Source organism: Chanos chanos, chromosome 3, assembly GCF_902362185.1.
Source record: "Chanos chanos chromosome 3, fChaCha1.1, whole genome shotgun sequence".
Classification (NCBI taxonomy): Eukaryota; Metazoa; Chordata; class Actinopteri; order Gonorynchiformes; family Chanidae; genus Chanos; species Chanos chanos.
In genome coordinates, this window is record NC_044497.1 from 25,689,094 (window position 1) to 25,758,561 (window position 69,468).

The following is a 69,468-nucleotide window of genomic DNA, read 5'->3' on the forward strand; positions in this document are numbered from 1 at the left end:
TATCTATCTATCTATCGGAAACTGCTCAAACAACAGTTTCTACCCTGTTTAACTTACTGTCTGCAAGTGTTCCCTGGATAAATGTCTTGCCAAATTGTCAAATTGCCAAACTGCATCATTTTTCTTCCTAAATAGTTAAAACGGAAAAGTACTGGCCCATGAGCATAAACATAAACAATTATAATCAGCAGCTCTTCCTTTTGTGGTACGTAGCAAATTCTCATTTTTTTTATATACTTGTAATTTAAGCCATCCAATTTGTATTTCTAAATGTTTTCATCAGCACAATAACCCAGTGAAGATTTATTCTTAACACATCTTGTAGGAGACTTAGGAAAGGTGTTCTGTTTCTAGACACCCGCTGTTAACAATACATTCAGAGTAGCAATCAAAAGAAGGCTTAGAATTTGATGTACAATACTAGAGGACACCTTGGCTTTGTCATGTACTAGGTCAGCATGATATTGTTGGGATAGCCCCAGTTGACCAAAAAAAACAAAACAAAAAAACCAACATGCTAGGCTGCAGAGACAGAGAGAGAGAGAGGAGAAGAGGATACAGTGACATTATAAAAGCTGTCAAGTCACGTCTACAACCACCATTTGGAGAAAGCCGCAGACCTGAGCAGTGAGATACTGAGCTGACTGGTAAGTGTCCTCAGTGAGCTATCGTTTCTTCTCCATATCTGTTTGGGTATGATAGGAATTTGTTTTAAGTGACACAGCTCTAATTTACCTACAGTGATTTTAAGTCTCCCAGTCATTTGTGTTATTGTGTTTTTGACCATAACCCTGTGAAGAGATGTGATAATCTTGAAATTAAATTGGGAAGACTGACATGACGCCAGCTGTCACTGGAGATTTAGCTTATCAACAGACTTTAAAGATGAACTGCAAACAGGTGAAAAACACAAATGAGATGTAATCAACACATTCTGTTGACTTTGTTTTCACTCTGATATTACAGTGATTGTATCATGGTTTGGCAGGTTACATGGTCACAGAAATTTGAGAAAATGGAGCAAGTTATCATCAAATACCATCAAATACATTGCTTCCCGGAGGCGGATTCTAAGTTTATTCTCATGTCAGACAGGGTTCTAGTTTTGAAGTCCTTTTCCAGTCCAAACACAGATATACAAAAGCTCACTCATCACACTGCAATATACAGTGTCACACTGTCAAAACTCCTGCTACTACTACTATTATAGGTTTTCCCCACTTTGAGCCATTTCTTGTGTTCCAGGTGCTGCCAAAATGGGTCGAATCTTTCGGGACACAGTGCTATTCTTCTTGGCTGTAACCATCAGAGGTGAGCATTTCACTTTGAGAAGAACCAATGATTTGCACTTTCAGGCTGTGTGTCCAAGGCAACATACACTCCACATCAAAATCAGAGATCACAAACAGGAAACTACTCAGAGATCACAGAGATGAGATTAATCCATAATATACAGTATATACAGTATATATATATATATATATATATATGTGTGTGTGTGTGTGTGTGTGTGTGTGTGTGTGTTAGTTTTATTGCTCTTGTTGCAAAAACACACTATGTGTCAGGAAACTGATATTAATTCCGCACTTTGCATGACCAGGTGGTTACATTAACATGTCCAAGTTCAAACACCAATTTCAGAAAGTAGAAGAAAAAAAAATGTGTCTGTCTGTGATCAAGCTCAATGAAAGTGCAATAAAGTAAAAAAAAAATAGTTTTGGGGTCAACTGTTTTCAAAAACTTTCTACACTCTACACTAACAATGGAGCCTGTAACCACAATCTAGCCTTGAACAATGGTAAGTGAAACCAACACACCTTTGGGACACTGGTTGTCACACAGGTGTGGAAACATCCAGGACACCAAGTGTAACTCAGCCTAAAACCTGCATTGCCGGATTTTACTTTTCACACATTCTCTTTTGAAACTATACACTTTAAAAGCCTTGATATCACTCAACAAAAACTAAAAGCCATTTAAACATCTATATCTTACAATGTAATAAGGTGTAGAATGCTTGTCTCCTTCTTAGTCCTTAGATTCTAAAGAATTTTTATCTTATTGTAACGATCAGACACGCTTTCGCAAAGGATCATCGGAGGACAGGAAGTTATGCCGTACTCCATCAAGTACCAGACTTCTATTCAGTACAATGGTAGACACTACTGTGGAGGAACACTCATCAGTCCTCAGTGGGTGGTATCTGCTGCCCATTGCTGGCGGCCGTAAGTACTGCATTATGTTTCTTACTGACCAACTACAGCAGGTAGTACACACAAATTATGTTACTACTCCAGTTCTGTTTAGACATAGTTCTATTTAAAACGGCGTAAACATGGTATAGAATAAGAGCTGTAGTTATTACGGATTGTTCTGATAAACTCATGAAAATCTCTCCTGGACAGGAGCTCACTCATCAAAGTGGTTCTGAGTGAACACAGCCTTGAGACAGAGGAGGGCTTTGAGCAGGTGCTAAATGTGTCCAGAATCTACGTCCACTTCAATTACAATTACAGAACATTCAACAATGACATCATGCTCATGAAGGTAAACAGATCCATCACAAAAAATGAGCATCCCAATCATTTTCACTGGATAAGAAAAAGACACACTGCTTTATGTCAGATTAGTCAAATTTTATAATTAGCTTATAAAAAGACAAATAGATCTTGTTTCTAGGAGAAAAAAAGAAAGAGACCAGCTTAATCTACTGAAATTTCAAAGCCTTACTTAAGTAGTATTAAGTTGGATCTAATTTAATACAGCACTTCAAATGTACCACTCTTTCACACCCAACCTCTTGACATCTCCTTTATGATCCACTATGCCGAGGTATGGTGTGAAAATTGCTACTGAAGTGACTCCTGATTTTTTCTTACAGTTTTTGACAAAACTGTTCTTCTCTTGCTGCCTCTTAGCTAAGCGAGCCAGCCCAGATGAACGCTAATGTTCAGCCTGCTACGCTGCCCGACGAGAATTCGGATGAACTTCCCGGGGGCACCACATGCACAGTGAGTGGTTGGGGGGTCACCCGCATCTACAGCTACTACCTGTCACCAGTGCTGAGGGCTGTGGACGTGGACATCATCCCATACTGTCACTATTACTACTCCTGGAGGATCACAGACAACATGGTCTGTGCTGGCTCACGATTTGGTGGCAAAGACTCCTGCCAGGTAATAGTGATTGGTGCCAAGTGGCAGTCTCTTTGTCCTGTGTTGTGTCGATATTGTAAATGAATTTGTTGTTCATCTTCCAGCTTGTAGAGAAGTTTTAGAAATTCAGAGATAGAGTTTATAAAACTATGTCCTATAGTGCGGGATACTCCCCAGCATACAAGTAAATGTCTATAAGGTTTTAATGGTGATGAAGATCAGAACACAGGCTTTGCTGCTGCTTGGCTCAGTATCCCACTGACTTTCTTTTCTATCAAAATATTTTACTGGCAAGAACAAGCCACAGCAATTGGATAATGGATAGCAAAAACCTAACATTGCCTAACTCAGAAGCTTGGCGTTGAAACTGAAGCACACAGAATCTCGGCAAGACTGAAAAACTTTTCAATCCTTAATTTTATGGACATTGAGAAAAAAAAAAAACAGGGAACAACTCAGGGAAAACATAAGACATGTAGTTAATTAATTATTGTTATATTTGGCCTATCTCACTGTCCATTCTGTCCAATATCTTCCAAGAAATTATACAGACATTGGCCTAACTTTTTTTCTCTTCGTGTGTTCCCTTTCCAGGGTGATTCAGGTGGTCCCCTGATCTGCAATGGCAAATTTGAAGGCATTGTGTCATGGGGAATCAGCTGTGCCAACCCATACTTCCCGGGTGTGTACACAAAAGTGAGAAATTACATCAGATGGATCAACTGGATCATCAACAATGACACCAACTGAGATGACACTGTGTTTTAACTGTAGGCCTGCAAAGATAGTGCCAGTAGAAGAATAAACCAGTGTGAAGAGCCAAAAAAAGAAAAAAGAAAAAACCAAACAAACAAAAAATACCCCTCAACAAACATTCTTGTTCCACTCTGGTCGACCACCATAGTATTCTCACATCTATGAATGTGAGACTAAAATGGACTTCTAGAATGCTGCAGCAAGGTTCCATCTCATGGTCCAATGTGTCTAATTAAATACAGGCATAACAACTAAAGCATTTTTGTAGGGTGGGCTAAATCATGCTAAATCAATGTGTTGTGTGTAAAATCATGCTAAGGCTGGTTAAACATGGACAACTGTTGAAGCTGTGTTATCTAAAAAAAAAAAAAAAAAAAAAAAATTTTAAAATGATTAGTCGATGTCATTAAAAAGGGGGAGCCAATCCGGTTTGGACTTCCAAAGATAACATCAGTAAAATTCTAAGATGTTGAGGTACATTCATGATATAATTCTGAGGTATACAAATGGTTCATTTCACTAGGTGGACCAATCTGTCAAAAATGCTTATGTCGATGTTCTTTCTGAGGCTCTTCCCTCTGTCACATATCCAACAGCTTGGAGCAGTCAAGTAGAGCAATTGGTGAAAATATTTGTATTTGTCTATACAGAACTGAACAATTCCACGGTATTTGGCTAATTTTTTTGTTTGTTTGTTTTGTTTTATTTTGGTGTTTGTAACTTGTTTAAAACAACAACTCCACAATATGCCACAATATTGTGCACAGAATTTTATCCAATCTATTGGCTGACATATAACTAACCTCATGCAAGGGACAAATTCAAGAGTGGACAGTCCAGAATTGTAACACTGGCCAAGTTGTTCTTCAGCTGTCATCCTGCCATATATTGTCTTGTTCATTTCTTGCCCTGAAGTATTGCTGTAATGTCTTACCTAAAGCAATCACACCCATTGTGCATTGATTCAGTGTTCATACCATGCATCACTTTCAGTTCTTACTATTTGAAAATACACTCAACCAACCACAAAAATGCAAACATTCTAGCTTGAGATGAAAGGCACTGCCCTGAGACCAGAGGGAATCAAACTGCTGGAATGGATGAAGCTGGAAGACAAGACCTGATTCACAAGGCACATCTGGCTAAAGAGTTTGCTTACTGTTCATACAGAAAATTTCTGAGTAAGTGCAGCAGTTTTAACTTATGATTGAGTTTACACAGGTGATCTTTAATCATGCTCCCGTTCTAAATATTTTTCATTTGAAATGTAAATATCTAAAAAGAAGATTGAATCATGTTGAATTTGAATATTTGTCACGAGGTGAAAAGTAGATTTAAGTCAGGTAGCCATTGTAGCACTGAACGGGGTACTTTATTTCACAAAAAACCCAAAACAAGCGACAACACACATGTGCCAAAGGTGCCGGGGCAATGTAACCAGTGCCAGGTGGTGCAGGTGTGGAGGTGCTCTGTGCAGGCGTGCACTGGAGACGACCCAGGGTTCTGGAGTGGCTGGGAATGGAGCAGGTGAGAGGGCCAACTTTGGGATGCTAGAGTGAGGAACCAAACCCAGGTCTCCTGGTCAGTTGGTATATCTCTTCTAGTCCTCTCAGCTAGTGGCAGTGGGCTGGCAGCTCAGGAACAGTCTGAGGAACCAGCCTCCCTGAGCTGGCGTTCACACGCTCCCGCTATTGGTCAAGAGATGACGTCTTGAGGAACCAGGAGGAGATCTGCACCCTGAGCTGGCCCTCACACTCTCCAATTAGGTGATGGCAGTCATCCCTTCACCACAGCTCAGCAGAGTCTGGGGAACAAGGAAGGGATGTTTACCCAACCCTTGCCACAGCACACACTTTCCCTTCCTCTCCCAAGACTTCAGCTTTCATCCTTCAGCCCATGGGTTTTCCATGAGCTGCAGGTGCACTCATGGAAAACCCATGGGCTGAAAAAAAGCTGGGCCATAACAACGTTAAAAGTACATTTATGCCTGGGGAACAAGGGCATATATTCCCAGGTGTGTAGAAACTGATGATGGAACTGTACCCATTAGCGTTAGTAGGAGCAGCTGAACAGATCAATATGCATACAATCGTTTATACCAGGGGTGTCAAACTCATTTTACTTCAGGGGCCACATATAGAGCAATTTGATCTTAAGTGGGCCAGACCAGTAAAATAATAGCATAATAATCTATAAATAACTAGAACTCTAAATCCATGTCTTTGTTTTAGTGCAAAGAAGTATTAATATATTATTAAGATGTTCACATTTGGCTGTCCAAATCTGTGGAAAGGTCTGAAATCCTGTCTGCCACAGTATTCCTCGTCAGGCTAATGTTGGCAAAAGCTTGTCGCTTCTCAGGGCACACAATTTCTGCTGCCTTCAGCATGCATGTTTTCACAAAGTCGCCCGCACAGTATGGCTTGGATGCTAATACTATTTCGTTAGCAATAAGGTAGCTGGCTTTGACCACCGCATCACTAATCCCTTGGCTATGGGTAAAAACAGACTGCTGTTTTCTCAGACCCGCTAACATTTAATTGATCTTTTCTCTTCTCAGTTGTCCTTGCAAGCTGTCATATTTCTCACTATGATGAGTCTCATAGTGGCGCCGAATGTCATATTCCTTGAGCACTGCAACTTGCTGCATACACACCAAGCACACAGGTTTCCCACTGACCTGTGTGAATAAATAGTAGCTGGTCCATTTTTCTTGAAATATTCTACATTCTATGTCCACTTTTCCTCTTTTTGACAAAGACATTTTGGGGCTTTGGGTCAGATGGCAGCAAAAGAATGTTGTGTTGTATCCGGTACTCTTACTGAAACAGTGCGCCCCCAGTGGTCAAATAAATATATTGCAGTTAATGTCATAAATTCTAACATCTGGCAAATTTCATCTCACGGGCCGGATTGGACCCTCTGGCGGGCCGGTTCTGGCCTGCGGGGCGTACGTTTGACACCCCTGGTTTATACTGTTGTGTACGGTTGAGTGAAACTTTAGTGAAAGTTATCATAAGGTTTCTAACTATCCTACTGTGTATTCACAGGGTGAGTTGAATTTATGAAAAACATAGCCATGATTAATCAATACTAAACAACAGTTATTCCCTTCTGCAGGTGACCAAACACAGTCAGTAAAGTGAAATGCCTTGAATGCAAATAGTCAGGAGATTGCATCAGCAAAATTTGAAGAAGTTGGAGAAATAATCAGTTGGACAAATAATCTGTATTCTGGATTATCTTCCCATAGTCTGTATCTACATCCTGTTTCATCACCATGCTGACCTTACTGAACAATCTTCTCTTTTCTTTGCCTACTGACATATCTCTCTGAAACTATTAAGCTGAGTGTTTACAACTATACCATATTTGGCTGTGTTGTTTTTTTTGACATTCATAACCTGTTTAAAATAATAACTCAAGTATTGCCACTATGTTGTGCACAGAGTGTTGTCCTATTAAATTGTTTCTATTTATTACTCACCCCATAAAAGAAGTTCAGTTTAGCTCTTCTTCAGCAATCACCCTGCCACGTATTTGTTTGTTCATTTCCTGGCAGTATTGCTTTAGTGTCTGACCCAAGCCGTTTACACACATTGTTCATTGGTTCAGTGTTCATACCATGCATCACTTTCAGTTCTTGCTATTTGAAAACACACCCAGCCAACCATATAAATACACACACTCCAGTTTGAGATGACAAGCACTGTCCTGAGACCCAAGGGAGTCAAACTGCTGGTATGGATGACACTGGAAGACAAGAACTCATTCGGAGAGCCCACCTGGCTAAAGAGTCTGCCTACTGTCCATACAGCAAGTTTCGAGTAGGAGCAGCCGTTGTAACTCATGATGGAAAGATTTATACAGGTGATCTTTCATTTTTCAACTCTTGATGTCAAAGAGAATATTAAATCTTGTTATATTTGAATGATGAACTTACATTCTTGCTAGGGGAACAAGGGCTCCTGTTTCTGTAGAAACTGATGATGTTGACAGGACAGGATGTTAACAGTGAGACAGAGTTTTCATGTATGAACGTGCCACCAGTCAGGCATACGCTGTCAACAGAGTAATGTGACATCAGAATGAGTCAATCAGAATACGCCTCTTTTTTCACCCTGTGTATCTCTCAGTCTCTGTTTTACACATTCTCTCCCTCTCTCTCTCTCTGTCTCGCCCTCTCTGCTGACATGATGGTTTCAAAAGGCCTAAAAGGGCTGTGTGATAACCGCTAAAATACTAATAGTGATCTATTTAACAGTTCCAGCAAGATTTTGAGTATTTTGTTTTCTACACAGATTTATGAGGGGAGTATAGTTTAATCAATTAAGCATTGTTTGTATATTGATAGTTTAATTATTTATTTGAATTAGTTTTATCAACTATTTTTCAAACACCAAAAACAAATTAAAAACAGAGATAGACAGAAATGTCCTCCATTGTAATGTTTAAAGAAGAGTTGTTAAGAAAAATTCTTTTTGTTAGTGTTCAAAATACATTGTGTTATTTTTTGTCCTTTTTGTGTCATCTCCATAGGGTGTAATGTAGAAAACGCAAGTTACGGCCTTTCAATCTGTGCTGAAAGGACTGCTATATCAAAGGCTGTATCTGATGGGTACAAACAATTCAAAGCCATTGCTATTGCAAGGTATACAGAGCTACTCCATTTACTTCCATTACATTTAAAATGGTCACAGAGGTATCACAAATCAGAGAAATAAGAGAAAGGGATTGCTATATATGATACAGTTTTAATGGTTTGTTAACATGAAGACCTGGGAAGCTCTCTCTTATAACATCTACACCTTAACATTATGGCACAACGAGTCCTTCCTCAGTGACTTGTCTCACACATTGAAATCATTTTCATTGCAATAGCTCCCTCTAACATGACAGGATGTGACACAAAAGACGTCTTTCCTTCTGGGAGACATTAACTTTTAGAATATCTCATTTTAACAGTGACCTGAAGGATTGTCACATTTCTCCATGTGGAGCTTGTCGGCAGTTTATGAGAGAGGTATGTTTCATCTCACTACTGATATTGCTAAAGTTGATGAAGGACTTCCAACAGCACTCTACTCCAAGTTATCTCCTATTCACACTTCAACTGTAAATACTGATTCTGTTTTATCAGGTCTTTGAATAACAATATTCGTATTTTTAAATGTATCCATATACAAATGGGTATCATTAGTCCACTGAAATTAGCTCACCTTTCTCTTGCAGTTTGGTTTGCACTGGGAGGTTTACCTAACTAAGCTGAATGGGGACCATCAACAGATGACAGTGGAGAACCTTCTTCCACTCTCCTTTGAGCCAGACAATTTAGGGGGAATGAACTAGGAATAGACTTTAGCAACCACACAGCAAATAAATGTTTTCACACACGCTGTGTTGCCAGTGAAATGAAGAAAATCATTTGCTTCTTAACAGAACTTAATGTTTCTTAGTAGGATTGGGTCAGATTATATTGAAATATTGTCATTTTCTGAATATAAACTACAGTGTAATATCTGTAATTAGTTGCATAATCTACTGGATTTCCAAAAATGACTAGTCCAATCAGCACACTTTTAGATTCTCTTTGGAATACTTACTTTTCCTGCAATTTCGAGTTTCACAGTTTGCAAAAATGTGATTTTAATTGCAACACAAACATATGCAATATATGTCATCTTCAATAAAACTGAAGTTCAAATCTAAAAGTATTTGTTAAGTCTTTCAAAACAACTTCAAAAACTGAGACAACCCATGGATCCTGTCTATGGAGAAGTGTTCTTTCTACAAGGAGGGAAATAAGATCTGTCCATGGTCAGTTCTTACTATTTGAAAGCACACCCATTCCAAACAAATAAATACACACAGTTCATTTTGTGATGACGAGCACACATTTGAAAAAAAAAAGAGAGAGAAAAAGAAATAAACATGTACACCTAAAACATGAACTGTGCAATCATAGAACACAGTTAACATGGTCACAAAATGAAGGTCTGGGAAACTCACTCTGAGAACAGTTACATATTAATGTTATACATAAAGTTGTTGGAAGATTTTCAGTGGCACTCTAAACCAAGTCACCTATTCACATCTGAACTGTGAATACTGATTCTATTTTCTCTAGTCATTAAATGATAATTTTCTGTTTTTTTTACAACAAAATGTGGAGAAGTGTTCTTTCCACAATGAGGGAAATAAGACAATGGTGATCCTGCAGGGGTACAACTCACATACATCTCATGAAATTGAATGTGCTTGTTTAACACCAGCCATCAAGCTCTGTGTAACTAACTCAGATATTCATTAAACATGAGAGCACAGATGTTCTCTACAAGTGAGTATCTGTAGTCCCAATAAAGCAAAAACAAATTAAAACAATCGTTCTTGTACCACCTTTGTCCACCACCATAGTATTCTCACAACTGAACATGTGAGATTTAAATGGACTTCTGAAATGCTGTAGCAAGGTTCAAGATTACCAAGATTACTGTGGTCACAAAATTAAGTTCTAGGAAACTCACTCTCAGAACAGCTACACCTTCGTATTATAGTTAAAGCTGTTCAAAGATCTTCAGTGGCACTCTAGACCAAGTCATCTCCTATTCACATTTGTACTGTGAATACTCATTCTATTTTCTCTGGTTATTAAATGACAATGATTAAATGACAATGTTCATTTATATATATATATATATATATATATATATATATATATATATATATATATATAGATACACACACACATACATATATATGTGTGTGTGTGTCTATACATTGTCATTTAATCATTGTCATATACATATATACCGTCGGGCATCAATGTTTTTAAAAGTGTTGAAAATAATAAACAGGCACGACGATGACTTAAGGTAGCTCTTTTGTCTTTATTGAGTAAAAGGTAGCGTATACAGCAAAAGCAGAGAGGAGGTCATCAGAGAGGCACCCAGATGCAGTCTTGATGGTGGAAGACTAGACCACAAGATCTCACACACACAGATATACCCATGCAGCCAAGGGCCTTTGACCTTGGTGCCCATAGATAATGAGAGCTTTCTAAAACTGTGGGGCGGGTGTGTGAGAGCTTGGTTGATAAACCAGTGTTTGAGTGAGAGAAGTGTAACACAAGATGAAAAGTATGTCCACACATTCCATTCACTTAACAAAATATATACCTGTGATTGTATTTTACCACTACACCTCACTAAGAGACCAAAGAGGTCTGGTGACAGTCAAAGTATTCAGCTAGGCCCCACAATACTTATATATATATATATACACACACACACACACACATTAGAGATGAAACGGTACGTAGATTTAAGTCAGGTAGCCATTGTAGCTGAAACGGTAAGTAGATTTAAGTCAGGTAGCCATTGTAGCTGAAACGGTAAGTAGATTTAAGTCAGGTAGCCATTGTAGCACTGAACGGGGTACTTTATTTCACAAAAAACCCAAAACAAGCGACAACACACATGTGCCAAAGGTGCCGGGGCAATGTAACCAGTGCCAGGTGGCGCAGGTGTGGGGGTGCTCTGTGCAGGCGTGCACTGGAGACGACCCAGGGTTTTGGAGTGGCTGGGAATGGAGCAGGTGAGAGGGCCAACTTTGGGATGCTAGAGTGAGGAACCAAACTCAGGTCTCCTGGTCAGTTGGTATATCTCTTCTAGTCCTCTCAGCTAGTGGCCGCGGGCTGGCAGCTCAGGAACAGTCTGAGGAACCAGCCTCCCTGAGCTGGCGTTCACACGCTCCCGCTATTGGTCAAGAGATTGACTTCTTGAGGAACCAGGAAGAGATCTGCACCCTGAGCTGGCCCTCACACTCTCCCTCTTCCGGTCCAATTAGGTGATGGCAGTCATCCCTTGACCACAGCTCAGCAGAGTCTGGGGAACAAGGAAGGGATGTTTAGCCAACCCTTGCCACAGCACACACTTTCCCTTCCTCTCCCAAGACTCCAGCTTTTATCCTTCAGCCCATGGGTTTTCCATGAGCTGCAGGTGCACTTGTCAACAAGCGGTCAGCCGTGGTGTTTTTATTGGAGGCTTCTTCCCCACGTACTTTGATTGTGTGCTCGGGACACCCTTCATCTTCTAAAAGCTGGGCCATAACAACGTTAAAGGTACGTTTATGCCTGGGGAACAAGGGCATATATTCCCAGGTGTGTAGAAACTGATGATGGAACTGTACCCATTAGCGTTAGTAGGAGCAGCTGAACAGATCAATATGCATACAATCGTTTATACTGTAGTGTACGGTGGAGTGAAACTTTAGTGAAAGTTATCATAAGGTTTCTAACTATCCTACCGTGTATTCGCAGGGTGAGTTGAATTTATGAAAAACATAGTCATGATTAATCAATACTAAACAATAGTTATTCTCCTCTGCAGGTGACCAAACACAGTCAGTAAAGTGAAATGCTTTGAATATAAATAGTCAGCAGACTGCATCAGCAAAATTTTAAGTTCAAGAGTGGACAATCCAGAATTGTAACACCAGTTTAGCTATTCTTCAGCAATCAGCCTGCCACGTATTCGTTTGTTTATTTCCTGGCAGCATTTCTTTAGTGTCTGACCCAAGCTGTTCACACCCATTGTGCATTGATTCAGTGTTCATACCATGCATCACTTTCAGTTCTTACTATTTGAAAATACACCCAACCAACCACAAAAATGCAAACATTCTAGCTTGAGATGAAAGGCACTGCCCTGAGACCAGAGGGAGTCAAACTGCTGGAATGGACGATGCTGGAAGACAAGACCTGATTCACAAGGCCCATCTGTATGAAGAGTTTGCCTACTGTTCATACAGAAAACTTTTTAAGCAGGTGCAGCAGTTTTAACTTATGATTGAGTTTACACAGGTGATCTTTAATCATGCTCCCGTTCTAAATATTTTTCATTTGAAATGTAAATATCTAAAAAGAAGATTGAATCATGTTGAATTTGAATATTTGTCACGAGGTGAAAAGTAGATTTAAGTCAGGTAGCCATTGTAGCACTGAACGGGGTACTTTATTTCACAAAAAACCCAAAACAAGCGACAACACACATGTGCCAAAGGTGCCGGGGCAATGTAACCAGTGCCAGGTGGTGCAGGTGTGGAGGTGCTCTGTGCAGGCGTGCACTGGAGACGACCCAGGGTTCTGGAGTGGCTGGGAATGGAGCAGGTGAGAGGGCCAACTTTGGGATGCTAGAGTGAGGAACCAAACTCAGGTCTCCTGGTCAGTTGGTATATCTCTTCTAGTCCTCTCAGCTAGTGGCCGCGGGCTGGCAGCTCAGGAACAGTCTGAGGAACCAGCCTCCCTGAGCTGGCGTTCACACGCTCCCGCTATTGGTCAAGAGATTGACTTCTTGAGGAACCAGGAAGAGATCTGCACCCTGAGCTGGCCCTCACACTCTCCCTCTTCCGGTCCAATTAGGTGATGGCAGTCATCCCTTGACCACAGCTCAGCAGAGTCTGGGGAACAAGGAAGGGATGTTTAGCCAACCCTTGCCACAGCACACACTTTCCCTTCCTCTCCCAAGACTCCAGCTTTTATCCTTCAGCCCATGGGTTTTCCATGAGCTGCAGGTGCACTTGTCAACAAGCGGTCAGCCGTGGTGTTTTTATTGGAGGCTTCTTCCCCACGTACTTTGATTGTGTGCTCGGGACACCCTTCATCTTCTAAAAGCTGGGCCATAACAACGTTAAAGGTACGTTTATGCCTGGGGAACAAGGGCATATATTCCCAGGTGTGTAGAAACTGATGATGGAACTGTACCCATTAGCGTTAGTAGGAGCAGCTGAACAGATCAATATGCATACAATCGTTTATACTGTAGTGTACGGTGGAGTGAAACTTTAGTGAAAGTTATCATAAGGTTTCTAACTATCCTACCGTGTATTCGCAGGGTGAGTTGAATTTATGAAAAACATAGTCATGATTAATCAATACTAAACAATAGTTATTCTCCTCTGCAGGTGACCAAACACAGTCAGTAAAGTGAAATGCTTTGAATATAAATAGTCAGCAGACTGCATCAGCAAAATTTTAAGTTCAAGAGTGGACAATCCAGAATTGTAACACCAGTTTAGCTATTCTTCAGCAATCAGCCTGCCACGTATTCGTTTGTTTATTTCCTGGCAGCATTTCTTTAGTGTCTGACCCAAGCTGTTCACACCCATTGTGCATTGATTCAGTGTTCATACCATGCATCACTTTCAGTTCTTACTATTTGAAAATACACCCAACCAACCACAAAAATGCAAACATTCTAGCTTGAGATGAAAGGCACTGCCCTGAGACCAGAGGGAGTCAAACTGCTGGAATGGACGATGCTGGAAGACAAGACCTGATTCACAAGGCCCATCTGTATGAAGAGTTTGCCTACTGTTCATACAGAAAACTTTTTAAGCAGGTGCAGCAGTTTTAACTTATGATTGAGTTTACACAGGTGATCTTTAATCATGCTCCCGTTCTAAATATTTTTCATTTGAAATGTAAATATCTAAAAAGAAGATTGAATCATGTTGAATTTGAATATTTGTCACGAAGTGAAAAGTAGATTTAAGTCAGGTAGCCATTGTAGCACTGAACGGGGTACTTTATTTCACAAAAAACCCAAAACAAGCGACAACACACATGTGCCAAAGGTGCCGGGGCAATGTAACCAGTGCCAGGTGGTGCAGGTGTGGAGGTGCTCTGTGCAGGCGTGCACTGGAGACGACCCAGGGTTTTGGAGTGGCTGGGAATGGAGCAGGTGAGAGGGCCAACTTTGGGATGCTAGAGTGAGGAACCAAACCCAGGTCTCCTGGTCAGTTGGTATATCTCTTCTAGTCCTCTCAGCTAGTGGCCGCGGGCTGGCAGCTCAGGAACAGTCTGAGGAACCAGCCTCCCTGAGCTGGCGTTCACACGCTCCCGCTATTGGTCAAGAGATTGACTTCTTGAGGAACCAGGAAGAGATCTGCACCCTGAGCTGGCCCTCACACTCTCCCTCTTCCGGTCCAATTAGGTGATGGCAGTCATCCCTTGACCACAGCTCAGCAGAGTCTGGGGAACAAGGAAGGGATGTTTAGCCAACCCTTGCCACAGCACACACTTTCCCTTCCTCTCCCAAGACTCCAGCTTTTATCCTTCAGCCCATGGGTTTTCCATGAGCTGCAGGTGCACTTGTCAACAAGCGGTCAGCCGTGGTGTTTTTATTGGAGGCTTCTTCCCCACGTACTTTGATTGTGTGCTCGGGACACCCTTCATCTTCTAAAAGCTGGGCCATAACAACGTTAAAGGTACGTTTATGCCTGGGGAACAAGGGCATATATTCCCAGGTGTGTAGAAACTGATGATGGAACTGTACCCATTAGCGTTAGTAGGAGCAGCTGAACAGATCAATATGCATACAATCGTTTATACTGTAGTGTACGGTGGAGTGAAACTTTAGTGAAAGTTATCATAAGGTTTCTAACTATCCTACCGTGTATTCGCAGGGTGAGTTGAATTTATGAAAAACATAGTCATGATTAATCAATACTAAACAATAGTTATTCTCCTCTGCAGGTGACCAAACACAGTCAGTAAAGTGAAATGCTTTGAATATAAATAGTCAGCAGACTGCATCAGCAAAATTTTAAGTTCAAGAGTGGACAATCCAGAATTGTAACACCAGTTTAGCTATTCTTCAGCAATCAGCCTGCCACGTATTCGTTTGTTTATTTCCTGGCAGCATTTCTTTAGTGTCTGACCCAAGCTGTTCACACCCATTGTGCATTGATTCAGTGTTCATACCATGCATCACTTTCAGTTCTTACTATTTGAAAATACACCCAACCAACCACAAAAATGCAAACATTCTAGCTTGAGATGAAAGGCACTGCCCTGAGACCAGAGGGAGTCAAACTGCTGGAATGGACGATGCTGGAAGACAAGACCTGATTCACAAGGCCCATCTGTATGAAGAGTTTGCCTACTGTTCATACAGAAAACTTTTTAAGCAGGTGCAGCAGTTTTAACTTATGATTGAGTTTACACAGGTGATCTTTAATCATGCTCCCGTTCTAAATATTTTTCATTTGAAATGTAAATATCTAAAAAGAAGATTGAATCATGTTGAATTTGAATATTTGTCACGAGGTGAAAAGTAGATTTAAGTCAGGTAGCCATTGTAGCACTGAACGGGGTACTTTATTTCACAAAAAACCCAAAACAAGCGACAACACACATGTGCCAAAGGTGCCGGGGCAATGTAACCAGTGCCAGGTGGTGCAGGTGTGGAGGTGCTCTGTGCAGGCGTGCACTGGAGACGACCCAGGGTTCTGGAGTGGCTGGGAATGGAGCAGGTGAGAGGGCCAACTTTGGGATGCTAGAGTGAGGAACCAAACTCAGGTCTCCTGGTCAGTTGGTATATCTCTTCTAGTCCTCTCAGCTAGTGGCCGCGGGCTGGCAGCTCAGGAACAGTCTGAGGAACCAGCCTCCCTGAGCTGGCGTTCACACGCTCCCGCTATTGGTCAAGAGATTGACTTCTTGAGGAACCAGGAAGAGATCTGCACCCTGAGCTGGCCCTCACACTCTCCCTCTTCCGGTCCAATTAGGTGATGGCAGTCATCCCTTGACCACAGCTCAGCAGAGTCTGGGGAACAAGGAAGGGATGTTTAGCCAACCCTTGCCACAGCACACACTTTCCCTTCCTCTCCCAAGACTCCAGCTTTTATCCTTCAGCCCATGGGTTTTCCATGAGCTGCAGGTGCACTTGTCAACAAGCGGTCAGCCGTGGTGTTTTTATTGGAGGCTTCTTCCCCACGTACTTTGATTGTGTGCTCGGGACACCCTTCATCTTCTAAAAGCTGGGCCATAACAACGTTAAAGGTACGTTTATGCCTGGGGAACAAGGGCATATATTCCCAGGTGTGTAGAAACTGATGATGGAACTGTACCCATTAGCGTTAGTAGGAGCAGCTGAACAGATCAATATGCATACAATCGTTTATACTGTAGTGTACGGTGGAGTGAAACTTTAGTGAAAGTTATCATAAGGTTTCTAACTATCCTACCGTGTATTCGCAGGGTGAGTTGAATTTATGAAAAACATAGTCATGATTAATCAATACTAAACAATAGTTATTCTCCTCTGCAGGTGACCAAACACAGTCAGTAAAGTGAAATGCTTTGAATATAAATAGTCGGCAGACTGCATCAGCAAAATTTTAAGTTCAAGAGTGGACAATCCAGAATTGTAACACCAGTTTAGCTATTCTTCAGCAATCAGCCTGCCACGTATTCGTTTGTTTATTTCCTGGCAGCATTTCTTTAGTGTCTGACCCAAGCTGTTCACACCCATTGTGCATTGATTCAGTGTTCATACCATGCATCACTTTCAGTTCTTACTATTTGAAAATACACCCAACCAACCACAAAAATGCAAACATTCTAGCTTGAGATGAAAGGCACTGCCCTGAGACCAGAGGGAGTCAAACTGCTGGAATGGACGATGCTGGAAGACAAGACCTGATTCACAAGGCCCATCTGTATGAAGAGTTTGCCTACTGTTCATACAGAAAACTTTTTAAGCAGGTGCAGCAGTTTTAACTTATGATTGAGTTTACACAGGTGATCTTTAATCATGCTCCCGTTCTAAATATTTTTCATTTGAAATGTAAATATCTAAAAAGAAGATTGAATCATGTTGAATTTGAATATTTGTCACGAGGTGAAAAGTAGATTTAAGTCAGGTAGCCATTGTAGCACTGAACGGGGTACTTTATTTCACAAAAAACCCAAAACAAGCGACAACACACATGTGCCAAAGGTGCCGGGGCAATGTAACCAGTGCCAGGTGGTGCAGGTGTGGAGGTGCTCTGTGCAGGCGTGCACTGGAGACGACCCAGGGTTCTGGAGTGGCTGGGAATGGAGCAGGTGAGAGGGCCAACTTTGGGATGCTAGAGTGAGGAACCAAACTCAGGTCTCCTGGTCAGTTGGTATATCTCTTCTAGTCCTCTCAGCTAGTGGCCGCGGGCTGGCAGCTCAGGAACAGTCTGAGGAACCAGCCTCCCTGAGCTGGCGTTCACACGCTCCCGCTATTGGTCAAGAGATTGACTTCTTGAGGAACCAGGAAGAGATCTGCACCCTGAGCTGGCCCTCACACTCTCCCTCTTCCGGTCCAATTAGGTGATGGCAGTCATCCCTTGACCACAGCTCAGCAGAGTCTGGGGAACAAGGAAGGGATGTTTAGCCAACCCTTGCCACAGCACACACTTTCCCTTCCTCTCCCAAGACTCCAGCTTTTATCCTTCAGCCCATGGGTTTTCCATGAGCTGCAGGTGCACTTGTCAACAAGCGGTCAGCCGTGGTGTTTTTATTGGAGGCTTCTTCCCCACGTACTTTGATTGTGTGCTCGGGACACCCTTCATCTTCTAAAAGCTGGGCCATAACAACGTTAAAGGTACGTTTATGCCTGGGGAACAAGGGCATATATTCCCAGGTGTGTAGAAACTGATGATGGAACTGTACCCATTAGCGTTAGTAGGAGCAGCTGAACAGATCAATATGCATACAATCGTTTATACTGTAGTGTACGGTGGAGTGAAACTTTAGTGAAAGTTATCATAAGGTTTCTAACTATCCTACCGTGTATTCGCAGGGTGAGTTGAATTTATGAAAAACATAGTCATGATTAATCAATACTAAACAATAGTTATTCTCCTCTGCAGGTGACCAAACACAGTCAGTAAAGTGAAATGCTTTGAATATAAATAGTCGGCAGACTGCATCAGCAAAATTTTAAGTTCAAGAGTGGACAATCCAGAATTGTAACACCAGTTTAGCTATTCTTCAGCAATCAGCCTGCCACGTATTCGTTTGTTTATTTCCTGGCAGCATTTCTTTAGTGTCTGACCCAAGCTGTTCACACCCATTGTGCATTGATTCAGTGTTCATACCATGCATCACTTTCAGTTCTTACTATTTGAAAATACACCCAACCAACCACAAAAATGCAAACATTCTAGCTTGAGATGAAAGGCACTGCCCTGAGACCAGAGGGAGTCAAACTGCTGGAATGGACGATGCTGGAAGACAAGACCTGATTCACAAGGCCCATCTGTATGAAGAGTTTGCCTACTGTTCATACAGAAAACTTTTTAAGCAGGTGCAGCAGTTTTAACTTATGATTGAGTTTACACAGGTGATCTTTAATCATGCTCCCGTTCTAAATATTTTTCATTTGAAATGTAAATATCTAAAAAGAAGATTGAATCATGTTGAATTTGAATATTTGTCACGAAGGTGAAAAGTAGATTTAAGTCAGGTAGCCATTGTAGCACTGAACGGGGTACTTTATTTCACAAAAAACCCAAAACAAGCGACAACACACATGTGCCAAAGGTGCCGGGGCAATGTAACCAGTGCCAGGTGGTGCAGGTGTGGAGGTGCTCTGTGCAGGCGTGCACTGGAGACGACCCAGGGTTTTGGAGTGGCTGGGAATGGAGCAGGTGAGAGGGCCAACTTTGGGATGCTAGAGTGAGGAACCAAACCCAGGTCTCCTGGTCAGTTGGTATATCTCTTCTAGTCCTCTCAGCTAGTGGCCGCGGGCTGGCAGCTCAGGAACAGTCTGAGGAACCAGCCTCCCTGAGCTGGCGTTCACACGCTCCCGCTATTGGTCAAGAGATTGACTTCTTGAGGAACCAGGAAGAGATCTGCACCCTGAGCTGGCCCTCACACTCTCCCTCTTCCGGTCCAATTAGGTGATGGCAGTCATCCCTTGACCACAGCTCAGCAGAGTCTGGGGAACAAGGAAGGGATGTTTAGCCAACCCTTGCCACAGCACACACTTTCCCTTCCTCTCCCAAGACTCCAGCTTTTATCCTTCAGCCCATGGGTTTTCCATGAGCTGCAGGTGCACTTGTCAACAAGCGGTCAGCCGTGGTGTTTTTATTGGAGGCTTCTTCCCCACGTACTTTGATTGTGTGCTCGGGACACCCTTCATCTTCTAAAAGCTGGGCCATAACAACGTTAAAGGTACGTTTATGCCTGGGGAACAAGGGCATATATTCCCAGGTGTGTAGAAACTGATGATGGAACTGTACCCATTAGCGTTAGTAGGAGCAGCTGAACAGATCAATATGCATACAATCGTTTATACTGTAGTGTACGGTGGAGTGAAACTTTAGTGAAAGTTATCATAAGGTTTCTAACTATCCTACCGTGTATTCGCAGGGTGAGTTGAATTTATGAAAAACATAGTCATGATTAATCAATACTAAACAATAGTTATTCTCCTCTGCAGGTGACCAAACACAGTCAGTAAAGTGAAATGCTTTGAATATAAATAGTCAGCAGATTGCATCAGCAAAATTTTAAGTTCAAGAGTGGACAATCCAGAATTGTAACACCAGTTTAGCTATTCTTCAGCAATCAGCCTGCCACGTATTCGTTTGTTTATTTCCTGGCAGCATTTCTTTAGTGTCTGACCCAAGCTGTTCACACCCATTGTGCATTGATTCAGTGTTCATACCATGCATCACTTTCAGTTCTTACTATTTGAAAATACACCCAACCAACCACAAAAATGCAAACATTCTAGCTTGAGATGAAAGGCACTGCCCTGAGACCAGAGGGAGTCAAACTGCTGGAATGGACGATGCTGGAAGACAAGACCTGATTCACAAGGCCCATCTGTATGAAGAGTTTGCCTACTGTTCATACAGAAAACTTTTTAAGCAGGTGCAGCAGTTTTAACTTATGATTGAGTTTACACAGGTGATCTTTAATCATGCTCCCGTTCTAAATATTTTTCATTTGAAATGTAAATATCTAAAAAGAAGATTGAATCATGTTGAATTTGAATATTTGTCACGAGGTGAAAAGTAGATTTAAGTCAGGTAGCCATTGTAGCACTGAACGGGGTACTTTATTTCACAAAAAACCCAAAACAAGCGACAACACACATGTGCCAAAGATGCCGGGGCAATGTAACCAGTGCCAGGTGGTGCAGGTGTGGAGGTGCTCTGTGCAGGCGTGCACTGGAGACGACCCAGGGTTCTGGAGTGGCTGGGAATGGAGCAGGTGAGAGGGCCAACTTTGGGATGCTAGAGTGAGGAACCAAACCCAGGTCTCCTGGTCAGTTGGTATATCTCTTCTAGTCCTCTCAGCTAGTGGCCGCGGGCTGGCAGCTCAGGAACAGTCTGAGGAACCAGCCTCCCTGAGCTGGCGTTCACACGCTCCCGCTATTGGTCAAGAGATTGACTTCTTGAGGAACCAGGAAGAGATCTGCACCCTGAGCTGGCCCTCACACTCTCCCTCTTCCGGTCCAATTAGGTGATGGCAGTCATCCCTTGACCACAGCTCAGCAGAGTCTGGGGAACAAGGAAGGGATGTTTAGCCAACCCTTGCCACAGCACACACTTTCCCTTCCTCTCCCAAGACTCCAGCTTTTATCCTTCAGCCCATGGGTTTTCCATGAGCTGCAGGTGCACTTGTCAACAAGCGGTCAGCCGTGGTGTTTTTATTGGAGGCTTCTTCCCCACGTACTTTGATTGTGTGCTCGGGACACCCTTCATCTTCTAAAAGCTGGGCCATAACAACGTTAAAGGTACGTTTATGCCTGGGGAACAAGGGCATATATTCCCAGGTGTGTAGAAACTGATGATGGAACTGTACCCATTAGCGTTAGTAGGAGCAGCTGAACAGATCAATATGCATACAATCGTTTATACTGTAGTGTACGGTGGAGTGAAACTTTAGTGAAAGTTATCATAAGGTTTCTAACTATCCTACCGTGTATTCGCAGGGTGAGTTGAATTTATGAAAAACATAGTCATGATTAATCAATACTAAACGATAGTTATTCTCCTCTGCAGGTGACCAAACACAGTCGGTAAAGTGAAATGCCTTGAATATAAATAGTTGGGAGATCGCATCAGCAAAATTTGAAGAAGTTGGAGAAATAATCAGTTGGACAAATAATCTGTATTCTGGATTATCTTCCCATAGTCTGTATCTACATCCTGTTTCATCACCATGCTGACCTTACTGAACAATCTTCTCTTTTCTTTGCCTACTAACATATCTCTCTGAAACTATAAAGCTGAGTGTTTACAACTATACCATATTTGGCTGTGTTGTTTTTTTTGACATTCATAACCTGTTTAAAATAATAACTCAAGTATTGCCACTATGTTGTGCACAGAGTGTTGTCCTATTAAATTGTTTCTATTTATTACTCACCCCATAAAAGAAGTTCAGTTTAGCTCTTCTTCAGCAATCACCCTGCCAAGTATTTGTTTGTTCATTTCCTGGCAGTATTGCTTTAGTGTCTGACCCAAGCCGTTTACACACATTGTTCATTGGTTCAGTGTTCATACCATGCATCACTTTCAGTTCTTGCTATTTGAAAACACACCCAGCCAACCATATAAATACACACACTCCAGTTTGAGATGACAAGCACTGTCCTGAGACCCAAGGGAGTCAAACTGCTGGTATGGATGACACTGGAAGACAAGAACTCATTCAGAGAGCCCACCTGGCTAAAGAGTCTGCCTACTGTCCATACAGCAAGTTTCGAGTAGGAGCAGCCGTTGTAACTCATGATGGAAAGATTTATACAGGTGATCTTTCATTTTTCAACTCTTGATGTCAAAGAGAATATTAAATCTTGTTATATTTGAATGATGAACTTACATTCTTGCTAGGGGAACAAGGGCTCCTGTTTCTGTAGAAACTGATGATGTTGACAGGACAGGATGTTAACAGTGAGACAGAGTTTTCATGTATGAACGTGCCACCAGTCAGGCATACGCTGTCAACAGAGTAATGTGACATCAGAATGAGTCAATCAGAATACGCCTCTTTTTTCACCCTGTGTATCTCTCAGTCTCTGTTTTACACATTCTCTCCCTCTCTCTCTCTCTGTCTCGCCCTCTCTGCTGACATGATGGTTTCAAAAGGCCTAAAAGGGCTGTGTGATAACCGCTAAATACTAATAGTGATCTATTTAACAGTTCCAGCAAGATTTTGAGTATTTTGTTTTCTACACAGATTTATGAGGGGAGTATAGTTTAATCAATTAAGCATTGTTTGTATATTGATAGTTTAATTATTTATTTGAATTAGTTTTATCAACTATTTTTCAAACACCAAAAACAAATTAAAAACAGAGATAGACAGAAATGTCCTCCATTGTAATGTTTAAAGAAGAGTTGTTAAGAAAAATTCTTTTTGTTAGTGTTCAAAATACATTGTGTTATTTTTTGTCCTTTTTGTGTCATCTCCATAGGGTGTAATGTAGAAAACGCAAGTTACGGCCTTTCAATCTGTGCTGAAAGGACTGCTATATCAAAGGCTGTATCTGATGGGTACAAACAATTCAAAGCCATTGCTATTGCAAGGTATACAGAGCTACTCCATTTACTTCCATTACATTTAAAATGGTCACAGAGGTATCACAAATCAGAGAAATAAGAGAAAGGGATTGCTATATATGATACAATTTTAATGGTTTGTTAACATGAAGACCTGGGAAGCTCTCTCTTATAACATCTACACCTTAACATTATGGCACAACGAGGCCTTCCTCAGTGACTTGTCTCACACATTGAAACCATTTTAATTGCAATAGCTCCCTCTAACATGACAGGATGTGACACAAAAGACGTCTTTCCTTCTGGTAATGCCTGAGAGACATTAACTTTTAGAATATCTCATTTTAACAGTGACCAGGTGGATCGTCACATTTCTCCATGTGGAGCTTGTCGGCAGTTTATGAGAGAGGTATGTTTCATCTCACTACTGATATTGCTAAAGCTGATGAAGGACTTTCAACAGCACTCTACTCCAAGTTATCTCCTATTCACACTTCAACTGTCAATACTGATTCTGTTTTATCAGGTCTTTGAATAACAATATTTGTATTTTTAAATGTATCCATATACAAATGGGTATCATTAGTCCACTGAAATTAGCTCACCTTTCTCTTGCAGTTTGGTTTGCACTGGGAGGTTTACCTAACTAAGCTGAATGGGGACCATCAACAGATGACAGTGGAGAACCTTCTTCCACTCTCCTTTGGGCCAGACAATTTAGGGGGAATGAACTAGGAATAGACTTTAGCAACCACACAGCAAATAAATGTTTTCACACACGCTGTGTTGCCAGTGAAATGAAGAAAATCATTTGCTTCTTAACAGAACTTAATGTTTCTTAGTAGGATTGGGTCAGATTCTATTGAAATATTGTCATTTACCGAATATAAACTACAGTGTAATATCTTTAATTAGTTGCATAATCTACTGGATTTCCAAAAATGACTAGTCCAATCAGCACACTTTTAGATTCTCTTTGGAATACTTACTTTTCCTGCAATTTCGAGTTTCACAGTTTGCAAAAATGTGATTTTAATTGCAACACAAACATGTGCAATATATGTCATCTTCAATAAAACTGAAGTTCAAATCTAAAAGTATTTGTTAAGTCTTTCAAAACAACTTCAAAAACTGAGACAAACCATGGATCCTGTCTATGGAGAAGTGTTCTTTCTACAAGGAGGGGAATAGAATCTGTCCATGGATCACCTTCAGTTCTTACTATTTGAAAGCACACCCATTCCAAACATATAAATGCACACAGTTCATTTTGTGATGACGAGCACACATTTGAAAAAAAAAAGAGAGAAAAAAAGAAATAAACATGTACACCTAAAACATGAACTGTGCAATCATAGAACACAGTTAACATGGTCACAAAATGAAGGTCTGGGAAACTCACTCTGAGAACAGTTACATATTAATGTTATACATAAAGTTGTTGGAAGATTTTCAGTGGCACTCTAAACCAAGTCACCTATTCACATCTGAACTGTGAATACTGATTCTATTTTCTCTAGTCATTAAATGACAATTTTCTGTTTTTTTACAACAAAATGTGGAGAAGTGTTCTTTCCACAATGAGGGAAATAAGACAATGGTGATCCTGCAGGGGTACAACTCACATACATCTCATGAAATTGAATGTGCTTGTTTAACACCAGCCATCAAGCTCTATGTAACTAACTCAGATATTCATTAAACATGAGAGCACAGATGTTCTCTACAAGTGAGTATCTGTAGTCCCAATAAAGCAAAAACAAATTAAAACAATCGTTCTTGTACCACCTTTGTCCACCACCATAGTATTCTCACAACTGAACATGTGAGATTTAAATGGACTTCTGAAATGCTGTAGCAAGGTTCAAGATTACCAAGATTTCTGTGGTCACAAAATTAAGTTCTAGGAAACTCACTCTCAGAACAGCTACACCTTCGTATTATAGTTAAAGCTGTTCAAAGATCTTCAGTGGCACTCTAGACCAAGTCATCTCCTATTCACATTTGTACTGTGAATACTCATTCTATTTTCTCTGGTCATTAAATGACAATGATTAAATGACAATGTTCATTTATATATATATATATATATATATATATATATATATATATATATATATATACACACACACACACATACATATATGTGTGTGTGTGTGTCTATACATTGTCATTTAATCATTGTCATATACATATATACCGTCGGGCATCAATGTTTTTAAAAGTGTTGAAAATAATAAACAGGCACGACGATGACTTAAGGTAGCTCTTTTGTCTTTATTGAGTAAAAGGTAGCGTATACAGCAAAAGCAGAGAGGAGGTCATCAGAGAGGCACCCAGACGGAGTCTTGATGGTGGAAGACTAGACCACAAGATCTCACACACACAGATATACCCGTGCAGCCAAGGGCCTTTGACCTTGGTGCCCATAGATAATGAGAGCTCTCTAAAACTGTGGGGCAGGTGTCTGAGAGCTTGGTTGATAAACAAGTGTTTGAGTGAGAGAAGTGTAACACAAGATGAAAAGTATGTCCACACATTCCATTCACTTAACAAAATATATACCTGTGATTGTATTTTACCACTACACCTCACTAAGAGACCAAAGAGGTCTGGTGACAGTCAAAGTATTCAGCTAGGCCCCTACACACACACACACACACACATTAGAGATGAAACGGTACGGAAATTTAAGATCACGATTATAGCGACCAAAATTATCACGGTCTTCAGTATTATCGCGGTATAGTTAAAATGTGCTGAAAATGTTCAAAAAGTACTGATATACAAACTAAAACTTCACAAAGTTTTATATTGAAAACCACAAAAAATAGCAGCATTATGCACTTTTTGTTTGCATAAACATTAAAATAATAGGCCTATTACTGTTATGGTTGCTAAATACCCACATCAAAAGAAGGCGATAGGCTAGCCTACATCTATTCTGTCCGCGGAAATGAATTAACGTAATATACTGTTCTTGGTCTTTTATAGATGACATTACTTTCTCAGGATATAAACATGCTAAAATGAAGCGCAGAGAACATGCTTTGAAATCAAACACAAAGTTATAATAATCTAAGTAAATACGTCTTAGTAATAGAAAGCATGTAATGTCATGTCAACACATGGTATCCTCCCTGTCACTAACCTGGGTAAATTTCAAAAGACATAATTATTTCTATGTTTTGCCCCTCTGTCCATACTAGAGTACTGTCGTGTAGGCCTAGTTCTCAAAACATCATCTGGATGCGAAAGTTTTGAAAACGCAAAGGAAAAACGTCATTTTCAAAACATCCCGTTGTTGTGTGGACATAGCCTAAACAGCGTTTTCCACCTCCAAAAACGATACTTTTCGAAAATGCTCTCTGAGGTGCATAAAAGGCGCCGGGTTTGCATTGCATTGTGAATAATGAGCGATGAATGAAAATGATTAAACACGGCTCTGTTTTCATCATATCACGACTTGTTTAATCAAATCTGCTTTAAATTAATCAAATCACTTGAAAAATTATCACTCTATTTTTTGTTTCACATCCATTTTACCGCTCTGTTTTTCAATTCACATGCATTTTCATCATCTTCATTTTTATTAGTTAATTTGTCTTGCTTCCGCGCCTGATACTATTTCCCCTGGGCAGCACTCTACCGTTTTCTTAGTCCGCACGTTTAGACTACTGCTAAAATGACAATCAGCATTGCTGCGCCTAAGGCTGTGCATTAAACCCTTCGTATTACGCTCCTGGAATTCTTTGACAGTGAATGAAAAACACACACAAGACAATGTTAGTATTTTATTTATTTTTTTATTTTTTTAATACATATATAAAGAAAGGGAGGTTAGGCAGTGGGGACAGGTGGGTTCTGAAGAGGTGGGTTTTCAGCTTCCTGCGGAAGATGGCAAGTTTCCGCAGTCCTAACTGAGTGAGTGAGGTCATTCCACCACTGCGGAGCAATGGCGGAGAAGAGGCGTGGTCGGGAAGAACGGCTGCAGGGTTCCCGAAGTGAGGGGACCGTCAGTTGACCAGAGGTGGTAGAGCGGAGGGTTCTAGCAGGGGTATAAGGAGTTATCAGGGACTGAAGGTATGATAGGGCGGGTCCTCTTGTGGCCTCGTAGGCCAGCACCAGTGACTTGAACTGGATGCGGGCTGCTACCGGAAGCCAGTGGAGTGCAGTAAGGAGCGGAGTGACATGAGAGTGCTTTGGGAGGTTGAATGCCAGGCGTGCAGTGGTATTCTGAACAAGCTGGAGCGGCCTGATGGCGCAGGTCGGCAAGCCAGCCAGTAATACGTTGCAGTAGTCCAGGCGGGAGATGACAAGCGCTTGGACCAAGAGCTGGGTCGCCTGTTGCGTGAGGAAGGGGCGGATTCTCCTGATGTTGTAGAGGGAGAATCTGCAGGATCGAGTGACTGCCGCGATGTGACTGGAGTAGGTCAGCTGGTCGTCAAGGGTCACGCCAAGGTTTTTGGCGGCTCTGGTGGGGAACACCACAGATCCCTCGGTGGTAATTGCAGTGTCGATTGTTGGGGAGTTCATAGCAGGAAAAAACAGAAGCTCAGTTAGACAAGTTAGTAATTAAGGATCTTGGCCCTAATAGACCAGACATTAACATTACTCAGCAAGAAAAGCACAAAGAAAAAAGCTACAACATGCGAACATGGTATATACCAAGAAAACAAGGTTATGTCATTTCCACAGGTTTGGGAACCGAATGCTATGTAGCTAATGTTTAGGTAATAATAATGTCGGGCAGAACGCATCTGCTTGCTTTTTACTCTTATGCCAGGCTTCCACACAGCGAAACACCTCACGAATTTTGCCCTAAAACTTTTCGCTCTGGAGGCGAAATTCATGAAATAGTAAGCCTGTCACCTAGCTCAAAAGTTTAAATGAATGTTTAAATGATGGTCTGCAGTGGTCTATTTGCACCAGCCAGAGCCGAGAGAGAGAGTGTTTTTCCTACCACTCTGACTACGTTCACGTAACATGTAAACAACCCGTGTTGATGTTGACACAAATTGTTGCCCATACATCTTTTAATCATTTACATATTTTCATGCTAGATATAGCCTTTAGCCTACCGCTATCTTGGTCAGACTTTTTTTGTTACTCCCACCTCTCTAGAGACGTACCAAACACATCAAACGCTGAAGTGATCGGTTCTCGCGTGGTTTTTATTTGCATAGCCTCTGACGTCAGCGGTTCCAACTTTTAGGACCAGCAATTCTGCAGTGCCAGTGCCGGTGCCAGCTTTTCAGCACTGGCACCGGCACCAGTATTTTGTCAGTGAAAAGCGCGGCCCCGGTGCTCGATTAGGCACCGGCACCGCGGCAGTGGCAAAGGGGTTTTGTTCATCTTTGAAATGTGTAGCCTACCGCGGCATTATGTGGGCTGCTGGCTGGTATGTTTTCACTAGTGTTGGGCTAGTTACTCAAAAAAAGTAATTATAGTTGTATAATGTAACTATTGTTATAAGTTACCAATTTAAATTGTAATGGGATTACTTTACTCTTTACTCATTTTAAAAAGTAATTACACTACTCATTACTTTACTTTTGAGTTACTCCCTAAATTCCCCAATTTACCATATAAGAATACAAGGACAAACATCATCCTTTCATTACTTCATTTTCAGTGTAGCACCCTAGTGCAAAGTATGAACACAGTTAAAGGCATAACCTATCAGCCTTTAATTAGAAAACAGTGTAGCCAATACTGGTTGGAATAGCCTCCATAGTAAAAATGATAGGACACAGTGGTTACTCCAGTTGATTAATTACTATATCATGGGAAGTGCCTCCACCCGAGACCAACTATCTCCTAAGGTGAAACGTTTCATGTTCTAACAAGTTATCACGTAACATGAAACGTTTCACGTAATAACGTGAAAATATCTTGTTAACGTGAAACTATCTTGATTACCTGCTGGAAAAACAATCATTAACACTACTATGATCTTCATAAATTTAACTCACCCTATGAATATGCAATTAGGAATGTATTAATCTGCTCCTAATGATAGTCATGATGATGAGGACAGTTCCATCATCAGTCTCTACAGAATTTGGAGAATAAGCCCTTGTTCCCCTGGTAAGAATGTACCTGTAACATTCAAATATAACATGATTTGATATTCTCCTTTGGTATTTGGAGTACTTTTAAATGAAAAACCTCTAGAATGCAAGTGTGATTAAAGACAAATTGTGTAAATCTTTCCATCAGGAGCTACAATGGCTGCTTCTACTCGAAATTCACTGTATGGACGGTAGGCAGACTCTTAGGCCAGGTGGGCTCTCTAAATGAGTTCTTGTCCTCCAGTGTCATCCATACCAGCAGTTTGACTCCCTCTGATCTCAGCACAGTGCTTGTCATCTCAAACTGGAGTGTGTGTATTTATATGGTTGGCTTGGTATGTTGTCCAAATAGTAAGAACTGACAGACAATACATTGATTTCCCCTGGCAGGAAATGAACAATTCTGCAATTTTGCAATTGAAGAATGATTTCTGTAGAACCTTGCTACAGCGCTTCAGAAGTCCATTTAAATCTCTCATGAGTTTAGAGAATACTATGGTAATGGGCAAAGGTGATACAAGAACGATTGTTGGATTTTGATTGACTTTATTGGGATTGTAGGTAGTCACTTGTAGAGAATATTTGTGAATAACTGAGCACATTCAATTTCATGAGATGTATGTGAGTTGTACCCCTGCAGGATCACCATTGTCTTATTTCCCTCATTGTGGAAAGAACACTTCTCCACATTTTGTTGTAAAAAAACAGAAAATTGTCATTTAATGACTAGACAAAATAGAATCAGTATTCACAGTTCAGATGTGAATAGGTGACTTGGTTTAGAGTGCCACTGAAAATCTTCCAACAACTTTATGTATAACATTAATATGTAACTGTTCTCAGAGTGAGTTTCCCAGACCTTCATTTTGTGACCATGTTAACTGTGTTCTATGATTGCACAGTTCATGTTTTAGGTGTACATGTTTATTTCTTTTTTTCTCTCTTTTTTTTTCAAACATGTGCTCATCATCACAAAATGAACTGTGTGTATTTATTTGTTTGGAATGGGTGTGCTTTCAAATAGTAAGAACTGACCATGGACAGATCTTATTCCCCTCCTTGTGGAAAGAACACTTCTCCATAGACAGGATCCATGGATTGTCTCAGTTTTTGAAGGTTTTTTTGAAAGACTTAACAAATACTTTTAGATTTGAACTTCAGTTTTATTGAAGATGACATACATTGCACATGTTTGTGTTGCAATTAAAATCACATTTTTGCAAGTCACGTTTTGGTCTGCTTTGGCTTTCTTTTGTCTTAGAATGGAGAAAATTGTGAAACTTAAAACTGTAGTTTTAACTTCAAGTAGGACAAGTGAGTACTCCAATGAAAATCTAAAAGTGTTCTGATTAGATTTAGTAATTATTGGAAATCCGGTAGACTGTGTAACTAATTACACCTATTACAATGTAGTTTAGTTTATGTTCAGTTCAGACAACATTTCAATGTAATCTTACCCAATCCAGCTAACAAAAATGAAGTCATGTTAAGAAGTTAACGATTTTCTTTTGTCACTGACAAAACTGTGTGTTTGAAAGCATTTATTTGCTATATGGTTGGTAAAGTCTATTCCCAGTTCATTCCACTCTCTCTAAATTGTCTGGCCCAAAGGAGAGTGGAAGAAAGTTTCTCCACTGTCATCTGTTGATGGTCTCCATATTAAGGTGATAAATTATAATAGTAAGGTGTAGCTGTTCCAAGAGAGAGCTTCCCAGGTCTTCATGTTGTGACCATGTAAACTGTGTTCTATGAATGTAAAGTTCACATTTCACATGTAGACGTCTCTTGTGCTCACCCCCACCCACATTTTTTTTTTTTTTTTTTGCAAATGTGTGCTTTTCATCTCAAAGTAGAGTTTGTGTATCGTACAGTTGGCTGGGTGTGTTTTCCAAATAGTAAGAACTGAAAGTGATACATGGTATGAGCATGGGATCAATAGACAATACATGTGATCTGTTTTGGTCAGACAATACAATGATTTCACCAGGCAGGAAATGAACAATTCTGCAACTGAAGAATGATTGCTGAAGAACCATGCCAAAGCGCTTCAGAAGTCCATTTAAATCTCACATGTTTAGTTGTGAGAATACGATGGTGGTGGACAAAGGTGGTACAAGAATGATTGTTTCAATATGTTTTTGCTTTATTGGGGCTACAGATACTCACTTGTAGAGAACATCTGTGCTCTCATGTTTAATGAATATCTGAGTTAGTCACATAGGGCTTGATGGCTGGTGTTAAACAAGCACATTCAATTTCATGAGATGTATGTGAGTTGTACCCCTGCAGGATCACCATTGTCTTATTTCCCTCATTGTGGAAAGAACACTTCTCCACTGAAGGGATTCACAGGTTTTCTCAGTTTTTGAAAGTTTTGTTGAAAGAATCGACAAATAGTCTTAGACTTGAACTACTAGTGTGCTGATCAGACTAGTACTTTTTGGAAATCCGTAGATTATGCAACTAATTAGAGATAATGTCAGTAAATAACAACATTTCATTGTAGTTGACTGTAATTGACTTATTGCTTGCACTTGCCCTACTGAACTGATGTAGTAGTGCTTACTAATAGGTCTCTCACTATACTGGAGCTTGAATTGTTTCCCCACTTCTAAATCGCTTTGACACAACAGCGCAGTGTCATCAGAATGAGTCACTCCTCTTTTCTCTCTTTTTTAACTCTCTCTGTCTCACATATTCTCTCCCTCTCTCTCTCTCTCTCTTTTTCAGTGTACTTGCCGGTTTGCTATTTGTTTCTACAGTGATGTTTGAGGTGGCTGTTATGTTTTGTTGAATGTGTAGTCGCTGCACACCATTCACTATAATTACGACGGGTTCATAATTCAGTTCATTTTTGCCCTATCTCTCAATGTTAATGAAAGTGGAAAATAATACATGGATCCACTCTGTGACTCGGATTCACTCCAAAATTTAATAGGTCCTTCCCTGGCCCACGCTACACACTTACACCAATTTTCATGAGAATGCGGCCAGTAGTTTTTTTGTTATCCTACTGATAAACAGACAGACAAACCAACAAACAAACAAACCAAACTGCACCGAAAACACCTCCTTAGCGGAGGTAAGTAGAAGTATAATAAAAACACACACACACACACATAACAGTACACGCATACATAATATATATACTATATATAATGTTATATAGTACCATACAGATATTAGGGTACATTGTTAAATTATTATGTATTGTCAATATATATTATAAAATTAATAGTTTGGCAAATGCTTGTCCCTTTGAGTAAATAAATGTATGCTGTGAACATCAGCGATATCTCCTTGTATCTTTTATTCACTGTAGGAATTCAGAATGTACACACGCCAACATGTGAATATGGGGAGTACTGGCACTTTTTCCCCTCTTCAAGCACTGTGAGCATTTGTAACGCTACAACTTTTATTTTGAAATATGTGGTGGCGAAAATGAGTGTCACATGATAACAAGCATGCCATATGTTAACGAATTATTATTATGTAAACAATGTCCTTGGGTAACATGTACGGGAAGAACACATAGGTGAAATAAAACTCAGCTGTTTGGTTTTAAAATTGAGATAATAAGCGTCATCCTGTCAGAATGTCAGTTAAGCACGCTATCAGTCGAGGTCTCGAACTTGGGCGCTCGGTTTTCCAGCTAGGTCTCCTAAAACCAGCTGGCCGACTAGCAGCGAAGTTCCGAGGTGAGCGCCTTCGCGTAGGCCAGCCGGCTCGCACCGTTCAGCCTCAGACTTTCCTGCCTGCTCGGTACCGATACTACCGCATGTCTTTGAGCGGCCTTGCTGCTCAGCTCCAATCGGGTGGTTTAAGGAGACTAGTTGGTGGCGGGTCACTAAGGAACAGAGCTGTTTTCTTGGCTTTCGGCGTCGGCTTGGGTCTGATAGAGCAGCAGTTGGAGGATGACAGGAAAAGTGCCGCGACTTGTCAAGAAATTCAGGTAACTGGTTGAAAGTGAAGTAATGTCCCAGTGGATGCACCAGTGCATGTTGGCACTGAATAACGATCACCTCTGTTAGACTTATTCGTGTTTCAAAAGTTGCGAATTAAGTAGAATAAAAAACTAAGGCCAGCGTGTGTTTTCGCTATACATTCAGATATAATATGATGAGACTACGTGTCTTATGCACTGTTGGTTTTCTGTTTTTGACGATTTCCTTAGGCGATATTCAGGAAGACAAAGTTGCAGAACTCTTTCAAGCCCTTCACATCAGGATACAAGCTTGAGGACTATGTGATTGGGAGGCAGATAGGCAAAGGCTGTAACGCCGCAGTGTATGAGGCTGCTGCTCCGTTTGCGGTCCCCAGGGAGCATGGGACGTGTTCCATAAAGGAACTGAATCAAAACAAAGACGATAACAAACTAGCAGGATCCTTTAGATTTTCACCCACAGCCAACTACCCACTGGCAGTGAAGATGATGTGGAATATTGGGGTAAGGTCAAGGATTTGCTTTTGGGGCTGGAAGTTTTTTTCCCCTGATTACCTTGTCTGTTGATCCCTCAATATAAAAAAAATAGAGAGAAAACTTAAATCCTCATTCATCCCAGAACAGAACATAACAGATAGATTAACAGTCATGAGAAACTGGGTATAACATGTTATTTCATATATATTTATCAAAGTGTAAAATTAGAGCTCCACGGTCATGTGTAGCATGGCTGACAGTAATACAGGTGTCTCTGTTTTCCTGCAGGCTGGTTCATCCAGTGAGGCTATCCTTAACTCAATGTCTCAGGAACTGGTCCCAGCTGGCCCTCAGGCTCTGAAGCAGGAGAAGGGAGAGATTACACTAAATGGGTGGGTTCACACATTCTTGAGCCATTTATTACAAATGGATTGGTTATTATTATTAATTGTAGCACTGGTAACATTATTATTGTTGCTGTTTTTGTTGTTGTTATCATTATTATCATTATCATTATTGTTGTTGCTGTTGTTGTGGTTGTTGTTGAATTTATCGGACTGTTTTGTTTTTGTCTGTAGTCATTTTAGTCGGGCACCTACAAGAGTGACTTCACACCCCAATGTGATAAAAGTTTACCGGGCTTTTACTGCGGAGGTGCCCCTGCTGCCTGGTGCTCAGGAAGAGTACCCTGATGTTCTGCCCGCCAGGCTGAACCCCACTGGCATGGGAAACAACCGCACCCTGTTCCTGGTCATGAAAAAGTAAGCAGGTTTCATTGTGTAATGGAGCAGCCAAAGTTTATTTGTTGCCATGACAACTCTGGCATGTCACTTATGGTCCAAAGTCTTTACATTGTGTCTCTCTGAAGTTTCTTTGACACCACCAGTTTAGTTCCAAACCCAGTTTCTTCATTATTGCAGACCACAAATCTTTACAACTTATTTTTGAAAGGGAACTTTCAGTGAGTTAAGTTGTAACAGCATAATTTAAAAGGCTGGACCTGTCCTCTTCTTCACATGGGTTAATGCGACAGAACCCTGTGCTGTAAACTGATTCCACTACCCTAAGTGCTGCTCTAAAACACATATATTGTTCCACAGTTACCCCTGTACCCTGCGTCAGTACTTGCAGGTGCATGAGCCCAGCTGGAGGGAGGGATCCCTCATGGTCCTACAGCTGCTGGAGGGTGTGGACCACCTCTGCAAACAGGGCATCGCTCACAGGGACCTGAAATCAGACAATGTGCTCCTGGAGTTTGACTCAGGTTAGAGCTTTACTCGTTAATCAATCTTACATCTTTTTTGGAAAGTTGGTTCAAGCAACATTCAAGGTTTAAACATTAATTATTTTTCCGTTGTTTTTTTTTTTTTTTTTTTTTTTAATTTTAATGTGACATTATCTGACGAAACAGTTGGTTGCCCTCGCTTGGTGATCACAGACTTTGGATGTTGCCTGGCAGAGAAAAATCTAAAGCTACCTTTCAACAGCCGGTGGGTGAACAGAGGTGGCAACGCTTGCCTCATGGCTCCAGAGGTAGGCAACAACTACACTTCATGTGACCAGAAATACAGTATAGACCAGCACAGAAGGATGTACAAGCTTTTGCTCTGGTTGTTCATATGCTGATTTGACTCCATGAGTCAAGGCCTGTGAAAATTACATTTCAGGGGTGTTAGATTTGCATGTGCAGGAAGTTCTGCAGTTGCACAGCACTTTAACATATCACTGCACAAGAAATGTAGCTGAGTAGGTGTGACACTGAGAGATGCAAAGAAGTGAACATTTTGTCAAAAACCTTCGTCACCTCCAGAGACAACTGCTTCCCCTTGGTTAATTTTACCATTAGTAGAAATGTACAGTTTTATTTCAGCAAACAGTAATGCTGTGTCACCCAGGCTACTGCAAACGAGCTTGTTGGAAATAAAAAATGCTGTGAGGTCGGAAGCATCTTTCTGTTCATGGCTAATAAGCAGTAAAATTGGCTGCTATGTTATTGAAATAGAAAACTGGAACTCTATTTTGTATAGGAAGCTAGATAGGCTCAGAATTTCTTAATAAAATAAAATAAACCCTTTTTATAGTAAATTATTCATGAAAATGGAGTGGAATAAACAGGACGAGGTAGGACTTTGCGTCAGGTGAATAACCTGTGATTATACACACACACACACACATACACACACACACACACACACACACATATAATATATCTTCTGTATAATGTATGAGATGTAGGAAAGACATGATCAGTTACGAATGTTCTTTAAGTTTAAGAGAGAATCTCAATTACGATTCTCCTTCCTCAGGTGGCAACGGCAGTGCCTGGACCCAACGTGGTGATTGATTACAGTAAAGCAGATGCGTGGGCTGTAGGAGCCATCTCTTATGAGATCTTTGGGCAGCAAAACCCATTCTACAGCCCAAAGGGCTTGGAGTGTCGTAGTTATCAGGAGAAACAGCTTCCTGCACTGCCTGCCAGCGTGCCTGCTGATACACAACTAGTAGTCCGACTGTTGTTGCGTAGAAACCCAAACAAGGCAAGTGTCCAAGCGTGCACGAGGAGTTTCTCTTTGGGAAAGGGGCCTACACATAAAAATCTGGTTTAATCTGACGTGGTTTAGTCCATAGTCCTTAGGCATAGTGGGAATCCCTGTGTGTGCAGCTAACTCAAAAAAAAAAAAAAATTGAATATCCATTCATCCACACAATCAAGAAACTGACTCCATTCATACCTCTGTCTTGTGACTGTGTGTAGCGTCCCAGTGCTCGAGTGGCAGCCAATATGCTTCACCTCGGTCTATGGGGCAAGCGAGCCCTGGCCAACCTGGACCAAGCCAGCATGAAGAAGATGGCAGACTGGCTCCTGTGTCAGTCAGCCCTGGTTCTGTTGAAGGGCCATGGACCTGACAGAAGCTCAGTGGAGGGCGAACTACAAAGAGGCTTCCTGTCCAACCTCGACTTTGAGGACCTCCACACTGCGGTGGGGTTCCTCTTATATGGCAGAGAGCAACATCTGTGCATCACCCCCTGATATCCTGTCTGATAACCATGATAAGCTTTGGAGTGTATGCTCTCAGAATTATCCTTACAGATTAGCACAGAGGATTGTAGAGAGCAGCTTGATTCACCCTGAATAGAAAAGCATTTTTTTTCCTTCTGTTGTTATCATGTTTGCTGTTGTTTGCACTTTATGACCTACTTGCACTTTGTCTGTGTTAAACCTGAATAGTCCTCTGCTATTTTAAGTGTATATTTTCTTCTCTTTATAACTTTCAACTGGGAAAATATCTAACGTTTGAACATAGAGATTTAAAAAGTATTAAGAAATGAACCCTAAACCGTCCTGGGAGTATCCAGGCATCTCACTTATTTTACTTTCACTCGTCTGTTTAGTGTTGATTTATGTTATTAGGGATACGAAGCCTCAAACTAGTCAGGAATTTTGAGGTAACAGCATGGTCAATTTAAGTAAAGGAAAATGGATAAAGCAATAATTAATAAAGGTAAGGAAAGAAATACATCATATGTATGTTCTTACAGTTTTACAGCCTGTAAAACTCAATAAACAGCCAGACTGTTACTACCTGGTGTCTGTGTATGGTAATACAAATATACTGTTTGGTCTCCTTAAGTTTCACATTTGTGCATTTTAACTTTGAGCGTGTGCCTCCGTTCTGTCTTGTCACTCTTTTAAACAGGCGCCGTTCTTACTATGAAATACAGTTCCCATCATCCAACGAGGAAGGAAAGGGAAGGCACTCACTTTTACCAAAGAGTAACGTTTCGTTCTGAAGTGAAGAAAATAGTATTTCGCATATTTTACTAAAATAGGGAGGTTTCTCAAATAATAAGACGTTTGGTTTTACGCCAGATTTTTACAATATTAAATAAGAAGAGAACGGTTTCTTTATGCAGTCATATGGGACCCAAGTAGTGGCCAACCGAAGTAGTGCACTGAAGTTTCCAGGAATTAACTAATTCTGTCACATTCGCGCAGAACAGGTACAGTTTTATTTCTGGAGAGTGGTAGACACTATCGACGCAACTAAAAAAAAGTCTGAAATTCTTCGTTCAGTGCAACACTCGGACTCTGTGCTTTTGTTGTTGTGCAGTTGATGTTTGGTCACACTACCTGTTGTTGCATAAGCGACTAAACATGCTTGCTTTCATAAAACACGCAAATCGTGTAACTTCGCGCTCGCTGTTTCGCAGTTTGCCACGGCCTAGTGGAGAAGCGCGCAGAGGTTGGAGCGAATCACTTGACAATGGATTAAAAAATATTGCCATTAGCCAGAAGCGGGGAATGTCTCAGAAACGTTACAATGTCCCACCGAGTGCTGAATTTGTGGCCAGGGTGTCTGGGATTGCTACCATGGGCAAACTGCCTTATCAGGACAGTGCTGAAGGACTGGACGCTGCGTTTATCGGTGTCCCCATTGACACAGGCACCTCAAACCGACCCGGAGCGAGGTACACAGTTACTGTATGTAGTATATAATAAGAACAGTCGGTAAATGCAATCGGTGCATGCTTTAACGCTTAGTACTTTGCAGAGTATCCAAACCTGACTATCCAAAATATGGCTTTTGTCCATTTTTAACGTACATTTTAAACCGCAGATCATCACATCAACACTGAAAGTCCAGACCTCTCTAAAGTGTTCTAAACGTCCTAAAGTGATTACCAACCAGCACTAACCAATCTGTTCTCAACAGATTTGGCCCACGTCAGATCAGGGCTGAATCCTGCTTGCTGAGAGCTTTCAACAGTGGCACAAGGGCAGCTCCATATGAATCACTAATGGTGGCAGATATTGGTGACGTCAACGTCAATGTATACGACCTTAAGGACACGTGCCGTAGAATCAGAGAGTTTTATCGCAAAGTCCTGGCTACGAGTTGTATACCCCTTACAATGGGTGAGACCTAGATTTTGTTATATTGGAAATGTGCTAGTGGGTTAATCATCTGTTACATTTAGAATTTATCTGTTTGTTTTGAATGTGTTTGTGTAAGATCCACACTGTTTTTCTGACTAAAGTAAAAACTTTATTTTTTCTTTGGCAGGAGGTGACCACACTATAGCATATCCAATTCTTCAAGCTATCGCTGAAAGGTATTCAAGTAAATACATGAAAATGAGTTGTTATGAATGTTAAAGTATCAGCGTCTCATCAATGACAACGAAATTCTATTTGTTTCACTTTTTGATAAGGAAAAGCCATAACTGCAAATGTTATTTTCTAAAATTTTTCGACATGATTTATATAACTGAAAATTGGATAGACCGGTATATTACAATATGCCTTAAATTCCTGTGATGTGAATCATAGTCTTGCGAAAGAAACACTATAGTAACTGTGCAAAACTTCCAGTATTCCTACAGCTCTAACTATTGCACAGTAACTGACCGAGTAGTGTTAACTAACTTCAACATTTCCATTGTACCAGACATGGTCCAGTGGGTCTAATCCATGTGGATGCTCATGCAGACACTAGTGATGTGGTCCTTGGTGAAAAAATTGGCCATGGTACCCCTTTCCGACGTTGTGTGGAGGAGGGTCTGCTGGATTGCAAAAGGGTGGTCCAAATTGGTCTGAGGGGGACTGGCTATTCTCCTGATGCATATGAATGGAGTCGGGCACAGGTACTTCCTGCTGACTGTTAAGCAGAAGTGTGTTTGTCCGTATCAGGCCTATTCCTCTGGCCCGTGGGCTAAATCCAGTCCTAGAATGGCCTCCAGTGGCCTAGAACCGATCACAGTCAAATTCAAATTATACAGGACTTGTTTGCTGTTGAGGAATTTTACTGGACAAGAGGCATTCCATGAGTGCTGATATATACAGTATAACAGCACTGGGCTGTTTTACCATATGTATCACTCCGCTTTACAGCACTAAAAACATCTCACGGGTTACAAATGTTGTGTAAATGTGTAAATGTAAATAGGCGGCCAAAACTTTCTGGCCCATGAATGAGGCCTGGGTTTGAAATATGGCCCATGTGAATTGAATTGATTAGCCCTAGTCTGTGCCCTACCATCAGCAGGTAAGAACGTCTCTGACAGCAGTAGTTCAATTTGGCAGTTATTTAATTCTGTGAGAGTACATTATGACTAAAAAATGTAATTCTGTATTGTGTTCCTTGGAAAGGGTTTCCGTGTTGTCCAGGTGGAAGAGTGTTGGCACAAATCCCTCTCTCCTCTAATGGCTGAGGTACGGACACAAATAGGTGAAGGGCTTGTCTACCTCAGCTTTGATATAGATGCATTAGACCCTGCGTATGCACCTGGCACAGGAACACCAGAGATTGCTGGCCTTACACCCATTCAGGTACATTAAGTCATCCTAATGGCAGTGTTTTAGATAACAGTTGGATATTTGCAGCTCCACTTACTAATTTGAGTGGAAGTTGCCTTTTCACAGCATTTGCTGCCTTTGTTGCCATTGTTTCTAGGGTGTTGAAATCATTCGAGGCTGTCGTGGTCTAAACCTTGTCGGCTGTGACTTGGTGGAAGTGTCTCCACCATACGATACTACAGGTAAATTAATATTAAAAAACAAGGACCAGTGTGATGTATATTTGTCAACCATGACCCCTGTCAGTGATATACATTTGGCAGTTTAAACTCATTTTGCTGGGGGAAAAAAAGAAAAATACTCTTCTTGCTTTTATATTCACAGGCAACACCGCACTGACTGCTGCCAACCTCCTCTTTGAGATGTTGTGTGTCCTTCCAAAGATAAAATATTACTGAATGTCTTAACCGAGTTATTATGTGAAGTCTCAACCAATGCCCAAAAGGAATCAAACTGTGATATTCAAGCTGAGAGCACATTCATATAGACATGATTTTTAGAGAATGTACTAAAATTACAGTAATCTCATTCACAGATATTGTTATCAATTTTCAAAACCTGAAAACTTGAAACTTGTCCAGATTTAGGATATGAAAAGAACAATAAATTAAATAAACCATTTTCCATACACAAAAAGCTTTCTGACTGGAGACATGTATTGACTGTAATAGCTGAGATGTGACATTGCACAAAGGGTGAGAAAGAGGATGCTTAGTGTGAAGCATTCCAAGGTCCACTCAGGACACCAGATGATGGAGTCTGAATCACTAGTATAAAAGCATTAAACAAGTAGACAACCTCCCTCAACAAAATTGCCTACAATTCTTTGCTGAGGAATGATGTTAGATTTAATATTTTACCTCTTTCTTAATCCATCCTGTTGTATGAGTTTTCAGTCTTATCAGACAATGGCAAACAGCAGCACCGTGGGACAATGTGTTGGGGTAGTTTGCACCCTTCAAGAATGCTGCTGAATACCTACTATGCACAATTCCCAGGACCTATTCCCTATCTTGGTTTTCACCTTCCCCATTCTCGCCAGTTCCTCCCTCAATCCCTGGTATTTCTCTAGCTACTTCTATTTGTTTTTCATTCCACTGCTGTTCTCTGCTCCTTATCTATTATCACTACATCTGATTGGTTACCTATTACTTATTTATCTGTCCAGATCTGGAAGTCCCACAGGACCTAAGCTCTGTTGTTTTCCACCTCTCTCTGTGGTGCCTCCAGTGTTTCTGTAAACAATCCCCGTCACTTGGATGTGTCTCTCAGTGTATGCTGGGCTCCACCTGTATGTTGCAGCCCATTAGCAGGTGCTGGATTGCCTCAGGTGCTTCTTTGCACACAGTCTGCACTGTTGGTCTTATCTGATATGGTACACCCCCGTTTCAACTGATCTGGTGCTGAATACTGAACACTTTTTTCCCCCTGAGCAGTGCAGTCATATCCAGGGTAACAGGGAACACAGCATCTAAGCCTTCAGTTATCTGTTCAAGGGCAGTTGGATCAAATGACTTGCCTATAAGTGAGATTGATTCAGGGAGCTTACCAATGAAACCTGCAGCAGTGAAAGTAATTGTGTGACCAAAATCAGCAGGATGGCCAAACTGTTTTGCATGGGTAGCAAGCTACTGTTCACAGATAAAAGCTTTCTGAGGAAAGGTTACATACAAATACCGTAGGATCTAGTCAATGTATTTACAGCCAAAAGAGTGGTATGATTTGAATACCTGATAGAATAATCAAACTGTTGAATAAAGTTTTAGCAATAGATAAACATTCTGTAATATTCTGGTTCCTTGTTATTCTTTTAATTTCCACTCAGCCTAATTGTTTATTATATATTTCTCTGTGCACTATCCTGGCAATCAGTCTTGGCTTATTTTAGTTCCTTCATGGTTCTCACACAATCCTGTGGAATGTGTCCATGTGTTTAGTAGGAGACACAGCTCCTTTATGGGAGTTACAAATCTTGCAAGTCTCATTGGATAAACTGCATGGGAGTTAACATTTTTATCCTCTCCAATGTTATAGCTCCACCTGGTGACCAAGATCCACCAATTTGTGCACATAACTTCTAGAAAAGATATGTCTATCAAGTTCAGCGAGAATCACTCAATGTGTCCATGAGACAGTGATGCTTTAGTCAAACACCAGGTATTTGATATAATGACTGATTCTGGGACTTGAGGGATTCTGTCAAGCTGTGATTGATCGAAATAGGCCACTAACTGCAAGAGAAATGAGGGCTCCAGCAGATGTGTTGTTTGGATCACCATTAGTATAAAATTAAAATGAAAAAATAAAGAACAGAATGCAAACAATTACATTTCCACACCTTTTCTGCTTGGACACCCAAATAATAAAATGTTCGTAAGAAAAACAGTGGAATGCTTGCCGCTCCTCTGCTTCAACCCTTAATAACAAGAAGAACAGGACAAGCTTTGCTTTTTGACCTTGCTATGACCACAGATGATCCTTTGTCCTCTGGTTCATAACCCTTAGAATTTCAAACCCCTACTAGGACTACGCACAACAGAACAGATGGTGTGTACAACATATATAGAGAACAGTCACATTTAGGTCAAGAATTCAAGTATCTGACTTGTAATTTCACACTTGAAATAGATTCACATTAATAAAACAGAGATACCAGTGGCTTATGACATTATATGTTAAAGTTGGTGCCTTACTCATCAAACCTGTTACCAAGTTTATTATGTAATAACCAACATATATTACCTCATTACACTGAAACTGATTACATTTCCCCCAAAAGTTATTACATTATGTGTTGAGCATTCTTCTCACATTACAAACATAACATTACATGATATTATTACTTTATGTATAGTTATTACATTAAGACTTCCTACACTAACTAGTTCTCATTGTTTTTCCAATCTTAACCATTTATGCAACCTTTTATTGTATCAGTGGTAATGACTTTTTTTTTTTTTTTAAATTAATTCCAGCCCCATTGCAAGGTCTTACATTAACCAATAACCTCCTGGTGCCTTTGGCTTTGGTGTTTAGTGCAAATACCATTCACATTTTAAACACAGATATCTGAGTATAAAATTTCTGAAACCTCTCAGGGCACCTCCCACAGGGGTGAGTGCTGTCCATACAGAGCAGGAGATAATGCAGTTAACGTAAAACACGTCTGTTTTTAATGTACTTCTTCCAAACTTGATATGAAACTCTGCAACTTCCCATCGAAACTGTGCTGCCCTCTGAAATCTGGGCGAATTCCAAAAAATAATTTAAAAAAAAAAAACTCAACAACTTAAAAAAACCCCCCAAAAACCTATTCCAAGCCTTACTTGTCTTTCCTATTGCTATACAGATGATCTAATAAATTAAAATGAGCTAAACAGGTAACAGTATCTTAATAAAGTATAGTCTCACACTAACATGTACACATTATATTCCATATTACATATACATTTTGTACAATTAAACGGTTGTTTTAGATTTCGACTTCGAAGTGGCGTCCAAGAAAGGCGAGTTGTAAGGAGACCAAATGCAGTCAATAAGAGGCTTTTTGAGAGGTCATGCATAGGACACGCCACACTTCAGCAGATGACTGGACCAAAATATGAACATACCATACCAGGCCACACCAACAAGACAAAACAAATAGTCTATGATATGGATTAGCAAAATAAGGATAGGGCAGCAGCAGATTGCTCAATGGAAGGTCATATATTGCACAGATTATGAAGAACAACCCACACAAATATCACCAGGACAAAATATAACCTAAATCTCAGATTGGTCACTATCAAATATAAGAATGAGATTGTTACTGTTCTTCTTGGTTCCACAGTGATTCAGTTTGTTACACTAAGGGTTAAAATAGCAGCAAGTAAGTACAGGATAGCATGCTTGAGAAGAAACAGGTCAATCTTGGCTGAAATGTTGATTTTTTTTTTTTTTTGCTGTATTTGCTGAGATCCACGCTCTTATCTCATACATCTGATTTAACGATTTAACGCCTTGTTATCAAGAGCAAACTTCTCAACTAAGCAGAACTGCCTCAAGCTAATAAAGAAGTGGTGGAAACCAGCATTTTGGTTGAATGAAGTCAATATTGAATTTGGGGCTTAATTAGAATGGTTGTCCATACGAACGCAGCTGAAGTACACCTATTCACTGAGCGGGATTTCTGCTTCACTAGTAACCTGGACTTTTTTTTTGTACAGCGGCCCAGTCCAATCAGTCACCATTCTGACGCTAGCTCAGCAGCACTGTCCACCTTCATTTAGAGACAAAGAATTCCGAGCTGACTCTCCTCTGTGTGGCCGGCAGTAGCTCGAAACATCACATTTCAGCAAATGCAGCAAATGTGTAGAAACCAACACAGCAGCTACATATACAACTGCTCCTATACAAGCTCCTATTTACTGACGGTGATTTTGTCCAGTCCGGGCCAGGCGGGAATGTAGTATCGAGGAAGGGTGCCCTCCATCAGTCGCTCCATCCACAGGCCCAGTCGGTCCAGTTTGTGGTGGATCTGGAGGGAGGTGGAGCGTGAACGTGTCATGCCTTTCCGATGTTGGTGCTCGTCCCGTGAACCTGACTTTGACCTGGCGCCACCTGTGTCCTCGTCCGCTTTGCCGTCCAGGTCCTCGCCCGTGTAGACGGGTTTGAAAAGGCACAGGTATTTCTTGTGGCCGTTGAGAGCCAGCACGTACCCCGTGTAGTCCATTTTGCGATTTCCACCCTCGTCTTCGTCCGTGTCCATCTGCATGGCGTCTTGTGCAAACTCCATGAGCGTGGACATCCATTCGTTGTGCTTGTCCACGTTCAGGAAGGAGAAATGCAATGTCAGGCTCCTAAACACAAAAACAAAACAACAATTACAAACCATTTACTCATAGCCTAAGTATTCTCTAAATTAAAACTTTGTTTATGACATCCCATGACGTTCATGACTACAATATTTTTCACAGAATATTATCTTACATCTAACCACAGTAAAATGTTTTGTAATATTTGTTACTGCATGTTGTCTTGTTACCTGTTATGCATCTATCAATCTACATTTAATATACTGCCATTTTTACGTGTGATGCTGGATTCCCCCTCATGACACTGAACAACTACACCTCAAGAACCTACACTGGTAATTACTGTGGCTTTTCCACTACTTTGCCTTTCTTTTTTCTTTCAACTTATGAAACCTACTTTCACCAGCTTGTCATGGCTGTTCAAAGCCAGATTGTCATCCAATTAGTCTTAAAGTTTGTGTCTGACCTTTTTGCCAGCAGAGGTCATGCCAGTCACAGGTAAAAAGAGGAAGACTAACCCAGTGAAAGAGTACACCTCCTTGGCAAACTTGCTGAGCAGAATGTTCTTAGTGGCATCAGTAAGCACTAACACCACGTTGATGTGTCCAGGTCTCAGTTTCACCAGGTTACTCATGTAAGTCACATCAGTCAGTTCAGTTACCTCTACAAAGTTCTTCTTCGGTGGGCGACTGTTTATTAAAAAGAAAAAAACCCACAAAGATCATAATCTCGAAATAGTAAACAACAATATAAAATACCTAAGCAGTAATATTTGTAGATTGGAACCAGCTAGAAAAAAAAAACATTGAAAAAGCTAGTGACATATTCAAAATTATGTCATCATATTTTACTAATTAATTACCAACTAATTTTTGCACAAAGATTAATGAGGAATCAGGTTTACGCATGTTTGAGAAAATGTTTGCTCTGGAATTATGGAAGCCTCATGCTATCTGGTTTATTGTGCTAAATGCACATTCCAAGACACTGTTCAGAATTACCTTGAAGTATTAGCAGTGCCTGGGGACCCATTCTCTGTCTTTAATGGTTCTTTGGTCTTTGGCTTTGATTGTTTCTCTTCACTGGAGTCACTGAAACCATGTGTAAAAAGCAGAGTTAGAAGTGTCTAGACAATCTTCCTCAGGAGCAGAGGAATCGGTGTGGTTACATATCCTACCTAAAAGCCTGGATAACCACTGTGCCAAACAGGATGAAGAGTGCAGAGAAAATCAGTGAAAGGAGTGGCATCATTTCACGCCTGTGTAAAAAAACAACAACAATGTAAAAAAAGAAAAGTTTTGAATTGGAAAACTATTTTGTCAAAATTTGGAGATCTGAGGTGACAAAAAAAGAAAAACGAAAATCACAAACTAGGTCCAAAGAAAGCCACTGAGCAAAGAAAAAAACTGAGAAAAAAAAAACAAAACAGCACTTACCAGTTATTATGCAGAAGATCATCTATAATTTCAGACAGGTAATCATAGGCTGTGTAAATCCATCGTATGAGAAACATCTGGGAGCACACAACACATCATATTTAAATTCCAGGCAGTCTGAGTCATACAGACTTATGGGTAATCCTCATGGTTATCATAAACATCAAAACAATCCTGTAAATTCTCAATGATTCCTGCATGGCTAACACAAAATCATTTAATATCTAAATGATATTAGCCCTTTTTGGCGCTAGCTGTCCTAATAACTGCACTAACAGTTGAACTCTGCAGGGACTGTAAAACAAGGTCAGTGCTAATTTTTTTCCTTCATTTTAAAAGATGCTTCATTCAAAGCAGGCCTGGGGAGACTCACAGAGGCAAACTCATTGTTGAGTTCAGGCAGCATGGCATCATAGATCAGAATGGATGGGTCTTTCTGCAAGCGTTCCAGCTCCTCCAGCAGCCGGTTTTTATCCTCCTCGCTCCCGTTCCAGCCTCCCAGCACAGGCTTATACAGGACCTTCCCTGCTCCATTACGTCGCTCCAGAATCACCACCTTCACAGCCAAAGGCAGAACTCAGTAAAACTCTCTGACGACACTTTTACCCCTTCACTGTACAGTGCATGACTTGTATTACATACAGGGGGGATGAGGACAATAAATATCATTGCACAATGATACCATGACACACAGCTAATTCAGGCATTACTTTTCCATGTACAATGTCATGTTATTCAAAATGTGTGTTTAAGCTCACACCTGTGGGGGAGGGCTGTCCTTGTTCTTCAAGAGAATGTCACACAGCTGTTGCTGCTGACGCTGGTAGACATAAGCAAACCTCAGAACATCCTTGGTATTGGCTGAAGCTAAAGCAAGGAAGGCCTTATTTCCTGTGGCAAATGACTCCTCTTCACCAGTGATCAACAGGACACAGTATCTGTGGATTGATCACTAAGGTCTTAAGTTGACTTATAGTTAAACACATCTTTTTAAAGATATCCTTATGATTGCTAATCAAATCTCTCTCAGTGTCTAAACATAATCCTGAGTACATTAGATCAGCGATAGAGTTGTCTTACTTTCTGCGTCGATGGAACTGTTTGACTGGACAAAGCTCATCAAAGAGTTTCTGGTTCACCAGACGAGGAGCAAGGAGGAACTTGTTGTTTGAGATGAATTCGTCAATTATTTGCTTTTTCATCCCTTTAGCCTGGAAGAAGTCAAATACCGTTAATACTGTAATTTGCAACAACAGAACAGGGTCATTGTCTAAGAGACAACTACTGACACTGTTACAGTATCTCTACTGAGTTATTTAAGACAGCAGGAAGAGGATCAAACAGAGGAACTGGTCTACCTGTATTATGTCAGCTGGTTTGTCTATATTCTCTTTGAAGACAAGCATGGTTGGGGCATAGGTGTTTATATTGAATTGTTTAACCAAATTGGCTGTCTCTGCAAGGCCTTGGTCCACATAACCAAACTGCACATAATCCTTATAGGCAAATGCAGTCAGCTACCAGTAAGAAGGGGAAAAAGAAAAAAAGCACAAGTTGTATTAATGCAAATTGGGCAGAAAAAAATGTACAAGTAATGAAGTTATGTCTGTGACTGATTATTAGAGCCTACCTTGTAGAGAAGAGGAACGACAGAGACTTGATCAAATAATAGAACATGTGGTTTGTTGACCTCATGCCAGCTGTTCAAAAACTGATGGTCATTTCTGTCAGTGACCTGAAACAGGAATATTCCACAGTATGTAATTAACATAGCACTTACAAATAGCACGGAGTGTGTTTTAGCAAACACTAAGTGATCTGTTAATGCTAACAAAACATGCCAGTGAGAGAGAGAGAGAGAACTGCAAAACTGCACTTACCTTCTCAACTAGTCTTTGTGGGAGGAGGTCCTCTACAAATTGGCGAAGGTGCTCCTTGACTACGGCATAGTGGAAAAATGTCACTTTGCCATTGATCACACCAAGTATGGATGGGGTACGATGTGCTCCCAAATGATTAGCCAAGCGTCGCTCATAGCCAACATCCACCACGCCAATTCCAACCCCTATTCACAGCATGCATAAATGAAAACACTACATCAAAAGCCAGAGAAGCTCAAGGAGACCGGCTCAGACATGTCCTATACAAAAGTGCAATTACAGCAAATGCATGACTGTTAAATATGATTATTTTTAATTGAATAAAACATAATACGAATGTGTTGGGTAGTATTCCTTATCCGTACCAAGAGGTTCCAGTTCTTGCACCGTTTCTTTCCAAACAGGTTCAATGTGGATGCAGCTAAAACACCAGTCTGAAGTGATCTTGACGAGGTAGGGTCGTTTGAAGCTGTCTGGCACGACGTCATTGACATACTGGTTAAAGTGGAGATTATACTTGCTGTCAGCAAAATCCCGGCCTCCCTTGTTATTGAAGGGAAAGTGGAAGAAGGACTCTTCAAAGTAGAAGTTGTCATGGAAGTGACGGAAGCCATGGTGGCTGTGTCCGTGAGGCTGACTGTCTTCAGCCTGCCCATAGCGATCATAGTTTGCTCTCTTCTCCTCGTTCGATAAAATCTGAGAAGGGGGAACAAAAATGCACACCAGCAAGTCATTCTAAAATGAGGCAAACTGTGGATCAGAATAAAGAATACACAGTCTGACCTGATGGTGTCAGCAGGAGAAAATATTACCTCATATGATTTAGTAATCCTTATGAACATATCTTCTGCTTCAGGGTTTTTGTTTTTGTCTGGATGCCTGACAAAGACACAATAAAACTGTTATCACAAATGATCAAAACAGAATATTAGCTGACATAAATTTGAGCACTCATTATATGGTTTCCTCATAATGTATCGATTCATAAAACAGCCTTACCACTCTTTGGCTAGGCGCTTATATGCTTTCTTTATTTCAGCCTGACTTGCACTTCTAGTGACACCTAGAGTCTTGTAAGGGTCAAATTCAGCAGCGGGTTCCACCGGGCCAGCCACAAGCAGGCAAAGTATCATCACAGAATGCAATATCAAAAGCATCTTCAATCTAGCCATATCTGCTATCAAGAGGGAGAAACAAAATGCATTGTCAGAGCAGATAACCTTAAACAGCAGTCGGTAGGTAAACACGATCTGACTGAGGAAAGTCACGAAACTGCTGAAACAAAATAATGACAATAACAGCTCTATCTTGCTTCTCGCCAGGTGGTTCCTGACTCCTGGATAACTGGAAGGACGAGCGTCACGCTCTCTGACAAAAAGGAAAACGCCTGACAGTAAGGGTTTCCTTTATGTCATGAAATGAAGCAAGATAATTAACAAATTAATCATATATATGTTCACATTACCTTGTCCTCTAAAGCCTTGGCGACTTGCTAAGAAGCTAGTTTGGCTAACCAGGCATGTAGCTGCTCTCTGTGTCGTAACGGTCTTCCAGCTAGCAAGCTATATCCATGGCTATATCCATCCAAGTTAAATCCACATCCCAGGTAAACCAACCATACAGCTCAATGAATACGCTTAAAAGCTATTGCAGCCATTCACATTAAAAGCGTTTGCAGTTTGGAACAGACTCTGACAATGTCATTGTTAGAGTTGCACTGTATAAAATTCTAATATTGTGTACTCGCATCCCGATGAAATGGCACCGTATTTTCAGAGCTAGCCGCTATTTCCTACGACAGCTGACTTCAGCTGCTAGATTTTGGACTGGTTCACGTGGATCATTGCATGTACGGCTAGCCCAGATTTTCTGCGCAAAAACTGTGCAGCATTGCCTACCAATACCAGGACGACTGTACAAACTACGCCCACTTTTTAATCCACAACTGGGCATTTTTTTAATTGGGTCGAGCACCTCCTATGGAATGCCATTTAAATCATTATTAAATAAATAAGTAAATAAGTAAATATAGCCATGAAATAAATCCTGAAATAAATAAAAGTAGTCATTTGAAAAACGTCATTTTGAAATAAAAAACGAATATAGTTATATATATAAATTTACTTTTATTTATACCTTTATATATTTATTGCCTCATTTATTTCAGGATTTATTTCATAGCCATGTTTATATATTTCATAGCAATTAGTTTATTTATGTATTTATTTAATAATGACTTAAATGGCATTAGGGGCGCAGTGGGCAGCACTGTCGCCTCACAGCACCTCTTGGTCGGCTCTGCTCTTGGTGTGACTCTGGACAGGCGACTTGTCCAGGGTGTTTCCCTGCCTTTCGCCCTATGAGCGCTGGGATAGGCTCCAGCACCCACTAATTAGGATAAGCGGCTTAGATAGTGAGTGAGTTAAATGGCATTACATACCCGTCATGTGACTGAGGATATTTCTTGAAAACTGTGGCTGCCATGACAACCTCATAACAGCCTTCTAAACCCTAACCGAAGCTGTAGCAAATTATGTGTACGGAACTGTGATAAATAAAGCAATTCAGGCATGATTGATTGCTAACTGCCAGCATTTGAAGGCCAAAATGATTGTTTCGATTTCATGATGGCTGAACATGATTGTTTTAGTTTTAAAACCATTACGTGATACTAGATTAATATGGCTTGATGTCCAGCCCAAACTCAAAACTAATAGGGGTGCTGCCAAATTGGTAGCCAGGGTCTGTGGCCTTCATGTTAACTAGATTTGTGTTAGAACTGAAACATCTAGGGGTAGGGGAAACATGTGAGAAAAAGGCATATCTGTCTCTCTCTTACAAACCATCATTAATATTGAGTTATCATTGCTGTATGTAGACCTTTATGAACACTGTTGATTTAGTGTGTCTACTTGACTTAAAGCAGAAGCTACTTCATGAGGTGTGAGTCATCTAACAAAACACCTGTAAAGCAAAGCAGTTGGTTACACTTATCCGACATCAGTTCTGCTCGTTTGTTACATAATAAATACAGCCTTGCGCTCCGTAGGATGAGTTACCCTTACATTAACATAATAGAACTTCTTCTTGAACGTTTCTGTTGCTTCAGAGTGGCACTGTTCTCAACAAAACAATAAAAGTAAAGTGTTCTTAAAGGGTGTCAGTTCAAAACCCACCTTTGACAGCACTCTGTTGCGCATCAGTATTGGAGGAGCTGTAGGCTACAGTTTAACGGTGTGTTGCTGAAGTGGTTAGTACAGCATCAATCCCCTTTTTCAAACGTGTGAAAATGAAATGCAATTAGTTATACCTACTTAACTGCATTTGAGAGATATAGGCATAGTTTGCTTTGCAAGATAGTTGGCTAGTATCAGCTAAAGTTAGCCATCCAATCCGGTTGTTTAGCTTCTGGCTCGCTAGCTAGTCGTGACTTGTGATAGCATAGTGTCCTATTTAATATTGATGAAGGAGAGCTGTGTGAATCTTATGGCAGTGAGCTGATAGTTGTGGTCATAGTACTGCATCATAGTTGTGATAATAGTACTGGCCATAGTATTGCATCACAAGTTTCTGAGACAGATATGTGGCCGCTTTAAAACCAAACCTAACCCCAGAAAACAGACCAATCATACGCGTCGAAAACAGTAGACGGCCTCATAGGTCGTCATCTCTGTCATTTCCGTCATGGTCCGTATTGTGAACAGGCAGAAGAACAGGCTGTGTGAACGAACCCTGTTTCTAGTTGACGTCAGAGACAAGTGCAGTAACGTAAACAAGGAAGAGGAACGAAAATTTCATCTTTGAATGAATTTCGTTGAAATGCAGGTAGGGTATAATTTTATACGCGTTGATAGTCATAGGTTGGCTCTCTATGATAATACGTATATTGCTATAAATTGACAACTTACAAGCTGTCTTTGCTGCCGCCCACCGAAATTTCAAAAGCTACATTTATGGAGTCCTAAGCTTATTTTATTTTTGAGACGCGTGTCGCGAATTTACTACTGCATGATAAGTTGATATAACCTTTTCTTCTTCACAGTATGGATCCTAGACATAGAGCGATTCTTCAGCGATACAGAAACAAACTTGTGGAGCTTTTAAATCCGACTGATATCTGCGATGGGCTTCTGACACGGGGCATCTTCACCCAAGACATGATCGACGAGATCCGGGTAATAGAGATTTTGCTTTGCTTAACACGGAAAAGGCGATATTAAAAAACCAAAAACAAACAAACAGAAAACCCCAAAACAAAACAAAACAAAAAAACCTCTTGTTCTTACAATGTAATGAGGACCTCTTATACAATTAAGGTGATGTCCAACTTACCAGGAGGAAAACAGAAACCATTTTCCTGTAGATGTTAAAACAAAAAAAGACCTTTTATTTAAGCTATTTACAGCAGACTAATTCAGTCAGCAGTCACAGCAGTTCATTTGATACCAAAAATGTCTCCTCCATCCATCAGGGGTCTGGAACCAGACGCGATCAAGCTAGACAGTTGGTTAAGGATCTGGAAACGAGAGGGAGTCAGGCTTTCCCAGCGTTTCTGGAGTGCCTTCGTGAAACTGGGGATCCTTTGTTGGTGGATCTCCTACAAGGTGGAAACCCCTCCACACACCCTGTGTCCACTCCTGTGCGGCCGGTTCCTATGCCAGTACCTATCTGTGAGTGCAGTTCATAATGTCTGCCTGTGTACATTCAAATCTCTTCATTCTTACAGCATTTATTCTTTATTTAATGGATCGACAGACACTCCAACTGACACAGACAAGTGTGACAGAGGTGATGTCATTCCTCCAAGAGAAGTGCCACTGTATCCAGAGAAACTGGCAAAACCCATCCCTTCTAGCCCATGTGAGTCTACATTTAAGAGTGAGGGTTTTCTTCACTGACTGATAGAACTGTAACATTACTCATAGAAATTTGGATTTAAATGTTACCTCACTGATTAAATTAAGAATATCAGAACTAAAGAATATATATGTTCATAGCCCCTGAAAAGGAAACCTTAAAACCTACACCAGGGAGACAGAGACGCGACAGCATCCAGGTTACTACATCATAATACTTTCTTCTCACTAAATGACTTAAATGTAAATGTCACTTCTGTTTTCCATGTACAATATTGGTTTCCTTATAATAAATGTTTTTTTTCTCTCTCTCATATGCTCTCAGAGCTATAAAATGGATGCTAGCCCATGTGGACTCTGCCTGATCATAAATAATGTGGAGTTTGACCCCCTCTCTGACCTGAAAGATCGTAAAGGCTCTGACATCGACTGTAACAAGCTGGAGAGGAGATTCAAGTCTCTCAACTTTGAAACTGTTGTGAAGAGGAACCTAAAAGCAAAAGTAAATGTTTCACATCTGTTATTCTGTGAATACAGAAAGACTCTATGCAGAATAGAGATCAAATGTTCTCTGACAAATTACTGATTTGATATTATGCTGATGAATTAAACAAACGGACTAATTACTCGATGGTTTTCTCTTTCATAGCACATAAGGCATGAATTGTCAACGTTAGCTAAAAGGGATCATTCTGCATATGACTGTTGTGTGGTTATCATTCTCTCTCATGGGACTGAGGTAAGGCGTGTGTCATGTAGACTTCTGTGACTTCTTTGTTAAACGTTTGTTTTCACTTCTCTCTAACATGAATGAGTCTAATGCATCGTCTGTGTAATCTTTGATGCCTTCCCTGTTAGTGTGGCAACATGTAGTCTCTGATTCAATTTTAAAATCATTAGAAAATCTTAATCTCAAAACCTATATAGGAAGTGTTGCGTGCCTAAGTGCTGTCTGTGATTTATCAAGGCAAGTCATAATCGTTTTCCCGGAGCCGTGCATGGAGTGGATGGCCCTTCAGTTCCAGTTCAGATCATCACAAACTACCTCAATGGCCAGAACTGCCCATCACTGCAGGGAAAACCTAAACTCTTCTTCATTCAGGCTTGTGGAGGAGGTGAGCCTGTCCAAGAGAGAGAAATGACTGACACCAATATTGCACCAAACTTACACCAATATTGCATTGCATTTGTTCATTAGCAGATAAGGAATGAGGCAGTGATGTTAGTTACAAAAGACATGACTTACATTTTTATGTGTAACTGCCTTGTGTTTACAGGTGAGAAGGACATAGGATTTGAAGTAACACCGGATGAGGTGAAGCCCTCATTTGGAGGCACAGATGACCAAACAGACGCCATTCCCATGTCCTCCAGCAGTGACTCTCTCAGCATGTCTGATGAGCCAGATGCCAGGGCCTCTCTGCCTACACCCAGTGATATCCTGGTGTCTTATTCCACTTTCCCAGGTCTGTGGGAAGTTAGTTAGAAACGAAAACCACTGTCAGTTGTCATGCCATTAAGCTTCTTGCACAGTCCTTGTCACATAGATGAATTTTGTACTATGTAGAGTACTATGCAGATCCTCATTAAACACTGCTCTATAACAGGTGGAAGAGAAGGGAGTATTGGTATGAATGTCACATGACCTGTTGCTCTGATTACCCAGGCTATGTTTCATGGAGGGACACACAAACTGGCTCCTGGTATGTGGAAACCCTGGATCAAATACTGGAGGAAAATGCTGCCACTGATGATCTGGTGACCATGTTAATGATGGTGGGTCTCATTTTCTTTTCTGTTCTTTAATTCTTTGAAATCTTATGTTAATTGTGAAATGAAATCATTTAAGATCTCTTTGAATCATTTTTAAAGGACTAAAGCTCATAGCATTAAAGCTCTGTTTAACTTTCTGTCCACTGTTTGTTTCCAGGTGAACAACGAAGTCTCTCAAATCTCTGCTAAAGGCCTTTATAAGCAGATGCCTGGATCTTTTAATTTCCTGCGAAAACTTCTCTATTTCCAAGCTAAGAAGACCTGACAGGAATAGTTCTAACCACTTTCAAACCTGCCTGTCTGTACTGATATGCTGTTATGGAAACAAAATGTTTTTAATTAGATTGAGTGAAATGGTGCTGTATTTGTTTGTTCAAGCAGAGAGCAGATTAACATTATGTCTTGGTGCTGGTCTAGTTTCTGAGAATCATATCTGCATTTGGTATTTTCTAAAACTTTTGGCTTTTTATAGCCCTGACTTTTTTAAGTGAAGGGAAAAACTGAAAATAACCAGCATAAAAATGTGAAAGACAATTCTGAGAACTTTTTCTAAAAATAAGGCAAGGTTTTCTTTGTGGGAAAGTATTCATTCACTTTGTGTGTGTGGGTGTGTGTGTGTGTGTGTGTGTGTGTGTTTTCTTACTGTCCTCTAGACCTTTCATTGACCAAAAACTTTCATAAATCTGCTAGTTAGTTTTTCACACAGGAATATTTTGTTGTTGCTTTATTCTGAAGTCTTTAGTTCTAATTTGGCATGGTGAAATATTTTAAAGGCACATTTAGTAGTGATGATGCCTAGCCTGTAACCTGTATTCTCATAACAGTGCATGCACTGCCAGATTATACATGGTTATAGTTCATGAATTGCTCACAGTTCCTTATTTGTATGGTACATAAACATACAAGATATTGAAGAGACAGTTATTACATGTATGAGGATTTCCCCTCTCTTGTGATTGAAATTGAGAGGATTCAGTATCACACTAAAATAAGACGCACTAAAGGCCCTACCAGTACCAAAAACCAATGTTTAGTTTAACAATTAGTGAACTATACAATGTTACTATGCATAACATTGTTTACCAAATACAGAGTACATCATCAAACAGGACAAACAAATGATGTGTTATGGCTTAACAGTTTGCTCTTTCACGTTATTGCAAAGGCAACCAATTCATTTTGTCCTTTCAAAACGTTACTGTGTGCATTTTCAAAATAAACATTTCAGTAAAATCCTAAATCCCAGATGAAAACCCTTACGCTGTGCGTCAACGTTTTCATGCAGGTCATTTCTACAATATGAGGTATGATACATGTTAAGGTCATTCTTTATATGTGTCTTTTATTTTGTCAAATAAATCTCTCCCCAACACTGTGCTGCAGGCCTGCGTGCTTAGCTAAATATTACGCTTCAAATTTGTGGCAGCATCAAGTACTGCCAGCGTGGGTATTTAGACAAATGATTTTGCGCCATTTGATAGTTTTCTCTTTGTACTAATGCAAGAATTTGGGAAATTTCAAAAGCAATATTTTGTCTTTAGTCCAGAGGTGGTAATTTTTTGACAGTCAAGCGGTTTTTCGAAGGGCATATGATCGTTCGGATAGACTTCAACTCCCATGGTGCCTTTGGAGCACGTATTTGCGCACGTTCAGAGCTGAGTGAATATTTACATGCTTTACATTTTCTGGTCATTAGGGCAATGAATAAACTTTTTGTTTTGGGTAAGCTAAATTAAGGGTGTTTCTGTGTTATGTATTTACATTAGCAGTATTGCCCTTGGAGTACCTGAGTGTTTTGTATTAGATGGGAATACTGATGCTGAAGTTTGTTTATTTTATTCATTGATTAGAATGACCTCAGCCCCACGTTTTGTGGCATGCTTTGCAAAATCATATGACATGCTTTGAGAAACATGGACACAAAGACTTCGCTTTCAGAAAGCGTAGTCTCTTGTTGGCTATTTACCCTGTCCTGCTTTGAAGTGGTTTGAGTAGATCCAGCTGAGCAGTTCAACTCTAAATTCAAAGCAGCTGCTCTCTGTACATGTTCTGAAAAGGACGAATACTACACAATTACGGATGTGATTTCTCTAATCAGACCTCAGAATGATACTGGTGATCCGCACGTTATTCATCGCTGGTCAGAGAGCCTCGCACTCATGCCAGATGTCCAAGAACATTTTTGGCATTCTTCTGTGAGTTCTGGAGGTCCGGTAGCATATAATTTCCTCCCGTTCACTTTGCAAAGCATGGCATAGAACTGGTTGACTGCTGCGTAGATTACTGCTAGAAAGGCCAGAATTACTACTGTAAGCAGTCAGTTAACCCCACGCATGTTGCTTGTTCTTTTCTGATCAATGTAAATAAAATGTCATTGATTTTACTGAACAGTTTGCAGACAGCTCATGAGATGAACTCAGCCAATCGACCTTGAAACAATCCAAACCGAGAACTTGCCTTTCAAAGTTGTTGTTATTATTATTATTATTATTATTATTATTATTATCATTATTATTATCATTATTATTTCTTTCTTTGAAATTCAAAACATCGCGTTAAAGATACAGGCTTATCATTTGGATCTCAGAGACTGCTGTACTGCTCAGTTTTGTCAAGCAGATTGACCTGTCTATGACGACTGCTTTTGGCTTTTAACTATAGTGCTACTTTTGATTAGTGCTGTTGCAAGGACAGCTATAGCTGAAAATGGCACATTTTTGTTCTGCGGCTGCAACACTGGTCATGTCCAATACTTAATACGTTGCGCAATCACCAGAGGGCGCAACTATATTAAGTTTGCACAAAAGGATAACTCTGGTTCTCGAATGGATACACTAAAATTATGGTTTCAGCTAATGCTCTAAGTAAAGAAGCACTGTCTATGTAACGCTAAAGGATTAAGCCCATGTTTAGACTATGAAACTATGATTACGATATTACTTTACTCTGGTGAAGTAGGCCTACGTGACATCGAATTAGCTGAGAGGTAGTCCGTTATTTATTAACATTGTTCCATCCTCCCGAATTTTGTAATATATTATTGTATAGTGCCTACTGTAACACACGTTGGTGCACAATAATTTGTACTATAGTAAATAATGACAATAATAATAATCAAGGTAACATTCTCCAATGAGGATAACATCTGTGATGTGATACGCATACATTTAAAATGATTACAGAATGGTCAGTTAGTGTCTCAAGATAAGTATGTTATGCAGACGCAAACATAACACTGATTTTGGGATCTAAGACAATAATCATATCGTGAGGCTACAGTGTTTGCCATTTATGATAAAACTAAGAAAATATTTACTTTATCCGGTTTCATAGACAATACAGTCTAAATTAAAATATATGGAGAATATGCAGATCAGAGATTTCATAACTATAATGACATGGCGATAAACGACTGACGCTTATCATATCATCAAAGTATTACAGTAAAGTCATAATTTATATATCCTCACAACGCAAGTCCTCTTTGAGATGTAGGTGGCATTTTGCTCTCTGTGGGATCTCATGCTATGCTAACCAGCACTCCCTGCATTCCATTCCGCTTTTTACTCAGGGCAGTGTGTCGTATAGTAGCCTAAGTTATCCTATCCCAACATCATCGCACTTCAAGCGGATCGTGCTGGCAATGCATGTCGAAGTTTCGGAGTGTAGAAGAAAGTGGAGCCATAAGAGCGGATCTGATATCTCTACCCAGGCTTCCGTTTTTTCTTTTATTTTACCGTAATTAGTCATACTAGCATACGGATTTACTTCTGGTGAATGAAACCCTACCGGGAGTGGGGTAGAGAAACCACAACAGACTCACTACAGAAAAAAGTATAAAAAGTGTTCAGAATAAATTACTCAGTGGCCACAAGTGACGGACCTTGATTTTCCCTCTCCCAGCGTGCGAAGTCAGTGCTGGGTCGGTTGGAAAATGGGGACACGGATAGGACTTCTTCTTATCTACTCGATACTAGTGTCGCATCTTGTTAATGTAAGTGAACCTTAACCTTTTCTGCTCTCCTGTGCACTGTACCTATAAAAGGAAGTTGTATAATTTCATTTTTGGACGAACGGTTACTTTTAGTGGCGAACTTTAGCACCTTTCAACCCATGTAAATCTAAGTTTCTTTGGGAAAGGCGTGCTTACTCTACACAGCGACTTTATAAACGATCGCTAAAACGTTCTTCAAATGGTAAAAGTGGTTTTGGGATGGGCTTTCTCTGCAGCGTGTTCTCTTGGAACTTCGATGATAAACTGAAATCGCGATCGTGGTTTGCCAAAATTGAAACACTTAAATCACCAGTTTTTTCTTAAACCCATATCGTCCCAAAATAAAGCGAAATTTCAGTTTGCACGAATGTATTGCAAGTGCTCTATTCCTGATCTAAATTTGTCCATAGAAACAAGCTATTCATAGTTGGTGTTAGTGGCGTCTGCATGTCTGTTAACTTTATCAACTTTTATTTCTCTAAGCTCTTGTGTTTATACACCTTGACTGTTCGTCCACGGCTGTGGTGTCCACAATCAATGGCTTTGATTTTTTTTTTTTTTTTTCATGCCGCCTACACTCATGGTTTACTGCTGCATACTTACTCTGTTGATATATTTTTGCTTTTAAATATACATCAGTTCGCATATTTTAAAAAAAAAAAAGATCTCATATGTCATAATTGTTCTGGATTCTTGTATCTTACACATAAAATCACGCAGAATATGAACTGACTCTTTGTATGTCCTGCTCCATTCTAAAAGTTTGAATGATTTATCGACGAACTGATGACATCACGTGTTTTAAATTGCAGTATTTCATGGTCTCAGGGTGCACCTTAAACATTATGGAGCTTAATACAGAATTTCTTAAGGGCACTCTTAATCCTTTTGACCAGACCTCTTGTGTATAAATATGTTAATGACATACATTTCAGTGAAACAAGAAAAATTCCTCCATTCAGATGAAACACTATTAAGTCGTAATTGTTCTGTTTCATACCACTATGTTGTAGGGTCAGCTATTGTGAACTCATTCAGTTAGTAAAGAGAACCTTAGGAAGGCTTCTGGGTGGGGTGTCTGCTTTGTTGTTTTCTCTCACTTCGCCCTGCCAGACCTGTGATAAAGTGTTCGAGATATGGGAAAGCAAAAATGATAATGTGCATATCTGCGTGACAGAAGACTCAGTCCACAAACTTTACTGTAAAGCCTGATCAGTGCACACTGAATTTGTGACACCTAGAGGTTATTTATTATTTCACATATTTAAATGTTTTTAATATCTGGCAAATTTGCTATAATCACCTGCACAATTAAAAATCTTATAAACCGGCTAAGTTAGAGCAAAAAAATAAGTTGCAGACAGACTTACAACAGTGCTAAGGTTTCCTTTTTATTTCTCCAGTAGCCTATCATGAAGATAAAAAGCTTGAAAATGTCACATTTTATCGAATGTCACCCCAGGAATCTAGCATTCTAAAAGGTTATATGAACACAGCATTGAGTATGGCACTGGTTCTTAAATCAATTACATGTTTTCTGTGTTTTGTTTTGTTTTTTGTATTCAAGCACCACACCTGTTTCAGGTTCTAGGAACACTGTAGTGAGTAATCCAAAGCTAGCAAGACTGCAAACACACGCCCTTTGACCCCTCTTGATCCTGAGCCCTCCATAAGCCCCATGGACCACGTGATTAAAGAAAGTCTTCCCATGCATGACTCTGAGTTCTTACACACAGTTTAACTTCTATGGGAAGCCTGAGTCAGATGCATTGTTAAACACAGTCAGTTTCCTAACAAGAAACAGGAAAGGGTTCCTGTCTGTTGCTGTCCAGACAACCAAGTGGTAATCTGAGATGGCTTTCTTAGTTTTACTATTGTTTTTAAAGATCACCTCAGATGACACGAGAAGCTTAATTGAATTATCTGGAACCAGCGCATCTGTTTTTTGCATTTTCAAGTCTCCCAAGTCTTCAGCTGGATGGCTCATTTAACTCAACTGAGCACTGGGATCTCTAACTGCTACTGGTATCCCTGAAATGGAAGGTAATCAGTATCAATCAACTTCAACAAAACAGTAATAAAACCACTTTATTACTCTTCAGTTGACGAACACAGTCAAAAGCACCGTTCCTCCTGTTAACAATCAATGACCTGATAATTGGTGGGAGACTCTCCCCCTGGTATCTGTAAAACTGAAGCTGATGTGTAAGAGTTGTATTATGTCGTCATGGGGTGTTGCAAAGACTTCTCTGAGAATTCTCAAATCTAAACCTTGAAATTCAACATAATCCCAATCTAAGCAAGGTTTAATTGATACATGTTTGAATAACAGATGCTGAGAAGTTCTTACTGTGTCTGAGCTTAGGGGGGCCCTTGAAAGTCTGTGATAGAACAAGTGGCCCATTAGATGACTCCCATGTGGCATTGATAAAGAATTTAACAGTTAGCAAGGCTGTACGCTGTCACTAGGAGCTTGTATCAATCGTTGCCAACTAAGTGCCTTTGCTGTACAAACTGTTTGGAAGACAAGGCCTTGGTGTCCAACAGCACAACTTCTAGCCCTGCTAGCTATTTTGGTTGGCTGTCTTTACCAGGGAAGAGAACCAGAAGTCTCCACTGACTGGTGAGGACTAGGAAGGGGGGGGGGTTGGTAGTTCAGAGTAACCTGGATTCCTGTTGCCTTATACAGCTTAGGTCATCGTCATAGAAACAATTTTCTCTTTTCATTTGCCCTGCATGTATAGTATCTTAAATAATACTTTGATATAGTGCTGCCAAGCCAGACCTCTATACTGTATATTTAGTAGGCAATGAAGTCATGTTGACCCATGTTCAGTGTGATTTAATGGCTGGGAGATTAGTGACACACACGTCTGTGAACATTTATATCCTGTTTGTGAGCTGCCTGTCAGTCTCAGAGGGCTCAAGTCACACTGACTCAAATGCTTCAGGGTACCATGCTTCTAAATGCATTGCAGTAAATGCAGACATCCCAGCATAGCCACCATGCTAAAATGACATATGTAATATACATTACAGGTAGCCCCCCCCCCCCCCCCCCCCCTTAATGTCATGAAAGTTAAATCCAGCAAGTACTGGGCATGCATTTCATGTGTGCTTAAACCCAGCTAAATAAATTTGTTTCACTGGTTGATTTATAGTGTCTCAAATCTAGTATTTGCAGTCCACCTGGTCTGCTTTTGTAAAATGCGACTTCGTTGCAGTTTTAAATTTTGGTCATTGAAGAATGATAACCTGAAGAGCTTGAACTAACTGGGAAATAAAAGGGATGAACTTGACAAACATTTGGTTTCCGATTAAAGAATAACCCTTCCAAAAGGGAGAGCATCTTGTCTCAAATGGCCCTGGTATTTTTCACAGGCGTGCCCTTGCTCAGTCAAACATGTTGGCACATATGGAGTGCAGGCATCTCTGACTTTATTTGCCCTGCAGTGAGGTGTGACTGAGGTTTGGATAGGGTCAATGAGGTTAGGATTTCAAACTTACCACAGAGTCTACCTCAAATACAACTGACTCTACACTTTCATCATGCGTAAAACCATAGAACTTTAGGGCAGTTTTAACCAGCCATGGCAGGATTGTCTCATTTTGTTGTGATATACTAGTTGTTAGATTAGATTATTGTCATTCACTCATTTGTGCAAACTCATGGTTATCACAAAGCAAAAGCCTAACAGAGATCACACAGACATGTGCATTCATGTTTAATCCTGCTTCTGTTCTATCCTGTTATGAGGAGTAGTTGGATACTGCCGCCACAACTTTCTTAAGGTTTGTTTTCTTTTCACTTCCCAGGCCCTGTGATCATATATCACAATTCCCTCCCTGCCCCCCTCCCACCCCACCAACACGCATACACACACACACACACACACACACACTCAGACACAACACTACACGACACAACAATCAGTTTGTTTTGTGGGTGACCTGTGAATAACTGCTGTGGGAGGCTTGTGTTTTCATTGGTGTTGCCTTTCTGATAGAGTAGGGTTTTTATTTTGGAGGGGGGGCAAAGACTCTAAACACAGCTGCACCTCAGCTGGTACAGCACTCACTGCAAGTGCAGACATGAGTCTGCCCTTGAAAACCTGTGGCCATCTCTCTCTGGCACAGACGCACATACATGCGCATGATTTTACTCATACTGCCAAACCTATTATGTCACACTTGACTGTGGTACCATGAGTCAGAGTCCAGCACGCTGGCCAAGCAAACCCTTAAAGAAACTGTGCTCTGCCCCTTTAGGCCTGTACAGTTTTATTTGTGTGAGTCATCTGAAAGGGGGACAAAGCTTAGATACAGCCTTATGTGGCTAAAAAATGAATCTTCTACATTTAGTGACATCTTCAATAGGCTATTCCGATGTAAAAGACTTTAATGTGTGTTTTGAGGTGGTAAAAGAGACTGTGTTTTTTTTTCTGTGTGACTTCTTTAATGTATTCATCAAAACAGTTGATTTATTTGCTTTTTTTTGTCTTTTTGGATGTCAGAGAGACAGTTTTTAGGTCACCTCTGGGGCAGCTCATTCTTTTTGCTGAGGAAACTTTGTCCCAGACAGTCTGGGGGTTTCACTAACATGCTGAGATACTATATACTTATAATTACTAATTACGCCTTTTCAAGAGCTTAGTAGTTGTCTGTCTCCAGTGTATCTTTGATCTTTTATTGATCTCACTTATTGTTCAGAGCACTGGGCATCTATTGTCATGTATAGCTGGCCTCTGGAGTGAATGGAGGAATGGTACTGGTCGCTGTTTCTAGCTGTCTTTGAGTAAAACTGGTTGAAAAAGAGCTTTTGAATACTAACTGGTGATTGATAGAGTCTAAATGACGGATTTCTCTTTACCCTTTACGATTTCTGAGTATGTGCAGACTGTGGTCGACCTTTGATAACCAGACTGATCCTTTGAGAACTGTCCATTTGTTTTAAATAACTACATATAGTTGATACCTCATTCAAGAATATTTATTTTAGGCATTTAGTTGCCTCCTTTGTTCCATGCAATCTCTTGAGTACATCAAGACATCCCATGTTGTTGTTGTTGTTGGTGAATAAGAAAGAAAGGCAGACGTGCAGAATCCCCAGACAGGATATTATATTTTTATATTACAAATACAAGAAGTCATTTTCAGTGTCTAGCAGCATGAGCAAGTAACGGAAGTGCACCTTCTTACAAGACCACACACAGAGTTCTGAAAAATGAGGTGAGTCTTTTCAAAACATGAGCACAAAGCAAACATCTTACCCCAAAATCTGGGTCTGCAGCTTTGGGATATAACAAAAAAGAGCTGTGGTGGGGATATTTTACAACATTTTAAAGATAATCTAAAGATGATCAAAGTCTTTACTTACTGTCTTGTAAAATCCTAATGCAAAATCTAACAACTCAACACCCATGCCTTCAACTTCCTTTTTAGCCTTTGACAAGCCTGCACTTGCCACGGCCTTCTTTGCTCTCTTTCTTGCGAGTCCAAGAAGATGCAAAGTCTCCAGGGCTATTATTAAAGTACTGAAGATCTGTAAGAAAGACAAGAAAAAGGAATTTCAGTGCCCCAGGGCTGTGGTGTTTTACCACAAAGGAAGGACTGATAATGTGAAAAAAGAAAAGGAATTTTTTTCAGACAATTCAGACAAGGCAGATTTTCTTACTGAAACAACTTTTCATTTTATCATTTTATCTCAAAAAACACAAGTATGTTACAGAGCTCACCAATACCTTGCGCATTAAAAGAAGTTTATCGCTTTATGGAGTTGAATTCTACACATTTTTATTAACACACATGCACGCACATACACGCACACACACACATGGGTTAAAATGGAGCCCACCTGGAAAAAACAAACAACATTAAAAAGATCAACCAATCAGAGCAGACAACATGGCCTCTTCGTTACGAATGGCCATGATAGGTGACAAGGATGACAATGGGTGAAGAAGCTTGTCTACTGCAAATAGTATGAATCATGTCTAGACAGATAAGGGCTCATTATGAACAAATACACATGAAAATGAAAGCTTTCAGGGGTTAAAGTTAAGCGGTGAAGATCACACATTCCCTTGCAGAATAAAGAAAAAAATGAAGAGACTGCTAAATTAAATGGAAATGCTGACATACAGTTTCTCCACTTTGAGGGTGTTGGGTCACCATGACTCACAAGATCAGCCTTGTGTGCTTTGGCATCAATTCTAGTATTATTTGAAAATGTACTTCCCAAGAATTTCCATCCTTTCGAATTGTCAATGATGGTGGAGGAACAGGTGGTATCTTACATGCTGCTTTGGAATCTCCAATAAATAGTCAGTTAAGTTGAGATGTGTTGCTTGAGATGGGCATTGACCTTGCCCTCAAAAGTAACCTTCACCATGGCAATCAAACTCTCTGGCCTATAGATATTCTCTCGGTGTCCCCTATACATGCCCTCATGAACTTGTTGAGAATAAGGTGACTCATCTAACCATATGACTTTTTCCCCCCTAGCTCAGCAGAAAACTGCCTGTGTCCTTTATACCAAATTATCATGTACTCCTCTTTATTATGTTCTTGACACAGTGCTCCTGATGAAACTGCCAGCTCACACCCAATGTGTTTGTGACTAATCGTTTGTAGTCTGCTGATTCAGGGTCAGTGCTCTGTTCTTCCTTGGATGCAGGACATTGAGACTACAGATTGAAGAGCTTGTGTTTTTGACCACAAATGATCTAGATGAGGTTTTTCCCTCAGACTCCTATGCCAACAACAGATTTGCCACTGTTCCTCCTGACACATCAGTAAATTTAACAGTATTGGTCACTGATGCTCCTGCAAAATGGGCCTCAACCCTCTTTTGAAGTCACTGAGATCTCCTCCTTTGACCACGATAACCAATGGAATGGGTGACTTGGCATGCCCAGCATTTTTACATTTGGCGCTAAGCACAATGTAGCATGTTGTTGCATAAAGTGACTCCAATGCCAGACCTGTGCAGAACCACTTCCCCTACGTAGCCATGTGTTTCCTTTATTTTGGCAGTTACCTGTAGAAAGCTATTCTTGTGACAAATTTGTTTCAATTTCTTTTTTCTTTAGTTTCACTCAAATCAGATGTAACAGTGTATAGTGCCTCATTGTTGACCTGAGCAAAACGGAAGAGAGCTTGTGAGTGAGTCAAGTTAACCCAGTGACCCCAGGAAACTGTGCAGTGGTGTAGCACCGTAGATATCACTTCTTTTGAAGTGACGGCCAAGGGGTTATCTCGGTTTGCCTCGCTCAAGCCCTGCCTCTCTCAGCATTCAGCCCTCTATTCAAAACGTCAGGCCTCTCTTTCTTACAGCCCCATGCCTGCTGAGGCCCTACTAGAAAGGCCACCGAAGACAACAAGCACTGCCACCCAAGAGTATGTCATCCATTAGCATGTCAACAGCTCCCCTGTGACAGAGGAGGACTCCCACTGCCTCTATCTGCTGTCGCTGGAGTAGTGGAGAAACGCCTTTTGTCATTCAGAGACATGAAAAGAAAGCCTTCCATTGTCTTGCAAGTTTAGGGTGTGGTTCGGTCAAGGTGAGGACTGGCAAGCAATGATATTTGCCACTATGGGGTTGAGTGAGCCTGCCTTTAGAAAATCATTAAAGAGAGGAGGCTTTTTATGTGGTAGTTTTTAGGAGTGATAAGATTAGGACGTTATGGGGGAGAAAGTTTGGCCTGGCCATCTCTCGCCACTTTTAGATATACTTCAGAGACAGACAGTGGGGCTTAAATTCAGAGCCCCAGGAGATGTTGTCCAGCAGCCTGTTTTGAGTTGATCTAAAGCAAAGTGGTTTTGCTGAATCATCATCCTGTACAGGAAATGAAGTCTGAAATTATCTGGAGTTCAGTGGAGGCTACTTTTCCTGCAGCCAAGTTTACTCAGGCTTTCCTGTACATCTTTTGGGACAGCATCCTGCTCTCTACATACCCGCTGCAGCAGTGTCCGCCCCCGGTTCGCCTGGATCCTCTGTCTGCCCCCCCCCCCCCCCCCCTTCTTTTGGGCTTCCCTGAAACTTCAGACATCTCAGTTTTCTTCTTGAGCATATCTTATCCTTCTCTCCATCTCATAGCTTAGAGGAGGGTTTACAGCTTTCCCCAAACACCCTCTTGTTAATCCTTTTGAGCCAGCACACACATTTATTGGAACCTGGACAGAGCCAGACAAATACTGAGATCAGAAAACATTATTTTGATTCAGCTGAATGCAGTAGATTAGGTCAAGCGGCATTAAGTACAACACAAAAGACTGAACTTGTTTTTTTTTTTGTTTTTTTTTCCCTTCTTCTAAAGGACCAAACCTTGGTTTGGTATAATATCATTGCATTCAATAATGCCTACTTTCTCAGAAAAATATGTTCAAACTGGAAATTAATAAAATACTTTGTACCACCTGCTCTTGAACCACTCAAAACCACATGATTTGTTGCTGCTGCAGATCTGACAGGTACATTTCCACTACGGTATCCCTTGATGCAGGTATCTTTCTTGGTAATATTTTCCATGCAGGATTTTGCCAACAAAAATTCTGTGCCTTACTGTCATGTCAAACTGTGTGCTCATGGAAAAAAAAATCCTCATCTCGAACTTGCTTTTGCAGTGATTTTGTTTGTTAAGTGGAACTTGGGATAGATGTGGAACAGACAGAAATTTGGCTCTAGTCAAAGAAGAATGAAAAAAGTCATGGATTTTGTCTTCCACTACATTGTTGATTGGCTGAACTCATTGTTGGAACTGAAAGCTGACTTTCCATTCAGTGATAAACTGCAGCCACAGCCAGAACAACGTCACCAACAATGACGTCAAAAAACATTAACTTGCAGTCATGTACCACTAAAACATTAAGCTGATAAAATATTATTTGTTTTATATATGGGTAATTTGAACGTCATTCATACGTTAACCTTACATTCCATAACACAACAGCAGAGCGGCCTCAGGATGTCAGCTCCACCACTGTGGTATCTATGGTTGCTAGCATATTTCTACTCCTTTTTTTTTTTGTTTTTTTACATAAGGTTATTTTGTCTATGTTACCATTCAAAGGCAGTGAGGATGTCTCCATTAAGGTCTCGTTCTAGGTACAGAGATCATGCTGATGTGTGTACTGAGTGCTAAACTGAATAGTGGGAGTGAAAGATGAGCCATTGCCTGATAAGGAGGGAATGTGAGTCCCTCTGTACTGCCGAGCTCCTGGTTGGCACATTACGTGCTCCTCAGACTGTCAAAATTCATCTTTTGGGGAAACCGTTTCAGGTCATTGCTATACAAAGTTATTTTTGTTTGGGTCCTAAATATCTACATGATCTCAAACTGCCTAGACGTGGCCAAAAAAGATTTATGCTCACATTCATGCATCTAGCATTCTTCAATCTTCCATAGTTTTGGAACTGATTTGCAATCTGAAGATTAAAACGTTGCATAACATTTAGACAGATGTGAGTAATGATCCACTACTAATCAGGTTTATGTAAAATGTGAGATCATTTTTCAGTCCAAATATACACCATGCAGACAAATGACTATTTCTTCATGTTATCATGGCAAAAATACCTGCTGAACAAACATTCTTGCACATTAAAAACAATGCAGAGTCAACATCTATTTTGCCAGATTTCAAAACCAACTTGGTGTGGATGCAGTATGCAAAGAGTGTGCACAGAGTTTTGAAACAGAGCTGGAGTTTCTGTGGCTTTTAGACTTAGGTGGCTATGTGTAATTTTGTCTCCGCCCACACCCTGTTGATTCCTGGGGCTAGGCTGTGCATTTGCTCAGTTTCTGTCTCAGCAGTTTACAGAACTTGACTGATACTGTTAAGCCGTTTTCACATATGCACTATGGACTATAACCGCAGAATCAGGTTCGCATTATGTCCCAAGCTGACAGCAATTACATGGAAGCTCTTGCATGCTCTGCACCTACATTATAAAACATAAAAGCACCAAGATTTGCTTTGGAGACAGTTTAACATCTTGTTTTAATGAAATGAGCCATTCTTGTTTTTGTGATTGTATGCTTATGAGTAGATGTAAATGTGTTATTTTATTTATTTTTTAAAATGAATCACTCTACTGCATCAAATTATATTTTCGTGTGTGTTTGATGGTGTGTTTCAACCCATTCTCTTTCTTGCAGTCTCAGAAGTGTAAGACCATTCACTGGGTTAAATGATCTTTCGTTGTCATTGTGCTCTGTCATGCCAGCACTGTTGTTAATAGTCTGGGGAGTGTAGCTCATTTTTGGAAGAAGAACTCCTTCTTTCCAAAAAAAGATTCCATATTGTTTGAACAGCTAGCTTTGACACATAGCTTTGATACTTTTAAAGGCGTGAAAGGCACAGTGCGTGGATTCAGTGTTACTGTATTCCCATAGCTCTGTGACTTCAGCTATGCATTCTGACTCATTCTTTCTGTGGCATCTAAGTAACAACCTAGGAAGATCAGAGCGCTGTCCTGATTGGAATGATGAGAGAGAGCCCCTGTTTACATAAACTTTCCAAATGTAGTCTTCATTCTATCCCCGGTCCTCTTGACAGCATGTTATCTTAAGTCCTGAGCAGTCCAGGTGGAGAGCGAATGAAAGAGAAAGGGGTGGGGGTGGGGGGGGTGGGGGG

General features: G+C 40.5%; 8 protein-coding genes across 8 annotated transcripts in view; 7 read left to right on the forward strand and 1 right to left on the reverse strand.

Annotated features, from left to right (window-relative positions):
- Positions 1 to 1,256: 1,256 nt before the first annotated feature.
- Positions 1,257 to 3,905, forward strand: LOC115807909 (trypsin). The gene is made up of 5 exons (XM_030769110.1): positions 1,257 to 1,311; positions 2,075 to 2,225; positions 2,406 to 2,547; positions 2,919 to 3,176; positions 3,750 to 3,905. Exons 1-5 carry the CDS (start codon positions 1,257 to 1,259, stop codon positions 3,903 to 3,905), a joined length of 762 nt encoding a protein of 253 aa, XP_030624970.1.
- A 3,749-nt stretch (positions 3,906 to 7,654) lies between these two features.
- LOC115808223 (cytidine deaminase-like) lies at positions 7,655 to 9,260 on the forward strand. The gene is made up of 4 exons (XM_030769528.1): positions 7,655 to 7,781; positions 8,451 to 8,562; positions 8,877 to 8,934; positions 9,144 to 9,260. The coding sequence occupies exons 1-4, from the start codon at positions 7,655 to 7,657 to the stop codon at positions 9,258 to 9,260; spliced, it is 414 nt and encodes a 137-aa protein (XP_030625388.1).
- Positions 9,261 to 22,360: 13,100 nt separating this feature from the next.
- On the forward strand, positions 22,361 to 23,975 carry LOC115808195 (cytidine deaminase-like). The gene is made up of 4 exons (XM_030769485.1): positions 22,361 to 22,487; positions 23,156 to 23,267; positions 23,592 to 23,649; positions 23,859 to 23,975. Exons 1-4 carry the CDS (start codon positions 22,361 to 22,363, stop codon positions 23,973 to 23,975), a joined length of 414 nt encoding a protein of 137 aa, XP_030625345.1.
- Positions 23,976 to 32,832: 8,857 nt separating this feature from the next.
- pink1 (PTEN induced kinase 1) lies at positions 32,833 to 37,320 on the forward strand. The gene is made up of 8 exons (XM_030768973.1): positions 32,833 to 33,269; positions 33,492 to 33,764; positions 34,026 to 34,129; positions 34,325 to 34,498; positions 34,838 to 35,001; positions 35,149 to 35,270; positions 36,044 to 36,274; positions 36,493 to 37,320. Exons 1-8 carry the CDS (start codon positions 32,913 to 32,915, stop codon positions 36,766 to 36,768), a joined length of 1,701 nt encoding a protein of 566 aa, XP_030624833.1. The 5' UTR covers positions 32,833 to 32,912; the 3' UTR covers positions 36,769 to 37,320.
- Positions 37,321 to 37,542: 222 nt separating this feature from the next.
- agmat (agmatinase (putative)) lies at positions 37,543 to 40,718 on the forward strand. Its single transcript, XM_030768624.1, has 7 exons — positions 37,543 to 38,207; positions 38,453 to 38,655; positions 38,804 to 38,852; positions 39,188 to 39,383; positions 39,889 to 40,068; positions 40,193 to 40,277; positions 40,420 to 40,718. The coding sequence occupies exons 1-7, from the start codon at positions 37,894 to 37,896 to the stop codon at positions 40,491 to 40,493; spliced, it is 1,101 nt and encodes a 366-aa protein (XP_030624484.1). The 5' UTR covers positions 37,543 to 37,893; the 3' UTR covers positions 40,494 to 40,718.
- Positions 40,719 to 44,497: 3,779 nt separating this feature from the next.
- Positions 44,498 to 49,768, reverse strand: dnajc16 (DnaJ (Hsp40) homolog, subfamily C, member 16). Its single transcript, XM_030769481.1, has 15 exons — positions 49,673 to 49,768; positions 49,207 to 49,381; positions 49,020 to 49,086; positions 48,573 to 48,903; positions 48,208 to 48,392; positions 47,958 to 48,062; positions 47,686 to 47,844; positions 47,408 to 47,538; positions 47,088 to 47,265; positions 46,701 to 46,883; positions 46,328 to 46,404; positions 46,069 to 46,149; positions 45,893 to 45,982; positions 45,410 to 45,580; positions 44,498 to 44,936 (listed from the first exon to the last, which is right to left on the reverse strand). Exons 2-15 carry the CDS (start codon positions 49,377 to 49,379, stop codon positions 44,498 to 44,500), a joined length of 2,370 nt encoding a protein of 789 aa, XP_030625341.1. The 5' UTR covers positions 49,380 to 49,381; positions 49,673 to 49,768.
- A 2,482-nt stretch (positions 49,769 to 52,250) lies between these two features.
- casp9 (caspase 9, apoptosis-related cysteine peptidase) lies at positions 52,251 to 55,101 on the forward strand. Its single transcript, XM_030769163.1, has 10 exons — positions 52,251 to 52,382; positions 52,679 to 52,877; positions 52,963 to 53,091; positions 53,238 to 53,263; positions 53,389 to 53,565; positions 53,713 to 53,802; positions 54,031 to 54,178; positions 54,341 to 54,529; positions 54,730 to 54,839; positions 54,994 to 55,101. Exons 1-10 carry the CDS (start codon positions 52,251 to 52,253, stop codon positions 55,099 to 55,101), a joined length of 1,308 nt encoding a protein of 435 aa, XP_030625023.1.
- Positions 55,102 to 58,725: 3,624 nt separating this feature from the next.
- The window catches only part of hspg2 (heparan sulfate proteoglycan 2), an 88,319-nt gene continuing 77,576 nt past the window's right edge, over positions 58,726 to 69,468 (forward strand). Inside the window, exon 1 of the mRNA XM_030767970.1 lies at positions 58,726 to 58,830. Within this exon, the coding sequence (XP_030623830.1) occupies positions 58,771 to 58,830 (60 nt within the window). The 5' untranslated portion in view covers positions 58,726 to 58,770. The remainder of the gene's footprint in view (positions 58,831 to 69,468) is intronic.

What these genes read in the sequence shown, in the direction of transcription:
- LOC115807909 (XM_030769110.1), top strand. Translation starts at nt 1,257, where the DNA reads ATGGGTCGAATCTTTCGGGACACAGTGCTATTCTTCTTGGCTGTAACC. An exon ending in GCTGCCCATTGCTGGCGGCC is followed by an intron (nt 2,226 to 2,405) that starts GTAAGTACTGCA and finishes TCTCCTGGACAG; the next exon opens with GAGCTCACTCATCAAAGTGG. An exon ending in ATGACATCATGCTCATGAAG is followed by an intron (nt 2,548 to 2,918) that starts GTAAACAGATCC and finishes GCTGCCTCTTAG; the next exon opens with CTAAGCGAGCCAGCCCAGAT.
- LOC115808223 (XM_030769528.1), top strand. Translation starts at nt 7,655, where the DNA reads ATGGATGACACTGGAAGACAAGAACTCATTCGGAGAGCCCACCTGGCT. An exon ending in AAAGCCATTGCTATTGCAAG is followed by an intron (nt 8,563 to 8,876) that starts GTATACAGAGCT and finishes TCATTTTAACAG; the next exon opens with TGACCTGAAGGATTGTCACA. An exon ending in GTCGGCAGTTTATGAGAGAG is followed by an intron (nt 8,935 to 9,143) that starts GTATGTTTCATC and finishes TTTCTCTTGCAG; the next exon opens with TTTGGTTTGCACTGGGAGGT.
- LOC115808195 (XM_030769485.1), top strand. Translation starts at nt 22,361, where the DNA reads ATGGATGACACTGGAAGACAAGAACTCATTCAGAGAGCCCACCTGGCT. An exon ending in TGATGGAAAGATTTATACAG is followed by an intron (nt 22,488 to 23,155) that starts GTGATCTTTCAT and finishes TCATCTCCATAG; the next exon opens with GGTGTAATGTAGAAAACGCA. An exon ending in AAAGCCATTGCTATTGCAAG is followed by an intron (nt 23,268 to 23,591) that starts GTATACAGAGCT and finishes TCATTTTAACAG; the next exon opens with TGACCAGGTGGATCGTCACA.
- pink1 (XM_030768973.1), top strand. Translation starts at nt 32,913, where the DNA reads ATGTCAGTTAAGCACGCTATCAGTCGAGGTCTCGAACTTGGGCGCTCG. An exon ending in GGAGAGATTACACTAAATGG is followed by an intron (nt 34,130 to 34,324) that starts GTGGGTTCACAC and finishes TAGTCATTTTAG; the next exon opens with TCGGGCACCTACAAGAGTGA. An exon ending in CTGTTCCTGGTCATGAAAAA is followed by an intron (nt 34,499 to 34,837) that starts GTAAGCAGGTTT and finishes ATTGTTCCACAG; the next exon opens with TTACCCCTGTACCCTGCGTC.
- agmat (XM_030768624.1), top strand. Translation starts at nt 37,894, where the DNA reads ATGCTTGCTTTCATAAAACACGCAAATCGTGTAACTTCGCGCTCGCTG. An exon ending in TTGTATACCCCTTACAATGG is followed by an intron (nt 38,656 to 38,803) that starts GTGAGACCTAGA and finishes TTTCTTTGGCAG; the next exon opens with GAGGTGACCACACTATAGCA. An exon ending in ATGAATGGAGTCGGGCACAG is followed by an intron (nt 39,384 to 39,888) that starts GTACTTCCTGCT and finishes TTCCTTGGAAAG; the next exon opens with GGTTTCCGTGTTGTCCAGGT.
- dnajc16 (XM_030769481.1), bottom strand. Translation starts at nt 49,379, where the DNA reads ATGGCTAGATTGAAGATGCTTTTGATATTGCATTCTGTGATGATACTT. An exon ending in CACAAAGACTAGTTGAGAAG is followed by an intron (nt 48,063 to 48,207) that starts GTAAGTGCAGTT and finishes TTCCTGTTTCAG; the next exon opens with GTCACTGACAGAAATGACCA. An exon ending in AACCAGCTGACATAATACAG is followed by an intron (nt 47,539 to 47,685) that starts GTAGACCAGTTC and finishes GACTTCTTCCAG; the next exon opens with GCTAAAGGGATGAAAAAGCA.
- casp9 (XM_030769163.1), top strand. Translation starts at nt 52,251, where the DNA reads ATGGATCCTAGACATAGAGCGATTCTTCAGCGATACAGAAACAAACTT. An exon ending in AGAGACGCGACAGCATCCAG is followed by an intron (nt 53,264 to 53,388) that starts GTTACTACATCA and finishes ATATGCTCTCAG; the next exon opens with AGCTATAAAATGGATGCTAG. An exon ending in TGGTGACCATGTTAATGATG is followed by an intron (nt 54,840 to 54,993) that starts GTGGGTCTCATT and finishes GTTTGTTTCCAG; the next exon opens with GTGAACAACGAAGTCTCTCA.